The sequence below is a fragment of the Barbus barbus genome (genome assembly GCF_936440315.1).
Source record: "Barbus barbus genome assembly, chromosome: 39".
Classification (NCBI taxonomy): Eukaryota; Metazoa; Chordata; class Actinopteri; order Cypriniformes; family Cyprinidae; genus Barbus; species Barbus barbus.
The window spans coordinates 6,024,092-6,096,180 of record NC_136717.1 but is presented as its reverse complement, the minus strand read 5'-3'; the positions used below and the strand labels follow the sequence as shown (position 1 = coordinate 6,096,180).

The 72,089-nt window shown below is 39.2% G+C and overlaps 1 protein-coding gene and 1 pseudogene across 3 annotated transcripts; one reads left to right on the top strand and one right to left on the bottom strand.

Moving 5' to 3' along the window:
- Positions 1-24,010: 24,010 nt before the first annotated feature.
- Positions 24,011-52,628, top strand: LOC306858525 (annotated as a pseudogene). The gene is made up of 11 exons: positions 24,011-24,172; positions 24,299-24,458; positions 24,549-24,992; positions 25,100-25,225; positions 25,512-25,918; positions 31,448-31,565; positions 37,107-38,892; positions 39,258-39,431; positions 47,463-47,636; positions 51,934-51,986; positions 52,053-52,628. The product of its transcript is annotated as an uncharacterized misc_RNA (transcript).
- LOC306858941 (secretagogin) lies at positions 49,414-62,510 on the bottom strand. 2 transcript variants are annotated; one of them, XR_013783252.1, is made up of 12 exons: positions 62,336-62,504; positions 62,108-62,178; positions 61,102-61,194; positions 60,187-60,276; positions 59,544-59,600; positions 59,347-59,424; positions 56,931-56,986; positions 56,355-56,400; positions 56,192-56,251; positions 55,008-55,076; positions 54,458-54,645; positions 49,414-49,547 (listed from the first exon to the last, which is right to left on the bottom strand). XR_013783252.1 is itself a non-coding variant. In XM_079399755.1 (11 exons), the coding sequence occupies exons 1-11, from the start codon at positions 62,403-62,405 to the stop codon at positions 54,508-54,510; spliced, it is 828 nt and encodes a 275-aa protein (XP_079255881.1). In that variant the 5' UTR covers positions 62,406-62,510; the 3' UTR covers positions 54,073-54,507. The 2 variants fall into 2 exon arrangements, 1 of the variants encoding a protein (XP_079255881.1); XM_079399755.1 differs by lacking the exon at positions 49,414-49,547 and having other exon boundaries at positions 54,073-54,645; positions 62,336-62,510.
- Between the last annotated feature and the right edge of the window lie 9,579 nt (positions 62,511-72,089).

Sequence of the window (72,089 nt, the reverse complement as noted above, 5' to 3'; positions counted from 1 at the left end):
AAAAAAAGAGCTCTGTAGCGCAGTGGGTTATGCGAAGATCTACACACAAACACATGAATGCCTGTTTTTAATGTGAATGTTGCAATCTTGCAATTGTGAACATGCAGTTTTGAAGACTATGCAATAACTCATTTAAATAAAGATTTGTAAAGAAAAAAAAAAACTAGTTTCATTTGTGCTTTTATACAGTTTCCATATGTAGGTTATTTGTGTATATGTTTTGTGGAAACTTTGCGCTTGCTGAAAATATAGTGAAGCTGCAAATAATGCAATATGACATGTGTAACATGTTGGAATGGGTTTCATGTTACACATGTGCTCCACATGTTACAACCTGTAACATCTTTTCCACATGTGCTACATGTTGCATGTGACATGGTGTCCACGTGTAATCACATTATCCACATGTGGTGATAGGTTGTCCACATGAACTTCACATGTTGTCCACATGTGGTGATAGGTGGCATTTGTTACATGTAACTAACATGTGATCCACATGTTAACCGATTAACCCATGGAAACATTTTCCACATGTGCTCTTATGTTGCAACATGTGGTGACATGTTGTCTTCATGTGATCACATGTGAAAAATATATGGATACATGTGATCACACGTGGAAAATATATGGACACATGTGGAAAACATATGAACACATGTGGAAAACATATGAACACATGTGATCACACGTGGAAAATATATGGACATGTGGAAAACATATGAACACATGTGGAAAACATATGAACACATGTGATCACATGTGGAAAACGTGAAATTCATGTGGTTTTTCTGTAAGGGATGTATCAGCAAAGTATTGTTGATACTGCCTTTCAAGGACTAAAATGACCGCTTTCGGACAGCTTTCCATCATTTGAGTGAACATGACTGTCTTTTGATGGTTGTTGCAATTTCTCAAGGATTTTGTCTGAAGCATTCAGCAGATTTCCAAAGAGGTCTGTTGTGCGAGTGAGGAATTCAGCAGGTGAGTGTAGTTGATCTTTCAGTTTCTGCATGGTCTCTTTGATAATTTCAATACCTTTAATGTAATCAGTTTGGTCATCTGCACCAGTGTAGAATTTGGTCATCCAGGGTCCAGTCAGTAACTTCCCAAGCAAATTAACCCAGAACTTGCATTTCAACCTGTCCAGCTGTAGAGTTGAAGTCTTCCAGTATGCTAGCACGCAGGCTTCCACAGGATCTTCCTCCACAGAGATATGACTTTAGTGCAGCATGATGACTTGAGAATATCCCACATATATGGAAAAGAATGTGCAGTCGATTACCTCTTTAGCGTGGTATGAGGCCGAGAGGGAGATTTTTGTAATTCAGAAAGGTCTTAAACCCACGAGGGTCACCCTTGCCATCCATGTACCTCATCTTATTCATCTGGGGGCGTATTACAGAAATATCCTAACTTTAAAATCTAATCTTATCTGTTTGGTAACCATGGTAATTTCAGTTAGGACCACATTTAGGACAAAAGCTATTACAGAACTGCATTTCCTAAGTGCGTTATCCTATCTTAACTACAGATAGGAAAGGGGTATTACAGATACCTCCTATCTTGACAAAAAACCCTAAGAAATGTCTTAACTTCAGGATAACCCCACAGCTGTCCTAACTTCAAAATTATTTGAAAGCTAACTGGAAAAACGCTTACAACTGTGCTGTCCGACAATGGTATTACATTTATTAATAGTTGAAAATGAAGAACGAAGATGTTTAATGGTAGAAAGACTCTTGGAGGACCCTGAAGATGTGTTATATTTTGATGACAAAACACTTATAAGTAATTACAGACTGCCACACAACATATTACAGTTAGCACAGAAACTGCAACCAGCATTATAGAGACCAACAAAAGTGTCACGGAGCATTACTGGTTGTAGTGCAAGTGACTAATGCCTTACGTTTTTTTTCAAAAGGCGATTTTGAAAGTGAGGTAGCTTTTGTTTACCTCATCAGCAGCTCAGGCAGTGTTGGTTGCTTGGTAACAGACCTGAGAGTGGATTGTCGAGCTTGATTATGCCATTTAAAATTTCCTAACTAGAGATAAGGTACTATTTTGTAAGATAGGATAAGAATCCCAAATCAAGTTAAGATTTGCTTCTGTAATACGAATTTGCAAAAAATCCTAATTTAACATATCATATCTTAAGTTAAGACCTAAGATAAGAAACTTTCTGTAATATGCCCCCTGAACCACAACGTTGGCTCCAATGCACTCTTTCCCCTTGATTTTCCCAGTAATCCCCATGGATTTCTCGATCTCCTTCAGAGCACTCTTTGTCTTTGAAGCGATTGTTTCCAGAGGATGAAGGTTGCAATTCAGCTCATTCAAGGCCTTGTTCCAAGACGCACAGACTAAACGAATGGCCGCATGATTGGCAGCACAGCGGTCAGTGAGTGACTTTGATATATTCCCTATCATTTTTTGAAGAATGATTTCGTAGTCCGTCTCAAAAAAATTACAGTAAACATTAGCAAGGTTACTGATGGAGTCACAAATATGGATCTGTTAATCCTCAGCAGTGCCTCCTGGAAGTTCATCTACAGCAACAACATAACAGTTCTCTTTGGTAGTGAAATGTATGCTGTTTAAGTGGATTCCCTCCTGTGTGGTTGCATCAAAACCCAGGGTACAGTGTGAGTTCACGAAAAGTGCTTCGGCAGTCTGGAGGTCACTAATTGCCCCCAGTTCTCTGGCCATGGCTTCCAAAAGAAGGTTTTCGACCTGAAGATCATGCATCTCACTGTCCATTGAATTAATTCTTTCTTCTAATTCACAGCATCTTTGTTCCACATCATCAACAGCATTTGATTTGTCCTCTCGTCTCATGTGTGTAAGGGATTTGTTCAGGCGCATATGACTTCTTGCTTTCACTTTGTATTGCTTTTTTAATTTAGCAATGGTTTCAGCCTCATGTGATTTCAACAGATTTTTCAAGTCAGATATTTGCTTTTCTTTTCTTTTCAGTTTCTGATCAAGTATCCTTATTGTTCCCTTATTTTTCTTATTTGCTCTGAGTGTCTTAATTGCCAGGTACTTGCTTCTCTACATCCTGCAGATGTTTTTAAAACTAAGAATAATGAAACAAAAACAATGATGGTTTGATATGAAAAGAGATTTTTTTTTTTTTGCAATTTAAAATAGTAAGAACTGTCCATCCCAGTCAAAACAGTCAGATGATCTGTAACAGAGAGTGGGGAAAAATTTAAACAACGCCAAAATTTAAATATCTTTACTATTGATTAATATGCTTACATAATTATATCCCTACCTTAGTGAGCGGTATGCATTTGTTTCCTCGCTGCGCAGAGAAGACTAATTCGTGGACGTAGTGACGTCAGAAACAGACGAAGGTCATCCTCCACTTGAAGACGTGAACGATACTTGTTTTTGATGAATGTCATAGCAGAAAATACTGATTCGCACAAATGCGTTGAAACGAATGGTAAAAGTTTCCTCAATGCTCTTTGTGTGAGTTCGGGAAATTCATTTTGAACAGAGAGCCAGAAATGTCCAATGGAAGAGTGTGTAATCATTTGCTGCAGTTCATGATTACTGGTCAGATCAATCAAAGCCTCTTCATCTTGCATAGGCAGTGCGTCACTTTCTGCTGGCTTGAACATGAATGGATTGCTAATCCACTCATCCTGGATTGTCTTGTTGGAAAAATAGTGTGTGAACTGCTGACACAGACCCCTTAGGTGTTCAGCGACCAAAGTGCTGAATAGGAACCACTGTTGGTCCTGCCTCTTGCATGAAGTCAGCCAGCGTAGGAAACATGTCCAAGCATCCTTTCTCCACACGAGTGGCCCATAGATCCAGCTTTCTCCGGAACGAGGACACTTGCTCAAAAGCCGAAAACACATTGCAGTCTCTGTCCTGCAGTGAGGTATTAAGCGTGTTGAGGCGTTCAAATATGTCCGACAAATAAGCCAACCCTGCGATCCAACTCGAATCACTCATGTGCTGTGCCAGTGGGGATTGAACATTAGACAGAAAAAGTAGTACTTCCTCATGCAAATCAAAAAGTTGTGATAGAACTCTGCCCCGAGACAGCCAGCGGACTTCAGTGTGCAGAAGCAGCTGTTTGTAATGTGCTCCCAATTCATCGCATAAAATGTGGAAAAGATGAGTATTTAGAGGTCGTGCTTTTATCAGGTTGACCATTTCCACAGCTTCGTCGAGGACACTCTGAAGATCATTTGGCATCTTCTTGGCAGCTAAGGCTTGTCTATGGATTGTGCAGTGGGTCCACACAGCTCTCGGAGCTACCTCCTTAACCCTCGATATGAGACCACTGTGGCGGCCCGTCATTAATTTTGCCCCATCACTGCATATGCCACAGCAGCGTTCCCAGTCTATATCGTTCTTTCTCACAAATTCATTCAATTTGTTGAAAATGTGTTCACCTGTTGTGTGGCTGGGCAAAGGACTACTAAATAGAAACTCTTCTTGAATGTCCATGTTTTCCACATACCGCACATGTTAACAGCTGAGCACAGCTAGCCACATCGGTGGATTCGTCGATCTGCAGTGCAAAAAATGGGCTGTGTCTGACGCTGTCTAACACTTGCTCCTTCACATCCTGTGCCATGTCTGAGATGCGCCGACTTATAGTGTTGTCAGAGAGTGGAACAGAATCGATCTTAGAAGCTGCCGCCTCTCCTAGCATCACGGAACACAGGTCTTTTGCTGCAGGCAGAATTAACATCTCTCCATTTGTATGTGCTTTTCCTGCCTTGGCAATACTCAATGCAACGCGATATGAAGCTACAGTGGCCTTTCCATTTAATTTGACAAACTCTTCCACAATTTTTTTCTGACCTTGAAAGGTTTGAAGTTTTCTCTGGAAAAATTCTGGAGGTTTCCCTGCTACCTCAACATGCTTGGTTTCAAGGTGTCGTTAGCCAAAATATCTTGACAAACCACACACAAAGGTCGTGGTTCATCAGCTGGTCCTGTCCACCTAAACTCAAATACTGATCATCATATCGTCGTCTTTTGGGTTTAAGCCCTGAAGTTGAAGGCTTTGAATCAGGGGGTCTCAGAAACCGCTCCATTGTATTAATAGGTATATACCTATATTGGCGGGCTTGCTAAACAGTAGCGAATTCACAGCTACAGCCTTCTGGGTGAAAAATGTTTTTCATATTTTTGACTTATTATTTTTTTATATTGTTTAAAATAAAAATATTTAAATATAATAAAAAATACATATAATAATTAAACTCAATAATTATATATTTTATTTATAATAATTTCCCCCCCTGACATGCTCTGGCGCCCCCCCTGGGGAGGCGTGCCCCACACTTTGAAAACCGCTGATCTACATGATTCAAGGAAATTGGACATAAAATGTTCTAATCAACATGGCTTATGTGTTGCAGGATACTTTGGATAAAAGAGTAAACAAAATTAACAGACAAGCAAGCAAGCATAACTTTTTGATCACATTCATAGATCCAATGCCACTTTTAAATTATGTGCACAGATTTGCTGTATTCCGCTAGAGGTTACATGAAAAAGTGCAAAAAATATCAAAATAATGTTCACTTTGTCATATCCACGTCGCAATTGCCCAGGCCTACTGTCATATCAATTAATTTAGACAGAGTTACAAGCTAGTCCTCAGTAATCTAACTCGAACTGTTACCATTTTAACAAGTATGTCAGAAAAACCATGATATACATATTAAACTACATGGCATCAGTAATAATTTCAAGAAAAACACTGTGAGAATGAGTTAAATACAGACAATGTTTGTTTTTGTTTGACCTGAAAACACCTCAGGGTTGAAATCCCGAAGTGTCCAACGCTGCAGGGGTTTGAACTCGACGTAGTTACCGTCGTATTCAGGAAAAACATACTCCCACCAGGCGGCCAGGAGTAGATATTGAATGACACACACATTAACAGTACCACGCAGTTTGGAACACATTGTTGTGACAGAATGTTCGCCGCGAGTGGTTGCTATGTCATCATACATAATATGTCTATTTGCTTTCATATGTCATGAAATTGTTACCTTTATACTTCATTTTGTGTTTTACCGAGAGACCCTTGACAATTCGCAGCATAGTTGAAAAAATACGTGTTTTTCCTGTTTCAGGATGTGGGAGTCCTGCAAAAATCTTAAAGAAAACGCTAACCACATCTCGAGTCTCTACTTCCAGGGCGTCCATCTTCAGTTTATTCATTTTGTTTTGGTTTAAAAATTCCACCGTTTTTCTTAGTCTGCCCATCTCCAGTAGGGGTCGCTGCAGCCTGTAAAACGCTTGCATTGACTAAAGCAGGCTAATTATTAATAATAATAATAATAAAAACTTTAAACCTTACCTTGTTCATTTATTGGTGTGTCTAGAATACAGATAATTCCATATTCATTAATAATTTATTATTCATTGATATATTCATCTTTTCAATGATTTTATTCTGTATCAATTCAGAATTTAATGCTACTTATTAAATCTATGAATAACACAGTTATTCATAGATTTAGTGCACAGGTATCCTGCATTTATTCTCCATATACATCTGTTTTAATGCTTAATTTTGGATATGCTCATGTTCCACTGACATATTGCCCTTATGTCTTTCTTTTTTTCGTCTGACATATATTGAGATGTCCCTCGTTAACCAAAAATTCAATTTCTTTTTAGTTTTCTCAATAATTGGTTCAAAATCAGACTCCTTTGTTTTTCATTTTTACAAATTATTACTTGTTAATTTATTTTTAACTGGAATGTTCTCTATTTCTGAGGAGGAGCAATCTTTGAGGGGAAATAATACAGATTTATCTAGATTCATTTTTAGGCCTGAAACACCAGTGAATTCCTCAATATATCTAATTATTTTGGTACTTCAAATTTGTTTTTCAAAAATACTGCAGTGTCATCAGCGAACTGGCTAAGTTTAAATTGTACACCTAAAGCTGTGATACCATTAAATTTAGATAGAGAGGACATCCTTGCCTAATGCCACGATGAATATCAAATCTTTGTGAAATACTCTGGCTCTACACAATATACGTTTGGACTGCTGTGTGTGTATTTGAGCACAGAGAACTGAGAACTGATCACGTGCTGTATCCCAGATAGCACACGTACGTCTGCAAGATGTCTGTTAAAGATCTCTTGATCTGGAAAGCATCTGCTGTCTACAAATGTCTGGCAGACGTCTTTCAGATGTCAGTTTTACATACATTCTAAATCATAAGCATCTTAAAGACATCTAATAGACGTCTATTTGACATCTAAAAGGAAACGTCCTATAGACATATTGCAGATGAGGAAAAAACACCCATAATAATACGTCTTGCAGATGTAAATGCAGACATCAAATAGACGTCTCAGAGATGTACGTGTGCTATCAGGGATAAGAACTGAAGAAGTGGATCGTGCGCGAGAGAGAGCAGTTCTGTCATCAGCGCAATTCCGCCTATCCCGCCTTCACTAACTTAAACTTAATCGACTACGAATTGTGACTCCCGGGAAAAACGGGACATCTGGTCACCCAGTCCCTAACCCTTTGAGTGCTGAAGCCATTGTTTCAGATCGCTAGTTCGCGTTTTGGTAGCTGCCATTCTGAGACTAGATATTCACATTTTTAAAGACAAGACTAACTTAGCCTATAGGATGTATTTTGAATGTCCGGTAGTCCTCAAATAACATTTTAGCCCCATCTCGTCTTGTTAACGAAGACGCGGCATAAATTTTGTCATAGTTTTTATCATCAGATATTAGTTTTAGCTCGTCTTAGTCACAGAAAAAAGGTTTGGTGACAAATAATTTTCGTCATCGTCTTCGTCGATGAAATTAACACTGCCCTGTACAGCAATAAATTTTGATAAATAAAGTTTGGTTCTGCACCAGAAACACAAATATCTTTAATACTTACAAGAATATCCTATAATATAACTAGAGGTAAAATTAGCATCAAGTTACACTTGAAAACTTATGTAATTAGGGTTTCGTGCACGTAGTGCAGAAACCCTATTGTAATTGTTAGGATTTTTATTATTATTATTATTCCGCCGTAAAACGAATCGTGCAGCCCAAACTGTAAGGCCTAGAGACTTGAAACTCGGACAGATCGTAGAGCTCAATTTGGGGAGAACGTATCAAAGTCTCAGCCCAATCGGCCAAACGGGGGCGCTACAGCGCAAAAACCTAAAATTTCAGACGTTTTTGGCCCACAGTCGTAAACCGTGTGTCGTAGACTCAAAAACTTTACATCGTTGCAATCCTTGGGTTAGCCCGAACAAAAGTGGAGCCCGAAATTTTTGAGCTACGACGCTTCCTTCTTGCCCTAAAATTGACCTATATCCCAGACCTACTTTTGCGAACTAGTCCTAGGTTTTTCGCCCGATCGGAACCAAACCAGTGCAGAAATATTCTGTGGACACTGACTATCAATAATTATCAAAAAAAAGTTGAAATTTTGATTTTCGGCCGATACAGTACTCCAATTAGCGTCTATGCTAACGTTAGCCAAATGTTATTGGAAGTATAACTCTGGAACGGAATGAGCTATATTCACCAAACTCGGTACAAGTATGTACGAGCTCAGTCTTTGGTCAAATAAAAAAAAATATGAAGCTTTGCCACTTAGGGGCGCTATAACACAGAAAAAACATATAAATGGTTATAACTAGGCAATCGTTGGTCCGATCGACTTCAAAATTGGTATGCAGCATCTTGGTCCAAAGGGGCACAAGTGTATATGAGGACATTCACGTATCTCAAAAAACATGGCCGCCATTGGCCAAAACATTTTAAGCACCAATTTGACAAGGTTAACGGAGGTCGATCGGAACAAAACTCGGTGGGCATGTTCGACTCATGGCCCTAAAGGTCTGTAAGAATTTTGAAAGAAATCGGCCACAAGTTGGCGCTAACGAGATTTTTGGCTCTGTAATCACGTGGTGTTTTACATATCCACACATAATGCATATCATCTGATAGATCTCCTCATAATGAACAACTTTTCCTCTTGGACCAAAGCTGTCAATCAAATCGTTCATTAATTATTCAGAAATATGTCTAAAACCTACTTTTGCGAACTAGTCTCTGGTTTTTCACTCAATTTCGATCAAACCACTGCAGTAATAATCTCTGGACTCTCTAGATCAATAGTTATCGAAAAAATGTTGAATTTTGTCCTTTGGTTAGCCATAATTGGCTAATTTCAAAAAAGAGGTGTGGCCACACATACCCAACAGCCTATAAAACCTAAACGAAAACTTGAAACTTTACGAAAGTTGGTGAAAACATGTGTCACATGACTGTGAACAAGCAAGAAAAGTTTCATCAAGATCGGACCATAGGTGGCGCTATAACAGTCAGAAAAGCCATCAAAAACACAATATTTCAACTGTACATGAAATTAACTGTAAAAAAAACATCTTAGATATTCACAAATACATAAGTCATTCATATCACATGATAGATCTCATCATTCTGAACAACTTTGTCGCTAGGAGCATTTCTGTCAATCAAACCGTTATTTAACTATTCGCAATTAGGTTTAAAACCTACTTTGGTGAACTAGTCGTAGGTTTTTCACCCAATCGCAACCAATCTACTGCCAAAATGTTCTCTGTCCAGGGCTTATTAATAATTATCAAAAAAATCTTTGAAACATCCACTCACTTTTGTAATGGGGCCCAAAAACGTTTAAAAGTCGAGGACCTATTTTACGAAAAATCCTATAACTCGTGAACGAAATGAGATATCTTCACCAAACTTGGTACATATATATAGCAGTAGGAACTTTGGTCAAACAACAAAAAATACCACTGATCTGCCACTTGGTGGCGCTATAAGATCGAAAAAACTGTAACTGGGTAACCGTTAGTCCGATCGACTTGAAACTTGGTATGCAGTGTCTTTGTCCGACGTGGCTGAAAAATCTATGAGGACATTCGCGTATCTAAAAAAACATGGCCGCCATCGGCCATTAAAATTTGAGCACTTATTAGACAAGGTTAACGGAGGTCGATCGGAATGAAACTCGGTGGGCATGTTTGACTCATGACTCCAAAGGTCTGTAAGAATTTTGAAAGAAATCGGCCACAAGTTGGCGCTAACGAGATTTTTGGCCTAGTGATCACGTGGTGTTTTACATATCCACAAATAATGCATATCATATGATAGATCTCCTCATTCTGAACAACTTTGCCTCTTGGACCAAAGATGTCAATCAAATCGTTCATTAATTATTCAGAAATATGTCTAAAACCTACTTTTGCGAACTAGTCTCTGGTTTTTTGGTCAATCTCTATCAAACCACTGCTGTAATAATCTCTGGACTCTCTAGATCAATAGTTATCGAAAACATGTTGAATTTTGTCCTTTGGTTAGCTATAATTGGCTCATTTAAAAAAGGACACGTGGCCACAAAAACCCAACAGCCTATAAAATGTAAACAAAAACTTGAAACTTTACGAATGTTGGTGAAAACATGTGACACATGACCGTTAACAAGCATGAAAAGTTTCATGGAGATCGGACCATAGGTGGTGCTTTAACAGTGAAAAAGGGCTTCTGAAACAGTATTTCTAAGGGAAATGACCTCAAATTGCAATAAAATATTAATAACATTCACTTATACACTACATCTTCATATCATCTGATAGATACCCTCATTCTGAACAACTTTGCCTCTTGGACTAATGCTGTCAATCAAATCGTTCATTAATTATTTACAAATGTGTTAGAAACCTACTTTTGCTAACTTGTCTCTGTTTTTTTGCTCAATCTCGATCAAACCACAGCAGTGATGTTCTCTGGAGTCTCTGGATCAATAATTATCAAAAAATGTTTATAATTTAAGAGAGACTGGGCCAAAAATAACACTATAATAGTTATAAAGCTTAAAAACACAGTGTTGTATGAGAAATTGGCATTTATAACCACTAGATGGCAGCGGAAGACCACTAATGGCCTTATTAAGCTGTAAAACAGCACTGTTCAATGGCTACTGAAGGATTCAAGTTAAAACATTATAAAATCACTGTTATAACATTTTAAACCTCATTGAGTCAAAGTTTACCATTTTGTTCATACAGACATATCAGCTTTTATAATTTTGCCAGATTATGATTACAGTGAAACCTAAAAATGACATCTAAACTCTTAAAAACTGAATAAGTGCAATAGGCTTTGTTACCTATCACTTATTTGAAATATCTGCATCTGCAACAAAATGTGTGTGCATGTATGTCTGTGTATGAGTGTTTCTGTGTGTGTTTGTGTGTGTGTGTGTGTGTGTGTGTATACAAGTGTTTTTCTGTGTGTGTGTGTGTATACAAGTGTGTTTGTGTGTGTGTGTGTGTGTGTGTATGTGTGTAAGCAGGCTTTATGATTGTTATTGTGATGGTTTGACCATTTCATTTCTATGTGTGTGTGCATGTGTGTTTTTGTGTGTATGTAAATATGCTTATAGAGTATTAATAGGCTAGTTTAATAATTTTGAGATTGATATTATTTTGAAAAACATGCTTTTGTCAACTAGCTTTCAGTTTTTAACTCAAAATCAATCAAATCATTGCAGTGCTGTTCTTTAGACTCTCTAGGTCAATAATTATCAAAAAAATGTGATAATTTAACAGAGACTGGGCAAAAAATAACACTATTACAGTTAAAAAGCTCAAAAACAGAAATAGGCATTTATAACCACTAGATGGCAGCGTAAGACCACTAATGGGCTTATTAAACTCTTAAACAGTACTGTTCATAAGTTGCTTATGGAGATGCTATAAAATCACTGTTATAACATTTTAAACCTCATTGAGTCAAAGTTTACCATTTTGTTCATACAGACATATCAGTTTTTATAATTTTGCCAGATTATGATTACAGTGGAACCTGAAAATGACATCTAAACTCTTAAAAAGCGAATAGGTGCAATAGGCTTTGTTACCTATCACTTATTTCAAATATCTGCAACAAAATGTGTGTGCATGTATGTCCGTGTATGAGTGTTTCTGTGTGTGTTTGTATGTGTGAGTGTGTGTGTAAGCAGGCTTAATAATTATTACTGTGACCGTTTGACCATTTCATTTAAATGTGTGTGTGTGTGTGTGTGTGTGTGTGTGTGTGAATATGTTCATAGAGTATTAATAGGCCAGTTTAATCATTTAATTTCACTGTGTGTGCATGAGTGTTGTGTGTCTGTGAGCCTGCTTTCCATTCTGGATGTTTTTAACTGTCAGCCATACATCCAGGTTGGCCAACCTTAAAGGGTGTCAATTTCACGAACCCCGGTTAATCGCTGCTTGCAGCTATATTTATTAATGTATTTGTTTATAAGTCACTTTAAACCACCGAGTGCTTCTAATAACTTCCGATTATGATCTATAGTTGATTTTGATTATAATAGGTAGACTCTTTGTATGTCATCAACATCGTTTGTTGTTATACAAATACCATGAACTGTATACAAACCACATACAGAAAATATATTGTTATAATCATGTGTCTATTTGGTTTCATATGTCATGTGTAGCGGCACAAATGTGCAACCTGTGCGCAGAATGATGCGCTTTAAGCAACACGGAGTCACAGCGTGCAGCGCTACGCATAGAAATGTTCAAAGCACAAAGGAAAGCGATATTGTGTGTAGTGTATTAAATCTGCACGATAGTTTGAGCCTTTTCCTTTAACAGTTTTAAATCTCAGTTAATGTGCTCTCTTGAAGAGAGTTTCATTGTTTTTGACTTTAGTAACCGAATGCAACACGCAGTTTTGAGCAGAGAAGAGTTTACATGAACTTGAATTTAGCGACTTAAACTATGCACACTGAACAATGGAACAGCTTCAGAACACTTGAAATATAGTGCACAAAACTTAGTACACGCACAATAACGGGTTTGGACTGGTCTCCTCTGACCGATACCTGATCTGGCAGAAAATGCCAGTATCGGTGTCGAATAGATGCATCCCTAGTTGGATTTCACAATTCAGTAGATAATGGATAGATATCAATTAATAGTCTAATCCCAGAGCCTTGTTTTTCCCCGGTCAGGAGGAATTTTGTTGAAATGGTTGATGTTCATATGGTCTTGGTAAGTGAAACATTACAAGCTGAGCAGAGTACTTTATGATAGTGGTTTTCAATTCTGGAACTGGGGACACAGCACTGCACATTTTATACATCTGTCTTTACTGACACAAGCTTATTTTAGTTCATACACAACCCAGGGGTGCAAACTTGTCCCCTTTGGGCGAAATTCGCCGTTTTCACCTTAAAGTAGGTCGTTCACGTGAATCGTGTAGATCTGTATAATGTATAATATTCGACAGGCAAATTTCGGTCATTTTATTTCACTTTCCAAATTCGCTGTCACAAATTCGGTGGTTAAAATTCAGCAGAAAATTCAGTGTTGCACATTTGAGACCCGCAGGAATAGCAGTAGAGCACCGATGCATGATCTCCAGCTAATGTCAGCCGCTCACCAGCAGTTTTCTAAAAGCAGTTCGCAGAGACGGAGAAGGTAGAGAGCGCACCCTGTTTGTTTTCTTTATTCTTCAAAAGCTCAAAGTTTAGTTGTTATTATGAGTGTATACAAATAAAAGTAGACTCCTTGCAGATTTGAATGGTGTATTGCTCTTATCTATACAATCAAAAACGGCAGAGAAATTCAAGCTCATTGCTGCCTTAACAGGAAAATCTGCCACAAAACACGTATCCGTGTTTGTCGACCCCAGAGGTAAGGTAAGCCAATCAGAGGCAGAGTAGGGTGGGTCCATTCCTTTGCCAACAGGGGAAAAAAACGCTACAGGTGATGTGACACAGTTGACTCGCAGATACGACGACGACTACGACCCATATCCCCCCCCCCCACCCTTGAGTAGAGCCCATTTCTCTACTCCCTCTACATCCATGACTGCAGGCCTGTGCATGGATTCAACTCCATCATCAAGTTTGCTGATGACACCACAGTGATTGGCCTCATCAGAGACAACGATGAGACTGCCTACAGGGAGGAGGTACAGCACCTGGCTGCATGGTGCGCTGACAATAGCCTGCTCCTCAACACCAGCAAGACAAAATAGCTTATTGTGGACTTCAGGAAGAAGAAAAGTGGCACGCATGACCCCATCCACATTAACGTGTCTCCAGCTTCAAGTTCCTGGGAACCCACATCTCGGAGGACCTGACCTGGACCACCAACACATCCAGCCTAGTCAAGAAGGCTCACCAATGCCTCTTCTTCCTTAGGACACTGAAGAAGAACCACTTGTCTCCAGCCATCCTTGTGAACTTCTACCGGTGTGCGATCGAAAGTATCCTGACCAACTGTATCACAGTCTGGTATGGGAACTGCTCAGTTGCTGACCGCAAGGCACTGCAGAGGGTGGTGAAAACCGCTCAACGCATCACAGGGACACCACTTCCTGCCATTGAGGATGTCCAGAGAAAACGCTGTTTACGTCGAGCTCGCGGGATTCTTAAGGACTCCTCTCACCCTGACCATAGACTGTTTAACTTACTGCCCTCTAGGAGGCGCTTCAGGAGCCTCCAAACAAAGACCAGCAGACTCAGGAACAGCTTTTTCCCTACAGCTGTCTCCCTATTGAACTCAGACTGTTCCTGTGTCTGGTCGTTCTGGAGAGTACAGTTCTTGGAGAGTGGGGAGGGTTGTACCAATGATTCGCTCAGCAGTCCGGACTACCCTCCGTAGTCTTCTGGGGTCAGATTTGGTAGCTGAGCTGAACCCGACAGTTATTGACGTGCAGAGGACGGATTCAATGATGGCAGATTAGAACTGTTTCTGCAGGTCCTGTGGCAGGTTTAACTTCCTCTGCTGGGCCTTTCTGAAAATGGAGTCTATGTGAATGTCCCACTTCAGGTCCTGAGAAATTGTGGTGCCCAGGAACCTGAATGACTCCACTGCAGTCACAGTGCTGTTCATGATGGTGAGTGGGGGGAGAGCAGTGGGGTTTCTCCTGAAGTTCATGATCATCTCCACAGTTTTGAGCATGTTGAGCTCCAGGTTGTTAAGACTGCACTAGACAGCCAGCTCCTTAATATCCTATCTGTAAGCAGACTCGTCACCGTCCTGAATAAGGCCGATCAGTGTGGTGTCGTCTGCAAACTTTAGGAGCTTGACGGAGGGGTCTGTAAATGTGCTGTCGTTAGTGCAGAGGGAGAAGAGCAGTGGGGAGAGAACGCAGCCCTGAGGAGCTCCAGTGCTGATGGTGCGGGTGCTTGATGAGAATTTTCCTAGCCTCACTAGCTGCTGCCTGTCTGTCAGGAAGCTGTTGATCCACAGACAGACGGAGGTGGGGACGGAGAGCTAGGTTAGTTTGAGCAGGAGGAGGTCTGGAATGATAGTGTTAAAGGCCGAGCTGAAGTCCACAAACAGGATCCTCACATAAGTCCCTGGTTTGTCTAGGTGTTGCAGTGTGTAATGCAGTCCCATGTTAACTTCATCATCCACAGACCTGTTTGCTCTGTAGGCGAACTGCAGGGAGTCCAGTAAGGCTCCAATGATGTCCTTCAGATAAGCCAAAACCAGTTTTTCAAAATGACTTCATGACCACAGATGTTAGAGCCACAGGTCTGTAGTCGTTAAATCCTGTAATCTTGGGTTTCTTAGGGATGGGGATTATGGTGGAGCGTTTGAAGCATGAGGGGACTTCACACAGCTCCAGTGATCTGTTGAAGATCTGTGTGAAGATGGGGGCCAGCTGGTCAGCACAGGATTTCACACCGTCTGGGCCTGGTGCCTTCCTTCTCTTGTTCTTTTTGAAGACCTGGTGCACATCATCTTCTCTTATCTGCAGTTCAGGTGGGGGGGAGAGGGGGGTCGCAGGAGGTGTGAATGGTGTTTTTTCAAACCTACAATAGAACTCATTAAGATTGTCTACCAGTTGTTGATTCTCCACAGTGCTGGGGGATGGTGTCTTGTAATTAGTGATGTCTTTCAGACCTTTCCACACTGAAGCCGTTTCACTGGAAGAGAATTGGATCCTTAACTTATCGGAATAATTCCTCTTTGCCACTCTGATCTCCTTTTCCAGTGTGTAATTGGCCTGTTTAAACAAGACTCTGTCCTCATTCCTGCAAGCATCTTCTTTGGCCTGACAGACCTGTCTGAGTTTTACAGTGGACCACGGTTTGTCGTTGTTATAAGTTAGATGAGCCCTGTAGGAATGCACATATCCTCACAGAAACTGATATATGATGTAGAGGTCGACCGATTGATCAGCTGGCCGATTTTTGTTATTTTTTAATTAATCGGCATCGGCCGATTGTGCTGCAAATTAGGTCGATTAATATACAGGCGCATCAAGCAACAAGCGATGCTGCCTCGTGCGGCAAACAGATTGCCATTCCACTGGCACAACGGATAACCCTGTGATGTCCCCCTCTGCCTGCTAACTTTTTGAAGAGAGAACTACCTGGTAGGGCTGTGCGATTAATCTAATCGCAATCACGATTTGAGATGTTGCGATTTGCTAATCGCAAAGCCTGCGATGTGGACGTGATATTACTCTGATCCAGAGCATATGCACGACTGCCAGCCTTGAGTGACAGTCTTACTAACCGACAGAGCACTGCTCTAGCCAACTGCGTATACGCCCACCATTTAAAAAGGGTCAGATCGAAAGTTAAAACTAAAGAAAACATATATATATATATATATATATATATATATATATACATATATATATATATACATATATATATACATATATATATATATACATATATATATATACATATACTGTATGTTCGCTAATTCAGAAGACCGCATACACGCAGCCTGTCCCGTAATGCTCTTTTATACTCGCGGTCTCGCATCCGGTTCTGCTCCGCAAGTCTCTCACGAGCGCATCTGGCAATATGGACGAGGCCTGACCATAGACTGTAAAAAAAGATGGATGACGCGTCTCCGCTTCCTTCCATTATAGAAAAGTGAAGTGAATACATCTCAGTATGGCCGCTGCCATTGTGAGTAAATTACATCATTTGGAGCCCGAGTCTGCGCAGTAGAGATTTGTTTGGAGCCAGAGTCTACACAGTAGACTTTTTTTTTTTTTTTTTTTGAAGTTCAAGATGGCGCCAGGTTGTGTGTTGGCTTGCCGTCGCTCCACATTTAGGATGTCTGTTTTTTGTTTATTTGTTTTTCTTTTATGTTTTATCAATCATTTGGATTGCTCACAGTTGATCTATGATCGCCTTTCGTTGCTAAGTCTTCGATCTACGGCTTTGGATATGTGCAGCCGTGATTTGAACTTGAAATTGTTCGCTGAACAGCCATGCATGTTCCAGCCGCCGATGAAAGCCTGTCAGGTAACTGGATGCGCGTGCTGGAAGAGGAGATGCCGCAGGAGACGAGGCATACGGGCTGGAGTCTTGGTGAAACTTAAGAAATTGAGGATCCTGGATAGTGGAGTTAGACCAACAGCGGAGTCGCGGCCTTCATATTTGATACATGTTCTGCCTGCCACATTAGCATCTTTGCGCTGGACTACACGGAGAGAGACGCGGAGGCGTGGTGCATTCAAATTTGCGCTCCGTGAGACGAGCTGGGGCAATGAAGCTAAGTGCTGTTTCTTCCTCTAATCGGCCCGTTGAGGCGACCACAGTGCTTATGGCTTTGATAAACGCACGCTCAGTTGTCAACAAAACATTCATCCTCAATGACTATTATGTAACGTATGGGCTGGACTTTCTTTTTATCACTGAAACTTGGTTAAATGACGCTGATACAAGTCCTCTTGTTGAGCTTTTACCAAGGGGATGTAGCTATTTAAGTACTTCGAGAAGTAATCGTCGAGGTGGAGGCTTGGCTGTTATTTTTAATAACATGATGAAGTGCAAGTTACTGCCTGTTGAAAGTTCCAAGAGCTTTGAAGTTCAATTAATGAAAATTGACTTGCCCTCGCCAGTGATTTGTGCCTTGATATATAGGCCTCCTGGTTATAATAAGAATTTTCTTGATGAATTTTGTGAGTTTTTATCTGTGGTTGTTCCATCTGCTGACAGCATTTTGATTATGGGTGATTTTAATATTCATGTTTGTTGTCCTGGTAAACCCATGAGCAAGGAATTCTTGAATTTAGTTGATTCTTTTAACTTATCTCAATGTGTCTTCGGACCAACACACGATCATGGCCATACACTTGACTTGGTCTTTTCATTGGGGATAACGATAGATAATATCTGTGTTGATGAGGTGGCCATTTCGGATCATATGCCTATTAGGTTTAATTTTATCTCTACAACAAATGACTGTCATCAGCCTCCATCATTCTTGTCCAGGGTTATCACTACTTCTACACCTAGTGCGTTCTCAATTGCTTTTACTGAATTAGCCTTTCATAGTGAGCCTACCATATTGTCAGTTGTGGGACCTGATGAATTGGTGGACTCTTTTAATCATGTTTGCTCTGAGATTTTGGATAATGTTGCGCCTTTTAAAATGATATGTCAAAAAGTTAAAAAACAACCGTGGTTAAATGATGTAACGCGTAATTTGAGGCGGGTTTGTCGGCGTGCAGAGCGTAGGTGGCTGAAAGATAAATTGCAGATATCTTATGATATTCTTAGAGAATCTCTATCTAATTATCAAAATGCTGTTAGAGCCGCCAGATCTTCTTATTTCTCGCAAATTATTTCACATAATGCAAATAATCCGAAGGTACTATTTTCAACTATAGATAAAGTACTGAGTCCGTCTATCAATTATTTTCCTTCCCCGTCCAAGGATTTGTGTGATAACGTTTTAAAATATTTTATTGATAAGGTTGTTCTTATTCGGTCGAATATTGTGCCGATTTAATTAATCCTTTTCGTTGTTTAAGTAAATTTGAATCTATTACATTAGCTCAGTTGGAAAAGATAATAATGCATTTAAAGCCGACTACCTCATTTTATGACACTCTCCCGTCGCGATTGTTTAAAGAGGTTGTAGACACTATTGGTCCTAGTATACTAGTGATTATCAATAGTAGTTTATATCATGGAATTGTACCATCAGGGTTTAAGCATGCCGTTATTGAGCCGGTTTTGAAAAAACATAATTTGGATTCACATGAGTTAAAAATTTTTAGACCTATCTCGAAGTTGCCTTTTATGAATAAGATTTTAGAGAAAGTTGTCCATAATCAACTTATAGATTTCTTGATTGTAAATAATATAATGGACATTTTTCAGTCTGGATTTAGGACCAAACATAGCACAGAATCAGCATTATTGAAGGTTACAAATGATATTTTGTTAAGTATTGACTCCGGGAAAAGTGTTGCCTTAATGATGTTAGATTTAAGTGCAGCCTTTGATACTTTAGATCATGCAATTTTAATAGACCGCCTTAGAGATTATGTAGGGATCAATGGTGTAGCCCTCAAGTGGCTTTCCTCTTATTTACATGACAGGACATGCTCTGTTAAAATTGGAAATTATGTCTCTGCATCCGCTGCTATTTCTTGGGGGGTTCCTCAGGGATCAATCCTTGGTCCGACCCTGTTCTCATTATATATGTTACCCCTGGGGTCTATTTTTAAGCAGCATAATATTAATTATCACTTGTATGCTGATGATCTACAATTGTACCTTCCTTTGGAGTGTGATGGCTGTGTATCTTTTACTAATTTTTATAAGTGCTTGACTGAGGTAAAGGGATGGCTAGCAAATAATTTTTTGCAATTAAATGAGGATAAGACTGAGTTTATTATGTTTGGGAACAAGGAGCTTGGGAATGCTCTGGCTGGAAATAATAGACTACTGTCTGACAATATTCAAAGTTATGTGAAGAACCTTGGAGTATTTTTCGATTCTGAATTACGCTTTGATCGTCAAGTTAACAGCGTTGTGAAATCATCTTTTTTCCAGCTAAGAAAACTGTCTAAATTGAAATCAATCCTTTCATACAAGGACTTAGAGATTGTTGTGCATGCCTTTGTTTCAACCCGGCTGGACTATTGTAATGCTCTTTATCTGGGCATAAGTGAATCACTGGTTACTCGTCTTCAGCGTGTCCAGAATGCTGCAGCAAGATTTTTAACAAATACCAGAAAACGGGATCACATAACACCTTTATTGATATCCCTTCACTGGTTACCAGTTAGATACAGAATACAATACAAGGTGTTGATGTTTGTTTTTAAAGCACTACATGGTCAGGCTCCTGAGTACATAAAAGACATGTTAATTCCTTATCAGTCTCAACGTCATCTTCGCTCCTCCCAGAACATGCTCCTAACTGTCCCACGGTCTCGTTTGAGGCGTAGTGGAGATCGCGCTTTTTCTGTTGCGGCTCCTTTACTTTGGAATGTGTTGCCATTATCCTTAAAAACCTCATCAAGTATGGATATTTTTAAAAACGATTTGAAGACTTATTTATTTAATCAAGCCTTTGGCATTTGATTAGGTCTGAGAACTGTGAGTGATTTGTTGTTTGATTCTTTTGTGTCTTGTTTTAATGTAACTTATTGTCTGTATGTATTTTAGAGTATTTTGTTATTGATTAGTCTACTTATAGACAGCACTTTGGTCCATTCTAATGGCTTTGAAAGTGCTTTATAAATAAAAGTTGAGTTGAGTTGAGTTGAGAGTCGTGAGGCGGAGCCGCGGTACCAAACTCCCGCCGCCCAAATTCCCGCAGACCCAATCAACCATAATGACACGCCCCCGTTTTTATAGCATCAAATTCCTAGCTAAAATCTAGCCAAACTTACCACAAAAACGAACAATTGAACATATATATAACAACCTTGGTTGAGAGACCGGACGCTATGAGTTGTGCCCCCTTAAGGGCCACACCCACAGCTTCCACAGCTTGGGGCGAGGGTGGACGATAGTGCCCTTCCCCTCCCCCGCCTGTGAGTGGAGGTCCCTCCTGATGGGAATCTTCCCTGGAGAGCCATTGAGGAGATAAATCAGATCCGAGAACCATACTCGGCCTGGCCAGAACGGGGCTACTAGTAGCAGACGGATCCCACACTCTCTCCAGAACTCCCGGCAACAGGGCAATCAGGGGGAAAGTGTACAGACGAAGCCTCGGCGAAGTCTCCCAGAGGAGCTGGAGGAATCAGAGAGAACCAGAGGGGACATTGCAATGTGTCTTGAGTCGCAAAGAGGTCCACTTGTGCCTGGCAAAAACTCTGCATATCTGCTTCACCACCTCGGGGTGAAGCATCCATTCTCCGGGCCTCGGCCCCTTCCTCGACAGGATGTCTGCTCCCATATTGAGACGCCCAGGAATATGAAAGGCCCTCAGCGAGAGGAGTTTGCCCTGGGACCACACAAGGATCTGGTGCGCCAGCTTGTACAAGGGGCACGAACGCATATCTCCCTGGTGGTTGATATAAGAGACCACCACTGTGTTGTCGTTGCGCACCAACACATGGCGATCTCTTAGGTCTGGGAGAAAGTGTTTCAGTGCTTGAAACACTGTCAGCATCTCCAGGCAGTTGATATGCCACGTGAGATGGCGGGCGCTACACAGATCACGGGCAGGGTGGCCACTCATGACAGCTCCCCAACCGGTGAGGGGCGCATCTGATGCTAGCCTTACACAGTGACAAGGAGCTCCCACCACCAGGCCCTGAGACAAGAACCAAGGTTTCTTCCACATGTCTAAGGCACATATGCCACGTGACCTTGATCATGCGAAGCATGTTTCCCCTCGGGGAGAACCCTTTGGTCTTGAGCCACCACTGTAGGGGCCTCATGTACAGCAGGCAAAAAAGGTATCAGACCCAGCAGTCTCTGAAACTGCTTGACAGTGAGTGACTGGCCTTCTTTCACTCTCTTGACTGCCGTGAGGATCGACTTGATCTGAGCAGGGGACAGACATGCCTGCATCGCGGTCGGATCCCACACCACACCCAGATAAGTGGTTCTCTGTAATAGAGAAAGCACACTTTTCTTGGCGTTTAGTCTCAAACCCAGCTTCATCATGTGAACAAGAACGACATCTCAATCTGCTCCAGCTGAGCTAAAATCAACCAATCATTGATGTAATTCAGTATGTGGATGCCCTGGAGTTGCAGAGGAGCCAGAGCAGCATCCACACACTTCCTGAAAGTGCGGGGTGAGAGTGCAAGGCCAAAGGACCCGATATTGGTATGCTTCGCCCCCGAAGGCAAACCTCAGGAACTTCCTGTGAGTGGGAAGTATGGAGACATGGAAGTATGCATCTTTTAGATCTATCATGACAAACCAGTCCTCGGACCTGATCTGAGACACGATCTGCTTGACCGTGAGCATCTTGAACTTCAGCTTTCTGGCTGTAGAAGCTGGCGTGGACTTCGTGAGGAGGAACCAACTCGATGGCTTCCTTCCTCAGCAAAGTATCGACTTCCTGTTCCAAAACCAGAGCCTGCTCGGGGGCGGACTGCAGTCACAACAACCCCGTTGAACGGCGGAGGTGGCCCATCGAACTGGATGCAATATCTAATCTCTACCATCCGCAGGACCCAAAGAGACATATTCGGCAGTCGCTGCCAGGCTACCAAATGATCTACTAAGGGAATCAGTCTCTCGAGACTGACCTCTGGTGCAAGAGAAGCGGCCAGACCGCTGTCTCGATGCGGCGCACCGGAAGGAGACGCGCGATCTGGCGGCTGAGGCGAGTCTCTCAGGCCCGCTGTATTCACAGGCGGAAGAACCTGAGAGAAACACAAGCTGGGACCAGCTGCGCCCTGGGACAATGGCAGGGTTGGCAGACAAGTCCCCGGAGGGCACCGAGGGGAGACGGTCACCGTGTGCCGCGGTGCAAGCCGCTCCACCCCAGTACGGGTCGCCCTCCACGGTCCTGGGGCTCGCCCGTCAGGACCTTTTTTTGCGCGAGGAGCTGGTATGCGGAGGAGGCTGTGCCATTCCAGCAGCCACCTGAGTTTAGAGAGCGCGCATACCCTCTGCCCACCAAAGATGTTGTAAGCAGAGCAGGAGCCTTCAAAAACGATGCCGTAGAGGGAGACAGATAGCTTGCAAGCGTCTGTTCAACCCGCGGCATCGCCCTGTACCCGCGCTCATTCAGTTCCCGCGGGAACGAATGGCCGGGACGAAAAGGTTTCACCCGCGATCTCGACACCTCGGTGAGGAGATCGGGGAAAAATGGAAGGCTCCTGTGTAGAATTGGCTCCTCAAACTGGGGCGAAAGAGGCGGCAAAACCTCGTCAACGCTCGTCACATCAACCTCCTTGGAGGAAGAGAGACGAAGCGTTAAGCCCTCGTCTCGGGGGGAAGAGACCGCTTCCGAACCGAGAGACAGGGCGGCAGATCTGGCGGATACGGGAGGAGATAGGGACATGCCCGTCTGACTCTCGCCAGCCAGATCAGCCTTTTTTTTCCTGCGAGCCCCCCGGCTTTTTTATTTTTTATTTATGCTTGTGCAAACACTGCAGCTTACAAAGCTCGTAGACTTCTTTCACGTCCACCTCCTCGGAGGAAGATAAGCGGGGCGTCGAGCCCTCTCTCTGGGGGAAGAAACCGCGGCTTCCGAACACAGAGAGCGGGCGCTGGATCTAATGATCCATATGCGAGCCCCACGAGTGCACTCCGCATGTTTCGCACCCAGGCAGATCACGCACAAACTGTGTCTATCCCCGCTCGAGATTGTAGTGAGAGCAGAGAGGAACACACAGCTTGAAGCGCAATCCGAGATCGCCCTTATGCTTTGATTCACTTGTGGCCTTAGACATAGAGATTATTTTGACAAACAACACCAAATAAGACTCACAAAACACATAACGGACTGACAACACACAGATCGCTTTGCTGAATGACAAAAAGCTGACGCCGGCTCCGCCGCACGTGCTTATATGCCTCCTGGTCGTGACGTCACCCCACCCGTGACGTCTCGCCCTTCCATTGGACTGATTGCATACGATATTCAGAGCGTGGTCACGCTGATGGCGTTCCCATAGCGTTTTCGGACGCAGCTCGAAGTTCCTGGAAGGGAACCACAGTGAGCAGTGGCTCCATCGTCTGGCCCGGTACACCAACGGATGTGTTGACTTCCTCAATCAACCCGGGGTGATGCCAGTAAAATTCCAGGAGCCCCTAGAGCCTACAGTGGTGCCAAGCTGCAAGTGGCTGCTCACCGTTTACAGCCAAGACATCCTGACAAGGCTGGATGAAATCCATGCAAGGATAACGTCCACCTATGGCTCTGTCTTGAAGATGGATTTCACTAAAAAAGTTAGTTGTGGATTTTTGTTTCTTAATGCTGTTGTTTATATACCGGCATGTCACTGTATCTGTAATTTACATGTTGTGATGTTTGATTACATTTACAGCGTAACTTCATATCATCTCTTATTACAGATCACCAAGAAGCTGGCTGAGACAGCGAGGGGAACGGGATTCTGGTTTACCTCTGTTGGCAACGAGTTTGGTCAGGTTCTCATAAGTGTGCTGACAGCCCAGGAAGGAGCAGGACTGGACATGATGGTAGACGGTCTGGTGAAAAGATACCAGCAGGCTGGTGTGGATCCACCTGCTGTGTTGTATGTGGACACAATTTTCAACTGATGCTCATCAACTGATGCCCCCATCTTCATGTCATGGCTATTAGTGTGCCTCTTTGAATGGGATGCGGCTGATGTCTCTATGCTTCGCAAAGCAAAGAGAGAGCTGTTGATGTCCCAGGGTTGGCCTGCACTGACAGATAAGGATGTCAGCAAGCATCTGACCAGGGAGGAGCTGGCTCTACATTGCCGGAGGAGGACCTGTGGAGAGGAGACTACCATCCTTCTCCTTGAACGACTGCTTACAGAGCTCCTGAGCAGCAAGGGCAATGACTCCCTGGGTGTTCCTCTTCTGGATCGAGAAAGGATGGAGCACATCTGGAGTGTCCAGAAGAAGCACGTTAAGTGTATCCAAGACCCCTCTGGTGTTGCGCTCTATACAGAGACAGGGAGCTTAACCAAGGGAGGTGTGCTTCTGAAGACATACAGATGTGCCAGAGGCTCCACTTCTCTCGAATCCTTTCATTTACACCTGAACCGTTTCATCCCAGGTACGTCTTTGTCACACACACACACACTGCACATATGTAAAGAAAGAACATTAAGTGTCTTTGTGTGTTTATTTAACACTCCCTAAAACTGTTGTGTCCGTTTACAGGGACAAGTGCAAACAGTCTGAACTTTCAGATTTATTTGCTGGAGGGTCTACACAGGTGGAACCAGGATCGGGAGGCTGCTTCCCTGTCATCGGAGCTATCAGCTTTACGCAGCTACACAGGAGAACGTGTGCACTGTGTAAACAGCAATTATGAAAAGCTGTTTGGGAGGAAAGTGGTCCCCATGTTTTGTCCCCCTGCACGTTACACCGATAAGAGAATTTATTATTGTTAATTAACTTGCAATTTACAATTACAACAGTTTTCAGGCCTCGGAATAATTTTTTTTTTCTCCTCGACTATGAGTTCCATGTTCTCACACTATTACACTATATATGAGCTACTACAAATGCCTTATGTATCAAATATTATACACAACAATTTTATTTAATCCGTTTATTGTTTTTATTCCAGGTGAGCTCATTGGAGTGCAGTATCTGTTCCAGCAGACTGGTCAGGCACTGCACGACATGAACCCAGACTCCGAGGAGACTGCAGAACTCATCGAGGACCTTAATGTGGAGGAGCAAGATGAAGATGAGGGCTTCTGTGACATCAGTGAGGATCACACCATTGCTGATCCAGAGGTTGTTCTGTCACCACCCTCCTCCACACTGACACTGGCTTCTTCCACCCTGGTCACCAGCAGTGACACAGCTGTACTGGGTTCCACATCCCCTTCACTGGTCCCTGACCCCACACTGTCTCCTTCATCACCTGGACCCTCAGGGACTGCTGTCTCACCTGTTCCCTCTGAAATGTCAGTTTCACCACTCCCCTCAGAGCCAGAGGATGCTGGTCAGGATGATGATGAAGAGACGGTAAGTGCCACTCCTCTGTATTTATTTCAAATAAACTAGAATAATTCAAACAAGGATGGATCAACATCTACTTCTTACTACTGCTTTAAATCCAAACTTTGCTCAGATTTTAAACTAAAGTCATTAATAGGCAACAAAGATGCATTGAGTCAAATCTCAAGTTTTAAAGGTAAAGTCTATTTGTGGGAAACGCTGACCGTATCCAGACACAATATTTTAAACTAACCATTCGGAGACGTCCTGCTGTAGCTGCTGAGTTGCAAGTTCTTCATCCGGTGCTTCTCCATCCACATTAGATTCTGGGTCAAACTGAAAAGCTTGAACGACTGCGTGTCTACGAGCCATTGCGATACATCCACTGTCAACATTAGCGCATGGTACCTTGGCGTAAGCTGCAGGACACACACCCACCCTCCACCTTGCCCCGCCTCTCTCCTCCTCATTAGCATTTAAAGCTACAGACACAGAAATGACTCGTCCTAAGGAAAGCTCATTTTGGGAGTGGCTCGTAGTGGCTGAAATTCTGCACCAAGGCTGAATTTCGGGAACGAGACTTCAGATACAGTACTAGGGACCACTTAGACCTATATAAAAGCATCCAAAAAACAGCATGTCATGGGATCTTTAATGTTTGTGTTGAACATTATTTAACTTTTTTGTTTTTTAAACATTAATATTTTATTTAACTTTTGATTTACGTTTTTTAAACCCTATTTAACTTTTAATTTAACTTATTTACCGTTTTATTTACTGTTGTTTGAAAACTTATTTAATGTTCATGACTGTTCTGTTAGCATAATTGTAAAATAAAAAACAAATTGGCAAATTATTGATTTTTGATTTCTACTTATTTCATTTTATTTTCCTTTTAATTTATTGTTGTTTGAAAACTTATTTAACATTTAATTATACTCATTACTGTTCTGTTAGTATAATTGCAAAATAAAAAAACAAATTGGCAAATTATTGCTTTTTGATTTCTACTTTTATTTTCATTTTATTTCCCTTTTAATTTATTGTTGTTTGAAAACTTTAACATTTAATTTAATTTATTTAATACTCATTACTGTTCTGTTGGCATAATTGTAAAATTATATTTTATTTTTACTTTCGTAACAATATTTCATCAGTACACTGCAACAATGTCTATAAAAAGATAATTTGTACATTTTGTCATTCTTGTCACAGACATTTTTCAGCATATTAATTACTATTTTGCATCTTTTTCATTAGAAATAACAGATTTGTGTCTTGAATGAATGTAACCTAAAAATTGCTTAATCAGAATAATGTCAATACAACAACTACAAATAACAATAATATGCTTAATCAGAATAAATAATATCAATACAACAACTACTAAATAACTGATAATAACAACAAAAACACATTTCCATTGGTATACTTTAATTTTCATGAAAGAATATCAAACAAAGTACATATGTTCATTTTATTAACCTTGAAACTTCCTTTAATGAAATTAACAATATTACAAAAACTTGTCTTTAGCGGGATTCGAACCCTGTCTTGGTGAGCACCTGCAATAGGAAACAGTATAATATAAATGCACGATTTTCCCACACGAAGAAACCGGAAAATGTATCACTGCACGCATGCTAAGGAAGAACTGTCTTTGAACGTCAAATTTCACCCTCTCTTTTCATCATTTCTCTTTTCTCTTCTTCCCCTTCTCGTTTTCTTCCTTCCCCTTCTTCTTCCCTTCTTCCCTGCCTTTGACGAACTATTGTTCCCCAGCTTTTTCAGTTAATCTAAAGCTATCTGGCTGTCAGTAGTAGTTTTTGCGTTTCTGCTCGCCTTTTCTCTCTTTTCTTTCTCGTTCATCATTCATTGATTTTGCTTAATAGCAGGTGTCCATTATTATTTCTCAATCATCACTTACAGCTGGGCAAAAAAGTATTTAGTCAGCCACCAATTGTGCAAGTTCTCCCACTTAAAAAGATGAGAGGCCTGTAATTTTCATCATAGGTATACCTCAACTATGAGAGACACAATGAGAAAACAAAATCCAGAAAATCACATAGTCTGATTTTTAAAGAATTTATTTGCAAATTATGGTGGAAAATAAGTATTTGGTCAATAACAAAAGTTCATCTCAATACTTTGTTATATACCCTTTGTTGGCAATGACAGAGGTCAAACGTTTTCTGTAAGTCTTCACAAGGTTTTCACACACTGTTGCTGGTATTTTGGCCCATTCCTCCATGCAGATCTCCTCTAGAGCAGTGATGTTTTGGGGCTGTCGCTGGGCAACACGGACTTTCAACTCCCTCCAAAGATTTTCTATGGGGTTGAGATCTGGAGACTGGCTAGGCCACTCCAGGACCTTGAAATGCTTCTTACGAAGCCACTCCTTCGTTGCCCGGGTGGTGTGTTTGGGATCATTGTCATGCTGAAAGACCCAGCCACGTATCATCTTCAATGCCCTTGCTGATGGAAGGAGGTTTTCACTCAAAATCTCACGATACATGGCCCCATTCATTCTTTCCTTTACACGGATCAGTCGTCTTGGTCCCTTTGCAGAAAAACAGCCCCAAAGCATGATGTTTCCACCCTCATGCTTCACAGTAGGTATGGTGTTCTTTGGATGTAACTCAGCATTCTTTCTCCTCCAAACACGGTTCTGGGATTTTTGCTCACCGTTCTTGTGATCATTTGACCCCACGGGGTAAGATCTTGCGTGGAGCCCCAGATCGAGGGAGATTATCAGTGGACTTGTATGTCTTCCATTTTCTAATAATTGCTCCCACAGTTGATTTTTTCACACCAAGCTGCTTGTCTATTGCAGATTCAGTCTTCCCAGCCTGGTGCAGGTCTACAATTTTGTTTTTGGTGTCCTTCGACAGCTCTTTGGTCTTGGCCATAGTGGAGTTTGGAGTGTGACTGTTTGAGGTTGTGGACAGGTGTCTTTTATACTGATAACGAGTTCAAACAGGTGCCATTAATACAGGTAACGAGTGGAGGACAGAGGAGCCTCTTAAAGAAGAAGTTACAGGTCTGTGAGAGCCAGAAATCTTGCTTGTTTGTAGGTGACCAAATACTTATTTTACCGAGGAATTTACCAATGAATTCATTAAAAATCCTACAATGTGATTTCTTGGATTCTTTCCCCCCATTCTGTCTCTCATAGTTGAAGTGTACCTATGATGAAAATTACAGGCCTCTCTCTCATCTTTTTAAGTGGGAGAACTTGCACAATTGGTGGCTGACTAAATAGTTTTTTGCCCAACTGTAATTACATTTTAACTGCAATAATGCTTCAATGTTAACTGAACTTAAACTGAACACAACTTAACTTTTAACACTCTGTAGTGTGGATTATACAAACACTGAGATGCAGTGTTCATTTAACACTGGGGATTTTGCTGTATACCCTTTGTCTGTGTACCTCTTTGATTGTTAGTTGTCAAGTGTATCTTGAGGCTGAGGTCTGAATTGCTGGTTTCCTCTTCCTGCTATTTGAGATGTTTGTGTGCTCTTTTCTCACATTAAAGGAAGCACCCAAAAGAACTACAAAAGGCCAAGTCAGTAAAAATAAAAATAAAAAAACCCCATCAATTTCAACTTAAAAATGTAGCTTCAAAAGCTTAAATGCGAGTAAAATCGAAGTGTCTGTACAAGTTATTCAAACTCATTTTAAATCTCTTCGGCTACGTACACACTACAAGTTTCAGAAGTGACAACCGCATTTAAATGCAGGAGTGAGTCATGTAAATTATCGTTCCATGTGTGTACGGAACGGCAGTCACTCCCGAATTTGTAACCATAGCAACATTCTGTCATCTTGCAGGAGTGAATAAAAGTTTAGCCGTTTGTTATGTGCCATTTTTTGACTAAAGACGCTTTTTGTCCGTCGATTTTAACTAAACTACCGCTGATAGACGTGCTGTGTGTTGTTTATGCTCGGGAGGCTGCTTTAGAGAGCGCTGTCTTGCAATGTTAACAAAATGCGGTTGTGGAATGCGGTTGTCACTCCCTTATTTTAGTGAACTGTGTGTGTACAGAACGTGATTAAGGAGTAAAAGGTGAACTGACAACCGAATTTAACTGCAGTGTGTACGTGGCCTTCTAGTGTTGGATAGCCCCTCTGTAAGTGTAGGATAAACAGAATAAATACACGTGACAGGTGTGAAAGTTGTTTCTGCAACAGCTTTAGTTCTCTTATAAACAATGTATTACATCAGTATCCAAATTCCTTGCTTCATTTTAGTCACTCTTTGCTGATATAATATACTTAACTGCTGTGCACTATATAAGAGACTGGAGAATGAGTATAAAAGTGAGATTTCGGACAGATCAACAAGTGTTAGTTCCTGTGCTAGATCGACCCTGACTCTAGGGCAGGGCTATTCACAGTTACATTTTATTTTGATAGTCCACTTTAGACATTCTATTAAGTATAAGTAACTTTGCAACTACACGTCAACTAATTCTCATTAATTTGTAACTACATGTCTAATAACTTGATATATAAGTTGATATATACTTGCAAAGTTTCTTAGTCAGTATGTAGTATGTTGTGGACCCATCAAAATAAAGTGTTAGAAGATATTAAACAGACAGTCTACTAATACTCAAATGACTGCTAGTTGCCATGTAGTTGCAAAGTTACTTACTGTTAGTAGAATGTCTAAATTGGACTATCAAAATAAAGTGTTACCCTATTCAATTAGTTTGTCATGGGGGCCAGTTCATGAAAAACATCCCAAATGAGGGGCCGGAGAGCTGTAACTTGCAATATGAGTGATGACACAACAGCAGTACAGGAGCTCATATGTTGTATTTTTTGCACCATAAGACACCCAAGTAGACTTTTTTTTCCTACATTTAAAAATGCTCATGTTGCATTTTGAAACTGCATAACAACATCAGTGCACTGTACAATAGGCTTTTTTTTAACAAACATATTCAAAAGTTGCATTTTGAAACTGCATAACAACAACATTCAGTCCATTGTAAGATGCCCAAGTAGGCTTTTTTCTACATTCAAATGGGTAAATCAAAGAGTCATATCACACTCATTTAGAATTTAACTAATTTAATTGAGACTTAACAAAAAAGTTCATAATATGGAACATAAGATTGTTTTATGGTATTTTTTGTCAAATTAAATTATTTCAGTAGCCCTATTTAAACTACAACAGCCATCTCAATAATTGGCAAACAAAATTTATTGCGAATTTTTTATAGATTTCGCAAGAGCAATGAAATCGGGTGTATATGTTGTCAGCACAATACGCCTACAGTAGTGCAGATGCTGGGAGGTGAGGGATGTGCGATTACTCGTTTTAATGGCATTCATGTGTGAGAATGATGACTCGCACGTGTAAGTAGAGCCAAACATTGAGAGGACAAAAATGGTGTGGCGGGCTGAGGAATCACACAACAGGGTAAATGTGGTAAAGTCCCCGGAGGGTGCATTTATTGACAAACAGGGAAAAAGTGGAAGAAGTGCCGGCGTGTCCTGTGCGAGTGATTCGGTGCCCGGTGATCCGTTTCCCTTGTGGTCAGGGTGCTTGGATGGTGCGATCTCGTGCTCGAGTGCTTGGGGCTGATCCGTCACAGGCTGCTCTCTATGAGGGAAAGAGACACGAATTAGTAGCCGGTCTTGTAGAGGCATTGCTCACTTGTGTGTGTCTCGTCGAGGCTTTTGTAGCTCCCCGCTGATACGCCGCAGCCGTGACCGATCAGCCCGCAGTGATTGGGGACAGGTGTTCCTCCTTTGTTTCCAGGAAGACGCTGATAGGTGCTCGGGACACATGTCACAATGGCGAGACCCCTTGAATTAGGGAATTTCACCTGACTGACTTCATGTGTCCAAAACATCTCAGAACCTGCCACCTGTAATGACTGTCGCAGGTCATCTGATGACTGAATGTCAATGAGTTGTAAAGACATGACACTACCAGCTCCTTTGCTTTTGATGCAAACTCTCATTCAACATTCACACAGAAAGGGTCCTTTACAAATTGCCTCACTTCAGTGGGGATACTAAAATGATCAAACCTATCGGCAAAGTTGGTGCAATGAAGTGAAATGGAGCATTTTTCCAGGACATAGAGCAGCAGAAAAAAGTGTAAGCTTTTTTTTTAAATGCATGAAGTTTCTCCTCATGCTGCATGACTGTATGATCTTTGAGTTGGATCAAGTGATGAAAGATGTCACCCAAAAAAACGGCAGCGGGAAAACTCCCCATTCTCCCTAAGCGGTTTGGAGAATTTTGGAGAAATGCCAGGATCTCATCCTCTAGTTCACAAAATCTTTTCAATGCGTTTCCTTTACTAAGCCATCTAATGTCATTGTGGTCATTAAGCAAGTCATTGTATTGAGCAGACATGTCTGACAACAACTGGCGGAAAAGGCGGTGTTGTAAGCTGGAAGTACAACGAATTAAGTTAATAATGAACATGGTAGAGTCCATAGTCTCTTTTAACGCACCACTTAATTTTGCACACAAGGTTTTGGTGAATAAGGTAATGTAGCAATCTCAGCTGTGGAGCCACAGCCGCCAAACAAGCATTCTCCTCAAAGAATGAAACAGCTGCATTAAATATCTGCAAAGAAAGTAGTCCAAGTAGTTCCTCCTGAAAGCATTCACCGTCAAAAATCTCACATAAAGGCACAACTGTGCTACAACGCTGTTGTCAATTGATTCATCCAGTGCAAGAGACATTATCGGCACCTTCCTCAGTGCATCTAAGAGAGTCTCAAAGACACCCGAAAGCAAGGGCCTCCACTCTTCTTATAGTTGAGGCATCTGATAATTAAATTTTCTTGATTGAATCAAGCAAGCTGTTTCGGGTTTTCTCGTCTGTAACCACCTTCTCAATTGACGCAAGCATACACTTCTTGTTAAATGGCCTTTTCTTCTTTCCTAATGTCCACACCACTCGTAAGGATGCTGATGTAGCTCTCTCTTGTTCTGTACAAGCTCTATACAGGGTAAGACGTCTTTTTTTATAGAATACATTTTTGCCACAGAGCATCTGAGCCCAGTGGGAAAGTTTTGTCAAAGTCAGCAAGGCTAGTCTTAAAATGTCTCCTCAAATTATATTATTTACACACGGATATTCACTCATTACGGAGTAAACATATGGGCCTAGCACAGACAGATGTAAACAAATACTTCTCTGTCCATTCTCTGTTGAATTGCCTGTTTTCTGCATTAATATTTCTTTTTTTCTTTTAAATACAAAGAGACATTTCGTCTAACTAGGCTGTAGTAGGGTTAATGCTTTTTCACTGAATTTTCAGATTTTTTTGTGAAAGAAAAATGAAGAAAGAAATAAACAAGAAATTTAACTAACAAAAGTTCTCATCTATCGTCGTCCTGTCAGTCATTGTGCCTCAAGGACTTCAAGTAACTCATGCTTTGCGCTGTAACTTTCTGATCGACTGCTTCGATTGCTTCAGTCTGTTCCTGTCTGTTGTGCTGCTGAGAGGTTTGCGATTGTAGCTCCACTTTTTTATTGAATCTTTACCTTACTTTCACTCTCTGTTGTTTAAAGTGATAATATATAACTTAATTCCCACCATATTTCTGGTATTATCTATCAAACTAATCTTAACTAATTTGATCGTTCGCTTTTAAAGCCGTGAGTGCAGCGCGTTAGCATTCGTTAGCCGGTTAGCTTGTTACTCGTGGTTTCATTCGCGTTTCTTATTGTTTCTTATTGTTCGCGCCTATTATTGTTTTCTTTTTTCTCACTCCTTTTTAATTTCTCTCTTGCTCTGTTTTTAACGAGTTCATCAAACAACAGTGGCAAGTGGTAAGTTAAGTTGGTATCATTCATCAATCACGGTGAATAATGGCTTCTCCTGCTATTGTTGTTTGCACTGCTTGCCACATGTACAGTTTATCTATCTCTGTTGGCGACGAGGGATTCACATGTGATAAATGCAGGGAAATATTTTAGAACTAGAGACACGCATCCAAACTTTAGTTGTGGATAGTAAGAATGTGAGGGCTGTAGATACGGCCTTGGAAGGGACTAGCTCAGGGAGTCCTGTACATTGTTCGGTTCCGGCATTAGACCCCATGCAGCAGGGCAACTGCGTGACTGTAAGACGGCCTAGTCGCAGGTCAAATCACTGCTCTTCCGTTCCGATCAAAACACCAAACAGGTTCTCCCCACTCAGTGACACACCCACTGAGAAACCTGATGAAAGTGCTCTAGTTATTGGCGATTATATTGTACGGAATGTGAAAATATAGACACCAGCCACCATAGTCCAATGTTTACCGGGAGCCACAGCACCTGACATCTTGGCAAATTTAAAAGTGCTGTCTAATGCTAAACGTAAATTCAGTAAGATTGTTATCCACGTTGGCGCTAATGATGTTCGACTTCACCAGTCGGAGATCACTAAAAATAATGTTAAAGAGGTGTGTGTCTGGCCGCTCCCTGCTTACCGGGGTGATGAGATTCATACCTCAAGGCTCAGAACTAGGGCCGTTACTTTTCACACTTTACATGTTACCTTTGGGAGATATTATGAGGAGACATGGTGTTAGCTTTCACTCTTATGCTGATGATACTCAGCTCTATATTTCTTCACGGCCTGGTGAAACACACCAAATTGAGAAACTAATGGAATGCATAGTCAATATAAAAAACTGGATGATGACTAACTTCTTACTGCTAATTTCTGAAAAAACAGGTGTTAAATCAGACCTAAAAACACCACATGTAATAACCTAGAACACTATCTAACACTTGACGGCTGCTCTGTCAATTCTTCTTGATCAGTTAGGAACCTAGGTGTGCTGTTTGATAGCAATCTTTCATTTGAAAGCCATGTTTCTACCATCTGTAAAACTGCGTTTTTCCATCTCAAAAACATATCTAAATTGCGACCTATGCTCTCAACGTCAAATGCAGAAATGCTAATTCATGCGTTTATGACCTCAAGGTTAGACTATTGTAATGCTTTATTGGGTGGTTGTTCTGCACGCTTGATCAACAAACTACAGTTGGTCCAAAATGCAGCAGCTAGAGTCCTTACTAGAACCAGGAAGTATGACAATATTAGCCCGGTTCTGTCAACACTGCACTGGCTCCCTATCAAACATCATATAGATTTTAAAATCTTTAATTTACGTAAAAAACTTTTAAACTTTTAATTACTTATAAAGCCCTGAATGGCTTAGCTCCTCAGTACCTGAGCAAGCTCTTATCACATTATAGTCCTCCACGTCCGCTGCGTTCTCAAAACTCTGGCCGTTTGATAATACCTAGAATATCAAAATCGACTGCAGGCGGCAGATCCTTTTCCTATTTAGCACCCAAACCCTGGAACAATCTACCTAACACGGTTCGGGAGGCAGACAGACTCTGTCAGTTTAAATCTACATTAAAGACACATTTCTTTAACCTGGCTCACACATAACACACTAATACGCTTCTAGTATTCAAATCCGTTAAAAGATTGTTAGGCTACATTAATTAGATCAACCAGAACCGGGAACACTCCTCATAACACATGATGTACTCGTTACATCGCAAGAAGAATGGCATCTATGCTAATATTTGTCTGTTTCTTTCTTATTCTGTTTCTCAGTCCGTGTCCGGATCAGATGGCAGATCGGCGCCGGGAGATGATGTCTGCGGCCTTGATCGTCGGCAGAGGCCGGACACCTGGATGAGCCCCGGGGACATATCCCCAGTGAAGACCGCAACTAAAAATACAATAAAACTTAAAATAAAACAAAATAACAAAAAATATAATAAAATACCTAACTACATAATACTAGTATGCTATTTAACTGATTAGAGATCTCTAAGATGTTGGTGTATTGAACATGGCACCTGATGACTAATTTACTATTTTTGTTCCAGGTCATTTCCCTTTAGTTCCCTCTTACGGTTCCTTGGGGCATTTATGCACATGCACACTTTTCAAAAATGGCGCTTACAATGGACGTGCAAAAATACATAATTAAAATGCATTTAGATAGAATGGAAGATACAGATAGTACTGCATGTTATCTTGCTTGTTGTGCCCAAGAGCATATTTATTTAAGCCCATATGTAACAAGAAACTATGCTTCTAACCTCAGGTCGAGAGCTGTAGTTCCAACCACATAAGTTTGCGATGCTGATTGCGAATGTTCATTTGAAGTATGGTTTTGGGAAACACAGAATCCTTGAACTATGCTGGTAACGACGGAACATGTGACCATAGTTGGCTTTTGGGAAACGCACCCCAGGCTAGTACTAGTTTTTCACCAATGTTAAATTAACACTGCTCAGAATATACCCCCTTCTCAAACCTTGCCCCTAAAGAGGTGATGATTGAATTAGAATCACTGAAGGAATGAGGAATGATAGCCTTAGATAAAAAACTGCAAATAAAAGAATTCATCAAATCTTTCAAGATCTCAGCAGAGGATTATTAAACAGCTCCAAAAACACTATTATCCCATTTACTTATTACTAGTTTCAGCCTCAGACGTCATTCCCACAGAACGTTGGCTAAATGTCTGATGCATATGGCACACTTATCTGGAAACACTTCAGGAGTTTCGAAGTTGTCATCGGATTGGTTGATTTCCAGGAGACGTGTGTGTCGCGTTCTTTAACGTTCCGCCTGGAAACAAAAATGCCATGGCGCCAAACCCCTTACGAAAGAAGAAAGCCATCGTGTTTACAACTGACGTTGACCGCTTGTCAGGATCAACTAAACGCTAGGTTTTCAAAAGTATGTGAAAATTTTAAAGTTCGCAGCATTGAATCTTTGAAATATGTCAGAGAGTTTTACACACCAGTCTGTTATTGTGGCGACATTTCCACTCCCCTAAACATGACACGGAACAAAACGAAACGTGATTGGTTGCTTTACCTGTCAGTCATAGGGCCTTGGCCATCCAAAGCGGCCGAAGTTCTCAGACCTTCAGCTGTCAGTCTGAAAGTCTGGCTACGCGAGACTAACTTATTACTAACCAGTTTGACCTTATTTCTTTAATGTCTTCAGAAGTTTTTATTGAGAATCAAGAGAGATTTATCTCAGATAGCTAAAGCTGTCTGCTTTTGTGGCATTCAAATGACTGATGTTAATTGGCTTTAACCACTCATATTATTTGCAGTAGTTATTACTCATAGCAAAGAAAAGTGAGATGTTACTAAACTGTAAAATCACTCTTTGCTGACTATTGTCCACTTTCGCAAAGGCTCAGCTGCAGAGGACAGTAAAGTTGCTCTTCACAATTACACAGAGACCAGCCTCAGACTGAATAAAAAATTAAAAGAGAACTATGAACGGATATTGGTTGGTAATTCAGAGACGGGTCATCAGAAATACCTGAACGATATTTACACCGATCTATACATGGTGAAGAATGAGACTGGAGGAAGAATGAACAACCATGAGGTGAGACAGATTGAACCCAATCTTAAACAATTTGATGCCAAGGATGCACCGATCCAGTGCAAGAATATTTTCAAAGTCCATAAGGGAAGACAAAAACAGAAAGGTGCTGACGATGGGGATCGCAGGGGTAGGAAAAACCGTCTCTGTCAGTAAATTCATCCTTGACTGGGCTGAAGGAAAAGAAAATCAGAATATAGCCTTCATTTTTCCTCTTCCTTTCCGTCAGCTAAATCTGATCACAAAAGAATTCAGTCTCATGGAACTGCTTCATGAATATTTCTTCATTAGTCCTGAAAAACTGCCCTCTCTTCCTGAGGGTGATGGTAAAGTCATGTTCATATTTGATGGGCTGGATGAATGTCACTTCTCTTTGAGCTTTCTAGAAGATGACAGATTTACAGATGTTCAGGAAAAAACAACAGTAAGTAAGACAGTTACAAGCTTGATCAAGAGATATCTGGTGCCCTCTGCTCTCATCTGGATCACATCCAGACCAGGAGCAGCCAGTCTGATACCCCGAGACTACATTGATCAAGTGACAGAGGTGCGAGGATTCAACGATGAACAAAAAGAGCAATTCTTCAAAAATAACAGTACTGCTGAGTTTGCTGAAAAGATTATCCGTCACATAAGGAAATCCAGGAGCCTGTACATCATGTGCCACATCCCCATCTTCTGCTGGATCTCTCTCACTGTTCTTCAGCCTCTGCTGGCTCAAGAGAACAATGACAAAACACCTACAACACTCACAGGGATGTACACAAACTTCTTACTTTCACAGATGCAGCAGATGAAAACAAAATACATTGATGATCCTAAACTTAAAGCCAAGGCCGGGTCTTTTGATGACATCATTCTGAAGCTTGGAAAACTGGCCTTTCAACAGCTGGAGAAAGGAAATCTGATATTCTACAAAGAAGATCTTGAGGAATGTGGACTAGATGTCAGTGAAGTGTCTGTGTTCTCTGGGTTATGCACTCAGATCTTTCAGGAGGAAAAGGCTGTTTCAGCAAGAAAGTGTCCAGGAATTCCTTGCTGCTCTCTATGCAATTTTGATTGACAAAGATGAGAAAGCAAAACTATTTCTTCAATCCCGAAGAGAAAAACTGACATAGAAACTCTCCAAAAAGCCACTATTTCAACTTCATAAGGCTGCAGTCAACAAGGCTTTACAAAGTGAGAACGGACATCTGGATCTTTTCCTCCGGTTCCTCCTGGGTCTCTCACTTGAGTCCAATCAGAATGACCTAAAAGAATTACTGCCAGGATTAGAACTCAAAACAGACAATATCAAAGACACTGCTGACTATATAAAAAAGACAGAAGAGAAGGAGAAATCAGTAGAGAGGACCATCAATCTCTTCTACTGTCTAAGTGAACTGAACGATAACTTTGTGGAGGAAATCCAGAAGAATCTGAGCTCAGGAAAACTTTCAGCACAGAATCTCTCCTCTGTTCAGTGGTCTGGTCTGGTATGTGCTCTTGATAGAAGATACTCAAGAGATGTTCGAACTGCAGAAATACAGAAGATCTGATGAAGCACTGATGAGACTGCTGCCAGTAATCAAAAACACCAGAACAGCACTGTAAGAGTATTCTTTGCAATAATGTATATACTACTCTCTTAGTCTTTTTATTTGGCTCTTAATTTTACAGGAGTGACTTTTTGGCCAAGACATAAATAAATATAAATATATAATTGTGTGTGATGATATGCCTATGTATATCCACCATCAGGCAAGTTGCACACAACCTTTAGCCATTTTATGCTTAATTGCATTATTGTATTACATATTATTTTAAATTCTTCTTCATAAATCAAGAAAACTATGAAGATAAATTATTGAAACTAATGGAGACCTTTTGGTTTGTCCAAATGATCTGTTCTCTAGGTTATAAACCAGACCTGATAAACAGACTTGAATTGCAGTTCGATCCGTTCTCTATACAGGCTACATTACTGTAATCTCACTGCTCAGTCTTGTGGGAGTTTATCATCAGCTCTACAATCCCCAAACTCCATCCTGAGAGAGCTGGACCTGAATAACAATGACCTGCAGGATTTTGGAGTGAAGCTTCTTTCTGAAGGACTGAAGAGTCCAAACTGTCAGCTGCAGATACTGAGGTAAACAGTTTTCCATATAATTATTAACAAAATGGTTTCACAATAAATGTCTGTTAAATTTGGATCCAAATGTGGCCTCTTGATGGTATCCCAAAACAATAGACATATAGACACATGTAGGCATGTGTTTTTTTTTTCATATTTATACGGATGACCATAGAATTGCATAAATCTGTGTAAAAATAGTTTTTAAAGATTGTGGGGTGAGGCGAGTATAAATGTTGTGAATGCAAAATGTTTAATTTTCAAATACATTTATTTCACGAATGGATAGCTTTCACAGCTAACAGCACCATCTTGTGGTTGTGTGCAGGACACCCTTAGCATCTCAACCAGTGTCCATTGTGGTGCATTGACTGAGGGGGCGAGTCTATCATTTATTTTATGGCATAGTACACATGTTTAATGTCTAATAATATATAATGCTAGCAATTATCGCACATTTAAAATTAAGCACATTTCAAGCACTCCCACCACTGTGATGTTTCATATCAAACTGCCGTTGAAGTACTGTTGTAGCTGGGAATCAAACTCATGTTGCTGAATGTGCTGTTGTTGTTTTTGTTGTTACAAGTCATTTAATTCATTATTTTATCTGAATTTAACAAATGGAATGTGAAATGGTGCCAAAATTCTCATCATATCACTATTGGTATTTACCGCCTTGGCCTACTTGCTTCCACTCTTCCACTGTGTCTGGGCACTGAAAAACAATAGAATTAAAACAAAAATTAGTTTTAATTGTCAGACCCTTGATAACTTGTAGTCATTTTGGCATATTTCACTGTCCAAATGTATACAAACTGTACTATAAATGTTGAAGAAGAAAATAAAACAGATACATGTATTCAGGTATTTCTCTTTTAAGACCTGGTAGATTGCTGCAGAGGTTTGAATTGCAAAATTATAAAATTCTTTTAAATGAATATTTATTTATAAAACAAAAGTTTGTCTTTGGCCAGATTAGCCTACATTTTTTAAAATAAAATAAACAGGCTTTACTCCCTTCAGACTTTGAATATCGCTGTTTCTGTCACTGCAACACGCAACACACAAAAATGGCTGGATAACGGTACATTTTCTAGCCCTGTCTGTTCAAATTATTTGGAATATTATACTGCAACTTTCCAAACAGATACTTTCCAACAACTTTTTTTTCTCCAAAAAACAGATATAGAACAAAGGCCTATAGACAACAAAACGGTGCCAATTCAGCCTAAACGCCATGTTGTAGGATTAGCTACTTGGCCTTTTCCTTTGCACTGTGCAAAACCAGAATTGCATCTACTGTGCCAGGATTCAGACGATTTCGCCTCGCCTCTAAAACATGGTCTTCTGCACTAAATAAGCGTTTGCTTGCACTGCTTGTTGCAGGAATGCACAAGATTCTCCTAGCAAGGCGCTGCAGTCATGGGAATAAGCGATCTTGTTTCTCCCAGAACAAAAGCTAATTTTCCGCTGTGGACTCATCTAACTGAAAGTTTGAAGAACAGTACTCTTCCACCTCATCCATCATTCTGGGTGTCTCTTCTTCCCATTCTGCTGTAGTAATCTTAGCTCAAGGGGCAATATTAGTAATTAATCATAACTACATTACATTATTCATTTAGCTGACGCTTTTATCCAAAGCCCCCCACCCCACATCCCAAACACCACCTTGCATAGATAGATAGCCCTAGGCTATTATTTTTAGGCCCACATTATTATTATTATTATTATTATCATCAGTAGCGGTAGGTAGGCCTATTATCATTACTAGGCTATTGTTATAATTGGCAGTAGCACCAGACATCTAATGTGAGCTTGCAGACATTATTATTATTATTATGAGTAGTAGTAGGCCTATCATCATTACTAGGCTATTGCTATATAATTATACGAGGTTACATGCTTTATTGTTGTTGTTGTTGTTATTATTATTATTATCATCAGTATAGGCCTATTATCATTACTAGGCTATTGCTATAATTGGGAATTGGCACCAGACCTCTGATATTAATTTATGCTTTATTATTGTTATTATTACTAAGCCTAATAGTAGGCATCATCTGAATTTTTTACAGAAGCTTGCAGGTAGGTGATGTTAATGTGAGACCTGAGCCTGCTTTGCCTTGCAAAGATCCTCAATTCTTGGCTCAATGTTTGATAAACATAGCCTCAAATCATCCTCGATTTGTGCACGATTGCGGTATTTAGTTTTGAGTGCAGTTATTTTTGAGAATCCTGCCTCACACAAATATGTCGACGCGAAAGGAAGGAGAATCTTAAAGGCGACGTCACAGAGTTCAGGATATTCCTGCATCAATGCTGCCCAGAATGACGAAAGGACATTGAAAATGGCTTCTCCTGTAGTGTGCGACTGAAGAGGCCGGCAAAACAGGACATCCTCCTCAATCGCCTTGTCACGCAGATACCTGACATAGGTGAGGAGCTGTGCCTGCCCAGCAATATCAGTGGATTCGTCCAGCTGCAGCGCGTAGTAAGGACTCTTTTTTACGAACTCTTATCAGTTGCTCTCTGATATCATTGGACATGTCTATAATTCTCCTAGCGACTGTGTCATTGGACAGCGGTACTGCACCGAGTTTGGCTGCTGCACTATCGCCTATCATTATTCTGCACGTCTTACGCTGCCGGCAAAATGAGAATCTCGGCGATTGTATGCGGTTTACCCAGTTTACCGATTCTTTTGGCCACTACATACGATACCTCCAAACACTGTTTAGACACAGTGCTGTGCACTGAAATGGTTGCCACATCTCAAAATGTGAGGGGTGTATTCACTTCTGTGAGATACTGTATCTATCATTTTCAGCACGTCTTTGATCCCTTCTGGTGCATTCCTCTCACTGAACATGTGTCTTAACACCATGTTCAGCGTGTGTGCGGAGCACGGAACCCAAAGTTCAGCCTTAATGTTCGGGCCCTGGTCACTGACAAAAACTATTTTGTCTGCTGTTATTCCATAACTCATTAACACAGTGGTTATTCGATCATGGATATTTTCGCAGTTTTATTTTTATTTTTTTAGATGACTGTCAAATTCCACTGTTGCCAGAATGCAACTTTCCAGATGCCACTTCTCGTCGATATAGTGACATGTAAGAACAGTATATGCCATCTTGTTAAATTCGTCTGTCCACATTTCTGTGGTAACAGCAATCCCACTGTATTCCAAAACTTTTTGGATGGCCTTTGAAAGTTTTTATTTACCAGTGGCAGCCTTTTGCTTTGTCCTATCACAAACAGTTTGGCGATGGGGTATGATAGCATCAGCGTCAACTGCACCGTACTTGGCACCGATATTTATTAGTGTTTGGGTCATTTGGAGGAATCCTTTGCCAGAGACAACATTGAAGGGGTATATATCTAGACAGCACAGGTCCACGCATGCATCCACGAGACTAGACTTAACTTTCAGTGGTATTTTTTTGCTGTCCCGACGAACGTAAGAACTTAAGGTGTTTGTCTGACTTGACTGGACTTTCAATTTAGCACACACATGATGTACCATATTCGAGGTACCAGTCTTGTGGCTTTCATATAAATACAGTGCCTCACAGTCGTTGCATATTACATACCCAGCACTTGATTCATCCTCGTTAACCACTTCGCTAAATGCTCCCACATGGCACTTTTCTTTCCTTGCTTTTGTTTTGTTTTTAATCTCCCTTTTTAATTTTCTCTCAGATCTGTTTTGCCTCCATTTCTGCTTTAAGAGATGGACCCCCCTCTCCCGCTGCCACACGCGTTTTTTTTTTTTTAAATGAGAGCAAATTAGCATCTGCCTGATGAAAAATGCATTTAAAACGCATTCGTATTTTAGAGAAATGTAGTTTACATTTCCATCATTAATGAGTGATCTCATCCACCCCCAATTAACCAGATTGTATTTTTTTTTATTACCCTACCCACCCGACCCGCAGATCATCTGCAGCGCCCGCGGTAGTTCATGTTTCTCCTCTGTATGATTGGACTGATAAGTTCCTTTAACATGTGAAACTGAATAGTAAAAAGCAGAGCAAAAATTTTTAAATCAGAGGTTTAAGCTAACTCAAGCTCTCGACACAGGTTCGGGAAAGCCCCTTGAGCCTGTCTCTGGCAGGGCCTGATTATCCGTAGACGAGATTGGGCGAGCCAATAGGGGGGCACCAAGTGATTAATATAATGACTAGACCTTTAAAATATTTTTCATGTTTTGTGTGTGTATATATATATATATATAATTTTGCTGGAAGAGATGCAGATGCTTAGAAAATGAACAGTTAATGATACAAAGTATACAGAGAGAATATAAAATATATGCACGCATATAAAGAAGTGCGATTGGGTCGGGTCACAGTGGCGCCCGTAACGCTTGTGTGGCATTGAGTAATGTATCGCAGACATATGTTGATTCCTTGAATGCAGTGTTAATCAGAATCCACTCACTGCTCAAAATACTTTTGTTCATTGCTGAGTTATGCAAGTTTAGCTCACAAATCCTCTCATTATAACAAACAAAGTGTAGACAGGGTGTAAATAAAAGATTTGTTGTGCATTGTATAGACAGCTTCGTTGATTATAATGGAGCTTTGTGAGTTTGCGATGAACTGAAGCGAGTGACAGCTTTTAAAGATTATAAGGGAGTTTGCAAATGTGATTATTAAATTAATACAACAGTTCAATAAATAAGTTAATATAAAGTCATGTACATTGTATGAACAATATTGCCTGATTTTGTTTTATTTCGTCAAAGCAAATGGTTTCAAACAGTCACAGCTGAGCCGCTGCGCATCTCCATTCAAACACAGAGTTGTTTCATTTATGAATGAACCTGAGTTTTTAAATGAATCTAGTGAGTCAGGGATTTAATTGCCCATTCATAAAGACAGTCACTTGCTTCGTTCCTGAATGAATCAGCCGTTCAAACGAATCAATTAAATGAGTGATTCAGTGATAAAATCAGTGACTTGCCGCCACCTGCTGGCAGTTTTATTTTTAAAGTGTCATTTCAGTTATTTAAATAATTTTAATCAAAAAATAGTTCTATATTCAAAATTTTATATTTAAAACATTAATCTCACAACATCGTTATGAATTTAAAACATCCATCTCTGTAAATGTCTGTAAATTTAGCTACATGCCACTTTTGTGTTTTTCTGTGCCACCTTTGTAGTGGAAACTCATTTTGTTAATATTGATTTGTTTTGATTGGTAACGTATTCTTATTATTCTACTTGTTCCTATTCTATTTTTTTATTAGAACTTTTGGAAAAGCTTATAATTATAGATTTTTGAATTTGACATAATGACACTCTTTTAATAAAATTAGAAGAAAAAAAAGGGCATTACAAAAATACCGGAAAACGTCCCTGTAAATCACTTTAAGGAGTCAAATATTACATTGTAATGGGAAGGCTAATTTTTGTTATTGATCAGAAGGTGCTCCTGAAGTTTTGAGGGGGAGGGAGGGCGGGCACTTCAAATGTGCTCAACCTAGGGCACTACACTGTGTTAATCCGGGCCTGGTCTCTGGAGTATCCATGGTTGCACCCATTTAGTGTGCTTTCTCCGTATTTTTCGTGGCCACTTCTTCTTTTCCTCTTCCACAAGCAAAAGACCAAGGGCTGACAACACCAGTGCCATTTCCAACCTGTCAGACATTTCTGAAATATCACAAATCCATCTGTGGTGAGCGAGATTTTGAGCTGGTTTTTCAGGCACCTTTGTTTATGTTTTGTATCTCTTCCGGTACATATAAAGCATGAAAAGTAATGGCCCTAGTACTGACGCTTGAGGTACTCCATACTGCACTAGTGATTGACTTGATACCTCTTCATTCTCTGCTACAAACTGATGGCGGTCAGATAAGTACGATTTGAACCATGCTAATGCACTTCCACTAATGCCAACAAAGTTTTCTAGTCTATTCAAAAGAATGTTGTGGTCGATAGTGCTGAACGCAGCACTAAGATTCAGTAGCACTAATAGAGAGATACAGCCACTATCAGATGATAAGAGCAGGTCATTTGTAACTCTAATGAGAGCAGTTTCGGTACTATCATACGGTCTAAGTTCCGTAGTCACGCACCGGACGAGAAGCACAGCGCTGCTTTTAAAACAACTCACAGGTATTGCATCCAATTCAAGATTAATAATTCAATTCAATTAATATAATTCAACGTTCACTTCGGAAATGAACAAAATTTCATTGAGTTTGAAATACAGTGTTTGACAAAACAGAGCAAACAGAAAGAGAAAGTGCAATCTATGGCTGTTATTTGCTCCCTAAAGCATATGGACAGAAAAAGGTTGTGTGGAAAGATACACTTCCAGCCTAGGATAAAGTCATTATTAACATTAACAATAATTTGGGACAAATATAGTGTAATTTTATGGTAAACTATGTAAGTGGCACTCTGTGGTGCAGCAGGATTTGAAACATGCGTCCTGAGTCAGACAGTCTTTAACTTTAAATTAAAGTTGTTGAACTGAGTGTACAAATCAAACTGTTAGCTGAAATATCCACAAAATAAAGAACACCACTGCAGTTTATCTGTCAATCAGATGCTCATGAAAATTGTGTTTGCTCCTACAGCATCAGCAGAGTATTCTTTCAGAATCATCATGGGTCCAAATCGATAAATATTAAAATAAAGTAATGCGTGATTAAAGACACCCAGCGCTCTGATGCTGATGTTGTTGGTTCACAAAAGCAAACATACAGGTAAGCTATAAATAAAGACTTTAGGTGACACGAAACTGGGTGGGGTGGGGGGGTTGGTTCTTGGGTTTATGTCCCCACCAATGTCAAAAGCAAACCTACGCCCTTGCGATTCTTCCTCTCCTATAGTAGAGATTGAGTGGAATTGTTCCTCAGGGGATCTATAAATTTTCTGACAAATTTTAAAAAACGTCCCAATATTACCGGAATTTGGGTTGTAATGCAAGCTCTGTGAGTGACTTATAAAATGGATGTGAAAATGCAACATATGGAAAAACACATTCTGAAAGCTGTAATGAGAAATGTTTATAAGCATTAAAGCAGAGATACACAACTTCGGTCCTTGAGGGCCAGTGTCCTGCAGAGATTAGCTCAAACCCTAGTCAAACACACACATCAATGTCTTCAAGATCACTAGAAAGTTATAGGCAGGTGTGTTTATTAGGGTTGGAGCTAAACTCTGCAGGACTCCAGCCCTCCAGGACCGAAGTTTTCTATCCCTGTATTAAAGGTATAATTCACCCAAAATGTTAAATTTGGTGTTTATCTGCTTACCCCCAGGGCATCCAAGATGTAGGTGACTTTGTTTCTTCAGTAGAACACAAACGAAGATTTTTAACTCAAACTGTTGCAGTCTGTCAGTCAATGTAACCCACGGCTTTGAGAGAAAAAAAAAAACATACACAGACAAAACCAAATTAAACCCTGCGGCTCGTGACGATACACTGAGGTCTCAAGACAAGAAACAATGGATTATATAATTTTTTTACCTCTGATCACCTGCAATGTCCAACTGTCTTGAGCGTGTTCACAACATCCCACACGTGACGTGCCAACGTGCTCTGGCATAGTATTCTGCGTATGCATCTACTATGCCAGGATGTTGTCAACGTGCTCAGGAGAGTTGGACATTGCGGTGGATCAGAAGTAAAAAATTATTTAAATCTGTTCAGTTTCTTGCACAGACTGATTGTTTTGTGTCTTGAGACCTCATTGTATCATCACAAGCCGCAGTGTTTATAGGGGCAGTGTTTAAATTGCTCTCAATTTACTTACCCTTAGGCCATCCAAAGATGATTTTTAACTAAAAAACATGGTCCTTGGTGAGTCATAAAATGCAAATCATAATCTATGGGCAATCTATGGAAAACAGCATATCAGGGAACAAAAACAATTTATACTCATGGCTCTAGTTATATAATACTCAACTTTTACAGTTTTTGATCTTAAACTGCAGAAAACAACAAATGCCCTGATCATTATTTGATAGTAACTAATCTGATTGCCAAACTAATGTCATGTTAACTTTTGCTGTGTGTCTGTAGGTTGTCTGGCTGTATGGTGACGGAAGAAGGCTGTGGTTATGTGTCTTCAGCTCTGAGTTCAAACCCCTCACATTTGAGAGAGCTGGATCTGAGTTACAATCACCCAGGGGAATTAGGAGTGAAGCTGCTCTCCGATTCACTCAACCATCCACTCTGCACATTGGTCAAACTCAAGTATGTTGAGCTAGAAGAGTTTATATGTGTTATTATTTAAACAAACTATTCAATTCATATTAGTGCTGGGCAATGATTACAATTTTTAATCGCGATTAATTGCATGATTTTTCTGTGATTAATCGCAATTAATCACATTGCTATACACAAAATTCACTGTATTGTGCAATTTCTTTCATTTAAAAGCACTGCTATATGAACACAAGTGCAATAACATTTGGTTTGCAAACACTTTAAACAAATAAGGTGCTTTTTTACAGCAGTAGCAGTTAAAATATTTCTTGTAAATCTCAAACAATAATGTAATCAAATTAAATATAAAACCAAAGCTATTTGCCACTGCAGGGCATTACCTTTTTTATAGAAAATATTTTATAGTTTGTTATAGAAAAACAAGTTATGCTCAGAGTCCAGAGCCTCGATCATAACATTATAACAGGCACCTTCCGAGAAGAGACCTGCACTATCGCAGAACCCAACGCAACAGTGTGCAACACGGTACAACACTTGATGGGCGAGTGCGGGTGCAGGCGGGTAGAGACTTGTGTGTGCGGGATGCGAGAGAATAAGGGTGTACTCACACTAGGCAATCTTAACCATTCATTTAGCCGTCCCTGGCTCGGTTGGAAGAGGTGAGCCATAGCACAGTTCAGTTGGACTCGGGCGTGGTACGCATGTAGTGTGAGCGCTTACCGCACCGGAGCGCAGAACTTCTGAGACGTGCAACATGATTACATGTACATTTCTGAGCAGCAAAAGTGATAGGACTGTAAAGCAATATACTGTGAGAGGGCCGTGTGTTACCACGTCCCAAACGACTCAGAATAATAAACCACAAAGTTATGTACTCCACTGTGCTGAGCGAGAGCGCTTCTCTGCTGTCTTCACGTGCTATCGGAAATTTCCTATTTCCGACTAATGAAGTCATGATTACGAGCATGTTGCATTGTTTTCTGTTAAAAATAACAGTGAATAGTGGTTTGTGAATGCTGATGCTTAGCCTAAATAATTTTATTGGGAGCGTTCATGTGAGCACTGCTGCAGTCTTAGGCCCACCCCAAATGCTGTCATTGGTTGAAGCGCGTGATGACACCCATAGCAAGCCAGTACTGATCAACATCCCACCCCTCCTGTGACCCATGATTTGTCTGTATGCGTATTCAGAGCCAGTGAGCAACGGACGTTTAAAATAATAATAATAAAAAAAATCTGCATTAATGTGCAATAAAATAATTGTCGGCGTTAATTAATTAATGCATTAACTTGCCCATCCCTAATTAATATACTTATAAAACTTATTTTTTTTTTGTTTATTTCACATACTTTTCAATCTGACAGATTAAAACACACATATTATATATACAATTAATAATCAAATGAATAAATTAATGAACATGTATGCGATATATACAAATACAAATACATAGCTGTAATGGAAAAGGGGTTATACAACTACAAAGCAAAATCCCCATTGCAGAAATTAACATCACTTAAGAGTGTAAAAAAAGTAACACTGAATCAGTGTTGGAGTTAATGAGATAATTCATTTAATGCTGAGCAGTGAAAATAAAGTTGGAAATCCAAATGCAGTTTTATTAAAAGAGTGTAGTCATACAGTCAGGCTAATTCATCAAACAACAACATCCAAGGTGAGACAAAAGAGTAAAAACAGGCAAGGGTCAGGGCAGGCAGCAAACAATTAAAAGGAAAACAATTAAACTAGGAAAATAGGGAACAAAGGAAACCGCTCAGAAATGTAAGCTACAGCTAAGTAAGATTTCACATTAAAGGAGTGAGTAAACCAGACTTTTATAGTGTGAGACTGATGAGATACAGGTGAATGCGATTCCCACGGTGGAGCAGATGATCACCAGGGCAGAGCTGAAGACCACCATAGCAGAGCAGATCTACCTATAACAAAAAGAACAGAGAGGTTAATAGCGGCTTCTGCAGCCGTAACAGGACAGGCAGAGAGTTCAGAATCGACCTCAGAAACGGCCTTCTCAGCCTTAATCCTCTGGTGCTGTTTGGGAAAAAAAATGTTTTTAATTATTTTTTTTTAATCGCTACTTCATCGGAATGGTATGAAACTTGGTGACTTTTCTGGCAATCGCTATGTGACCACAAAAAAAAGAAACTGTGGACTTGATTCAAAAAAGCTAAACGGCCATAAAATAATAGTCACACTTGTGTCATCATTGGAAATGAATGGGAAATATGCAAAAAATACTGAGAATGTTTGCTTGTGCAATCAACAAATCATTCATGATGCAGAAAAAGACTGCACAGCAATAAAGGGGTGACACTCTAAAATATCAAGAGTGCAAAATAGACACACTCCACCTATAACCCCCCCCAACCGACACACATATGAATTAGTATGACTGTAATACAAAGCATGTTTCTGCAAATGCATGAAATAAAATAAATAATTCTGCCAAAGAATGCAGTCAAAACACAGACACCAAGGAAGGGGTTACACCAGGGGTGGGCAATTAATTTTCCCAAGGGGCCAAAAGCACTGTCATCTATGAGTGTACAAATTTGTATTATAAACCATTAAAATCAGTACACAAAGTCAGATCAAACTATGGTAAAATTTTAGTTTTGGCTCTCCTGTAAAGTTGGTGAAATTTCACTTACGCCTTTCTGGTTCTCACCACTCAATTTGTTCTTTTCAGTGATGGGCAGTCGCTACTAGCTTAACTGCATTACTCAGTAGTGTGGTGGTAGCATCGTGGTTGCATCAACAAAAGCTACATTATCCTAAGTATTCTGAAGCTCAAGCTCAAATCGGAATATAACTGCTAAGGATCACTGATCCTGGACCTGTAAACCACCACTACCACCACTAAACCTCGTAACTCCATTGGCTCCTCAAATTGTCAGTCAAACCTCATTATTCCTCCTGCCTCTCTCGTGAATGAAGTGCAGCACGTGAGTCAAATAGCTTGTGTGAAGCGCTTAATCTTTTATAATGATACTTTGACCAAATAACAGAAAAAAACTGAGCGCCCACATAGTGACAGAAAACTTTATAACCTGCAAGTTCATGAAAATGTAAATGCGATGCCTGTACTGCTTTTGATGTGGCATTCATAATAGGAAAAAACATTTGCTGCAAATAAATGTAGCCTAAGTTATTTGTAGGTCTATACATCTATATGGTAACACCACACAATAAGATTTCATTAATGTTAGCTTATATATTAACTAACATGAGCATACAATCAACAGTACACTTATTACAGAATTTATTAATCTTTGTTAATGTTAGTTAATGAAAATACAGTCGTTCATTGGTAGTTCATGTTAGTTCACATTGCATTATACTTAGTTTCACTATACTTAGTATAGTGAACTACTTACACTAGTATTTGTTCCATTTGTTTTCTTCTCTAGTCACGTTTGATTTTGTGAGTCTCCGTGAGATCTCGTGTCACTGTGAAATCGTTCCTACAACTGACAAGTGCCTGGTCTCAAGGTCTGGTCGAATCGATAGTGTGCACATTCAGAGGATTATAAGGCTAAAAACAGGTTGAAACTCACTTCAAAACAAATCAGTTAAGATTTGAAAATCGTCTAGTGTGTGGCCAGCTTAAGGAAACAAAATGTGGGTTAGGATAAAAACAAATTGTGGCTCAGATTAGCATCAGTCCTGGTTTATTGACTTGTTGGCTTACATGCAGTTAAAAAACACTAGCGTTCTGTATTCTTTTTCTATTCTATTTCTATAATACTTTTTTTTATGAAAAATAATAAAACTTGACCTTTTAACACTAGCTCTCTCTATTCTATTTCTATTCTTTTAGTTTATTTAAAAAACAGCCTTAGACTATCTGGGACTTGTCACAGCACTTGACATTTACAAATGATAAAATGTAAATGTATTGAAATGGTTTGCTGTGGCAAACCAGGGCAGAGTGTCTAAGTGCCATAATTTCAGGTGGTATATGGACTGGATGAATCAGCATGGCCTGGATCACATAAGAGCGAGAAACACAAGAAATTATGACTTTTCAGGCACCATTTGAAAATGAAATTTTATGATAATATTTTAGTACACCTCTAGCAAGTTTTAGCATGTTTAACAGGTTTTAATATGTTTATAGCATGTTTTAAAATGTTGATATTTTGCACACAGATGGCATGTTTTAAAACTTTACTAACCTGTTTTAGCACATTGTTTAAACTTTAAAGCATATTTTAGCATGTCGTATTATACTGATTACTGCCCAGTCCTGCACTGCTCCCTCTCTTTGTGTGTGTTTACTGATTGAATTTGACTGTTTTATAGCCTGGATCATGGAGGAGATTTAAGGATTACAGCAGGACTACACACACACACACACACACACACACACACACACACCTTTTGTGACTGTTGTTATTACTGTCTTTCTTTCTTGTGTTCAGATTTCTATTATCTCAAACTGGATCCAAACACAGCAAACACTCGTCTCGCTCTGTCTGAGGATAACAGAAAGGTGACACATGTGACAGAATATCAGCCATATCCTGATCTCCCAGAGAGATTTGATGAGTGGTCTCAGGTTCTGTGTAGAGAGAGTCTGTCTGGACGCTGTTATTGGGAAGCTGAATGGAATGGAGATGCTGTTATATCAATAACATATAGAGGAATCCACAGGAAAGGAGGGGTTGACTCTGTATTTGGACGCAATGAAAAATCCTGGTGTCTCATTTGCTCTAATGATGCATTCATCGTCTGGCACAATAATATGTTTACTGGCATACGTGTCCCTTCACGCTCCTGTAAGAGAGTAGGAGTGTATGTGGATGTGTCGGCCGGCACTCTGTCCTTCTAGTGTCTCTGACACAAACACACTAACACACATACATACATTCAGCTCCACATTCACTGAGTCCCTCTATGCTGGATTTGGCGTTTATGGTTTGAACTCCTCTGTGTTTCTGTGTGATATTGAAAAGCCTGTGAGCAACAACAGAGACATTACACACACACTTGAATAAGAAAAAAAATAAATCTTGCCAGAGTGGGAGATGGAGGGCCAGAAGACTTTGCATTACTGGCTCCGCTCCAGCCTACCTCAACCGTGACCTTTTCCACGTAATTGCGTATTACGTGACGTCACGAACGCGCATCACAGAACAGAGCAAGGCGAGCATTTGTGCTTATAAAACTTAAACTTTTTTATTTATTTTTGAAATGACCGATCGTTTCGTTAGATAAGACCCTTATTCATTGTCTGGTATCGTTTAAAGCCCTTTGAAGCTGCACTGAAACTGTCATTTGGACCTTGAACCGTTTGGGCCCCATTGAAGTTCATTTTATGGAGAAATGTTTTCATCAAAAACCTTAATTTCTTTTCGACTGAAGAAAGAAAGACATGGACATCTTGGATGGCATGGGGGTGAGTAAATTATCAGCAAAAGTTTTTTTAAAAGTGAACTAATCCTTTAACTGATGTTGGGGACACAATAACATGTTTAGGTATTGCTAAAATGATCTGTACTGTTAACCTAATATAACCTGTAGAAATGACTTCAACTGATTATCCATATGACATTTAGTACATTTACATTTAGTCATTTGGCAGACGCTTTTATCCAAAGCGACTTACAATTGGGGAATACAAGAAGCGATTCATCTTGAAGAGGCAATCAGACAGAGGAAGTGCTCGTAACACCAAGTCTCAGTCATTGTTCAAATAAGTACAAGCTAGCAAGGGCAGGAGAGAAAGATGAGGGAAATTTTTTTTATTTGAGTTTAGGATGATTGACAGGGATCCAGCATTCCGGATAGGGGTGGGAAGATTATTCCACCAGCCAGGAATGGTGAATGAGAATGTTCTGGAGAGTGATTTTATGACTATAAGTATTAGTGTTTGTGTATTCTAAGTTAGTTCGAGGCTGTCTCCTCTTACTCAGTTTCAGCGACATTTGGAAGTGTGGACACTAAGCTCTGTCAACTCAATTAACTTCAAATTTGGCTCCTTGTCTTCACTGAGCATACTGGTCTGTCTATGAGGTTTAACTGTAATCCCCCTACACACGCAAAACAAGAAAACAAAGCACTTGAGCATCTGTTTGGCAATGGCATGACTGTTAAATAAACAGCAGCAATGAATATAAATAGTCCAGAGCCATAATGATACATTAACAGTATCGTGCTACACACCAGACGTGGCTTTTACAAAGTGACATCTGGTCTCTGTGTTTGTGGTCACAGTGATGTCTTTGTTTCATCAGGTGTTCAGAACATTCTGTTCATCTATTAGCACCTTTTAGTATGACTAATTAGAATAACCATGTACTGTATATTTGGTGGTGTGTGGGTGTGTGTGTGTGTGTGGGGGATTTCCATCAAAGTGAATAAAGAGCCCATTTTCTTTCAAATTTAACCAATAACATTTTAAACAGTTTTGAGAGAGCTGTTCACTGAAAACCGCTCCTTACTTTCAACTGCTTTTATTTCCAGCATATATCTTAAAAATACTGTAAATATTTGTAAAGATATATCATTCTGTGTAAATCTTTTTATGAACATAAAAACTCAACAACTGAGCTATGAACTGAACAAGTTTCCCCAATGTGATGAGCATAAATTATATAATGATTATTTAACAAAGGTGGGTCCATGAGTAACAGATGCACTGCAATATATATTCAAGTCACCACTATTTTTGCTTTACATGCTTAACAGATATAACTTTTATTGTTGCAAGAGCATTAAAGTTATTTCATTTCCATAAATTACTTTCAGAGTAACGTTTTAAATAACATAGGAATTTTTAAAACATAGAAACAAGCAATACACAAATAATATATAATGTTTTCACCTTCTTCATTCAGGTTTAAAATGTAGTAATTCATAGTAGAAGTGATAACTTCAGTGTGCAAGTGATTTAAGCTTTACTCCCAAACACAGGGCCAGCTCACTCTTCTGAATCTTCCCATCTTTATTCACATCACAGTGGCGCAGGAGAACCTCACGCAATTTATCCAGATCAACTCCTCTGATACTGGGCTGAGAGAAAGAAGAAAGTGTTGGAATACAGAGGAAAACAGGGAGAAATCAAAGTAGAAAGAGACAGAGTACTAGAAACAGTTGCCAAAAGTGACAATTATTTGTTGCATTATATTAGGCTTTTACATTTTTAATCAGTCAATAAATAAATTACATTCATGTTTAGAGCATAAACTATAAAGCACGTTACACACTAATGTTTAATACTGAAGGTTATTGACCCAAATAAACTAAAACAACAAACCATTAGTGCATGCATTAGTGATGTATTCCTTGAATTTGTGACAGACATGTAAGTTCAGGTTTGTTATAAATCTCATGACTAGATTACTTGTGATGTTTATTACTGTTTAGTCACTTACCCTGACGAGCTCCATCATGTCTTTGACAAAACCGTCCACCTCTGGTCCTTCAAGTGCTCCAGTCTTACTCTAGAAAGAGAGATAACCTTTAAGAGCTGGAACTGCTTTAGCAGTGCATTGTGTTTGTTATTGTGTCGAAGTACCACATTTGATATTTATCCATGGGGTTAGCTGGTTAGCATGTCTAGTTAGCCACACTGCTATTAGCAGTTCTTGTGAGAAACATATAAATTACAAATATTTTAGATGTTTGCCAATGACCAGTTTTGTCATGACTCTCGAAGGTATTGGCATGGTAATGTACATGACAATGTTAATGTATCTGGTCTTGGTGGAATAGATCTGCTAAGCTTCTGCTGCTGCTGCAGAGCAAGTACTGAGACTTGCTACTGCCAATACATCCACAACATGCTGCTGTGAACATGTAAGAAATACTGCTGCTGCACATATAACATATATGAAATAACCCCCATATAGCATACATGAATAACCCCATTGCAGATGTATACAGGTGGAGCTGGGTAAGGTGAAGGGTTTCTGAAGGGTCGTCGTTATTTTTCCAAGTAAGACATGTTCCTTAACCCAATACCTAACCCTACCCATAATTTATTCCTAAAATCAGAGGGAAATGATAGCTGATTAACAAGGGTGTAGAAGCACCTAACCTTGATCATAAGCCTAAAACAGATATTTCCTGAAAGGTTATCTCTCAATTCTGATTGGTTGATTGGAGAGTTGTTCCAGGAACATGTTGTACTTGGTGAAATCACGCTCACCGTTTCTTAGGTGCGCTGCAACTTCTACAGCAAGCACTAGCCAAGTATTTTTATGCTGAGCAGTGAGCTCATTGGCTGCTGATACAAAAAGAACCAGTCAGCTGTGCCATGTGATAATGATGTAAATATGTCCGATTGAGTTTGATCTCAGACTGCGCCATCTAGAGTTTCATGCCAGAACTTTGGATTTGTTTTTATTGTTTTGGGGGCCTTTCAAAATTGTGCCATCAACTAATCATTGTTATTGCCACATCGGGACACAATAACACATGGCATTTACAGCTCAGGTGATTTAAAATCATGTACAGCTCAGGTGATAAAAATCATACATTTAGTTTGTATCATATATTTATATTGCATTATATAGTTTGTATCAACAACAGTAGAAAGGTTAAAAATTGTTCTTACAACATCATAATATGCAAAGATCTTCTCAAAGTCTCTCTTTCTCTCCTCTTGACTGTTGGCCTGAAGAAGGTTGGAAATAAAGAGGGAATCATGCACTGGTTTGCATCAAATTAATACATTTAGGATCACAAAATATTAAATAAATTAGATATAAAGTACTAACATCCATTTTGAACTGCAACAGGAAGTTGTCTGGCAGAGCCAGAATTCTGGGGAGGAAATGCAGTTTCATACTTGATGAACTCCACAACAGTGACACTTTTATCAAACTGAATTGGATCATCATTGACTTGAGCTGAATAACTTTTGCCGTTTACAATTTTCAAATTTCAGTCTGCTGGATTTAGCATGTAAATCTTGTAGTTTACATATTACTATATTCATTGCGTTTAAATGCAGTTTAGATGCTTTAGTTGTCACTAGACTAACAAAAGAGAATTAAATTGCCACCTGTGTATTACTGGCAGCCACTTAATTAGCATTTTAACCTAAATGGATTCTAATATGTGATTGATTTGACTTGGGCAGCAACTGAATGCATTATACAAATGTTTTATTAGACAGTATAATTATACATTTTGGATTAGTCTCTTAAAAATGTGTTACTAAGTTGTGTAACAGAGTGTTTGCCTCTCTCTTTCAACAACACAAGCATACACACAAAGACTCATTCTCACCCTCAAGGCCTAAACAGCTCCACAAACACAGAACAAAAGCACTATTGTTAAACACACATCACCTGGCTAGATCATTAAGATCCAATGTCCCATCTTTGTTTTTGTCAAAAATGCTCATCTGCAAGACAAAAGCAAAGTATTCATGATTAGAAAAGTGTTGAGAATTTTCCAAGCCATTCTCCAAACAAAATCAATTAAAAAAATAGCAATACTACCTCTTATTTTCACACAAACTGTCCCTTTTCTAAAATTGCTAATTGAGCACTTACCTGTACAGAAATAAATAGTCATTTTGAAAAATCAGGATACCAATGTGGTATACAACATATGCTCTAGGCATATCAGTTGCCTGAAAAAAAAACTGCCATAGAGGGCACCATTTGAAAACACATGAACAGCTAAATGCTATTCACTTTAATGAATAACACTGACAGTTTCACTTGCTGTGTGTAATGGAAAAACCCCACACTCCTGAAACTAGGTCAAAGGAAGGTTAATGCATGGGTGACCAGCCACAGTTTGCTAATGGCTGATGTAAACAGTGCTATCACTCACTAATTGACCTGTATAACCGGCATCTTAAAAAAGCAGTATTTTTTATGTGCGATGAGACTGACAAAATCACGCCAATTTCAACCGACTGACTGAGGCAAGCATAAAAGACGCTCAGGACAGTTGATGGGCCACTGCTGCACGTCCTCACAAGAGCTTACAATTTGCATTTGTTTTACGCCTTGTCAATTTAACCCTTTAGGCGCCAGGTTTTTTTGGAAAAAATGCTGGATTTTGACGTCAAGATTTCAAAAGCTTGTGGCTTGAAAGGGCTTAAAGATAGAGATCAACTGACAAAAGACAAATATTCCCCTTCAGGGTCAGAATAAGCGAATAACATTTGCAACACATCCTCACAGTACAACTTTTTATTAGCGATTTTCTCTCACAAATCTCACAATTTAATCGCACGCTATGAGCTGAACTACTTCCGAATCAATGACACGATAGCCCACTGCTATTTCCTCGAACAATTTTGGTCTAGAATCGAAGTACTACATGTCTGCCATCTAGTGGTAGGGAATACAAATGAGATATTACACCATATTAGGAACTACAGTCTATTTCATTAAGTATGACGTCGCAATTTTGAGACTTTGGCGCTTAGAGGGTTAAATAGTCAAGATTTTTTAAAGCATTAATGCACGTAAAGGTAACTAGCAACCTCAGATCTATATAACGTGTGCAAAGACGTACAATGTTTTTGTTGAAAGCGCATTTTATGCAATGGGTGCAGACCCGTTAGAGGGTGAAAAAACTGCTACAGGAGCATGTTGTAGGCTTGATTTGAATGTGTAATGTCTCTGATTTTGTATGCAAAAAGAATTATTGTGCTACCATTTTGGTTTCGGTTTCTATTGGCTTTTAAACAGAGACATGCAAACCGGAGCGCGGGCGCTCCCATCGGTTTTATAGGGTTGAACAAAAGCCAACACAGGTCCTACCTCTTGCCTGATCGTAACCCTTGTTTTTAATGTTTTGTTCCTCCAATATTTTCCTCTGTTTTTTTATCTTCCAATTCTCTTTATCTATAGTCGATCTGCTAATATCCGTCTGTGCACTCAAATTGAGCGCTCTATTCTCTCTGTCATTACAATACATGCCCCTTACTGCTGATTAGCTACAAGTGTGTTTTGTGACTCGGTCCGACACTGCGGTCAAAAGTATTGCTTAGTGCACCTTTAATTCAGTGTTCTGTGTGCACAGCATGCAGGTAGACAGCTGCGTATCACAGACCTTGAACACCAAATTGAGTTTTGCATCATCTTGCGCATAAACAGACAAATGCATACAAAATTATTTCGATATCCTTGAAAAACTGTTGGTTATGTTTCAAGTGAATGTAAACAGTTGAGAAAGAAATCAGATGTGTATCATTAAATTGGATGCATTGTCTCTTAAAGCCTAACCACGACTAATTTACTAACTGTCGGTGTCCTTAATATTAATCCTAGAAATTAAATGAGAAAAAAATCACTGTGCACTTGACTGAATTACTTTGAAGTTTTACAACAAATTTGAATCTATATTTAATTTATACAGTGAAGACTATGCAATGCTGTTTTACGTTTGATAATTTGGTTTCTGTATCTTAACACCTACAAAACTTGAAAAAAACTTGGAATATTGTTTAATTTGTATCTTTGTTCTATTTGTGCTATATTTACATGATTTCAAACAGGGCCCATGGGTGCAACCTACACCGGGGCCGCACAAACCTCAGCTACGGCCCTGATTATGGGTCTGTGGTGATTATGTATTGCATTTGCATTGCTCCAGTATAAACTACAACAACAACTTACAGTAGAAATATTAAATGGCAAGCTATGCGTCAAGATGTAACCATACAGAGATGCATCATTTGAGAAATTTAGGATTATACAAATAATTAATAAATGGAGAAGAATTAAAAATCAGCAGTGTTACCATGGTATTTGTGTATTCATCCAACTTCCTAGGGGGGATATTCTTTTTGTGCTGCTGAAACAAGTCATTCAAGAAGCCCTGCCGTCAGAAATAGACAAACAATCAACACACTACCCTCAATATTTAAACTTTGTCAGAGATTGTCTTAATATGTTACAGTCTCTGCCAATAAAACATACAGTATGTATGCCTTTTACCTTGAGCTCCACGGCAGATATGTAGCCACTGCTATCAGCATCATATTTCCTCCAGATCTATCATGGGAAATGTGCAAAACTTTTTTAACAGTCATCCCACACTACTACAGCTGTTATATATACAGTATATATATACAGTATGTGTGTGACCCTGGACCACAAAACTAGTCACGAGGGTCAATTTTTCGAAATTGAGATTTATACATCATCTGAAAGCTGAATAAATAAGCTTTCCATTGATGTATGATGTACGAGATACAACTAGTTGAAAATCTGGAATCTGAGGGTGCAAAAAAATCGAAATATTGAGAATATCGCCTTTAAAGTTGTTCAAATTAAGTTCTTAGCAATGCATATTACTAATAAAAAATTAAGTTTTGATATATTTACAGTAGGAAATATCTTCATGGAACTTAATGTCCTAATGATTTTTGGCATAAAATAAAAATTGATCATTTTGACCCATACAATGTATTTTTGGCTATTGCTATAAATATACCCCAGCAAATTGATAGTCATCAAACGACTCAAATAAACTACAACCTGAAATCACAATACTGACATTTGTGATGCCAAAGAATGTTTCAAAATTTCATTTAAAAATGTTGTGATTTAATTTGTGTGAGATAGAGTAAAGGTTTACCTTCATGAACTCCACGCTGTTATCCAGTGGAGCTTCTCTACGAAAGATAAGAAGGAAGTTCTCATCCTGCGGCAGGATCATGTTGGCGAGCTGGTATAAATGCAAACACACATTCAATAATATGGGTTTATTAACTAACACAGGGTTTAATGAGAACAAATGTTATTCTGTCTCTACTCGTGAAAGTAAATTGCTTCCCTAAGTGTTTCTTTACATAGCCAAAACAAAGATTTCTAATAAACTGTATTTAATCATAACACTGAATGATATCATAATAATTGAATGGCAGCAGTAGGACATGATATTGTAAACATGTAAAGACATGAAAATGTAAAGTCTGTTCGCAGTATAGAATCATACCGTATCCGGGAACTGGCATGAGTTTTTCAGATAATGACTTGACTCTTGTCAGATAAAATAACCACTATGTGATTATGTACAATACATTAATGACAGCACTAATGGTTCTGATTACTGGAACTATAGTTGCATCTAATCCAGTGTTTCAACCATCCAGAGCCTTTCTTTTCAACTGTGCAAATGGGATGGAAGCAAACCAAACCAAACCATTAACATAACAAAGAAGATGACTCTAACACTTTTAATGTGGTTAATGTAACTGGTGCAACCGTGCCGGAAACAGCCGGAAGCCATAAAGTGGCTAGATACCATCTGCAGCCGCAGAAAAACCTTTGCCGTCACTGCACGCAAACAGCAATTCAGCAATGCTTGTTTTTCTCTGCACACAGAATGACTAATTATAAAATAACAGACTGGAAGTAATGTATGCATTTAAAAACACTTTTGCTTGAAAACTATTCTTTCTTTTAAGGTTGCTCTTTTTTTTGCCAGTTCCATCCTTTTCTGAAGGACTAACAATAATGAAAGGAAAATGTCAAATAAATTGTGATGTACTTCATGGATCGCCAAGCGTCCATCAGATGTGAGATCATAGGTAGACATAAAGCTCTTCTTTATCTGCTGCACTCTCTCCTCTGTAATCTTATCCTAAAGACAGAAGAGAAAACAAACTGGTTACTGTGACTACATTTCCATCATTCATCTCTTAGTAGTTCCCCATCATCACTCTGCATAGCCAATGGACTGGAACAGCTGTGCACCAATAGAGCTGCTCATAAGATATTCCATGAACCTTTATTAGAAGCCTTTTTACATAACAATAACCCTCATTCACTGGGTTATAGAATCGGTATCATAGAGAGCATTTGTTTTTTTGTTGTTGTTTAGTAGGGACGTGCAAGTTAATGAACATCAGCGTAAAATACAAAATGTCAGCAAGTTGGGTTATAGCACCTTTCCTAGAACACTGAAAATCTATTTTTATCTTGTATGTCTAACCACAGTTTCCTGAAAATAAAGTGTTTTTTCGTTTCTTGAGACGTTGCACAAGTTCCTGAGTAACAGTCTAATAGAACAGTTCAAATATATCTGTTTTGAGTGTACTCTACATTTGCACACATACTTTTTTAAACCATAATAACCATAGTTTCCATCCAAAAAACATACATATTGTAGCTATAATGTAGCATTCCACAAGAAAATAAAACAAAATGACAGAAAATATATATATGAAAAAAAAAGATTTAAAAATTTTGTCAAAAGGTGGCTCAGTTTTATCCACTGGAAGTGTATTTTAAGTATCTGCTGCTGTGAAAGGTAAACAGATGTGAAAAGGCTGTTTTGTGTTATATTAGAGAGCGAGGGAACAGATCCTAGTGTGTAAACAGCCAGAGAGCACTTACAGAAAGAGTATGTCTAATGTGCTTCCATATAACTGCACAATGTAATCAATAACACCCGTCTCATCAAAAACAGTTAGAACAGTGATGCGTTTAAAGGTTTTTGTACGTTCAAATGTAATACACCACTGAACTTTTGATTCCAAGTATTTTTTACATACCTTTGACCCCAATTTTTCCAGCATGTGACGAAAAAAGTCATCCAACTCTTTTCCTTCAATGTAGCCATTATCTGCAGAAAAGTATTTATATAGAATTTATCTTATGATCAGATGAACAGAGGGTATTTATATCTAAAAACGCATCGCTATGTAAATAAGCAAACCTTTAAATAACAATAAATAGACATAATTTGAAAGCAGAATGGAAATTATTAAAAACATTCTCACCATCAGCATCAAAGTGTTGCCAGATCTGTAGAAAACCAGCAGCATCTAGATTAGCAAAGGCACAGTCCATGATGGAAATATAAATGATACAGTGATATAGAGCAAGAACAGAAATGTGATGCAGCTGTGCAGAGAGACGGACGCTTTCCTTTGACTCACTGAATAAACACAGAATAAAACCCCTCCTCTTTCACAGCGCTCTTAACAGTCATCAGCTGAAAGCCTGATACGATCTGAAGTGAAACTAGGTAGTTTTCCTTTTTAAAATGTGCCTGTTACTTTTTGTCAGTAGAAAAATCTACATTAGGTACTGAGCTATATAAACTATGTGACTTTGCCATAAGCAAACCCTATGGCCCGTGTTTGTTTGTTTTTCTATTATATTATTCATATAGATGTTTGCAGAAGACTTTGGTTACTTTATTTTCTAGTCTAAGGCGCACATTAGACAGAATTAAAAAAAAGAAAGCAAGAGTTTTCTTTATTTTATTAGTTTGTCAACAACAAAAAAAACTTTTCTTACTTTTGTCTCTGGGTTCATGCATGTTTGCGAGGGTATCAAGTTCTTAAATCACTATTATAAAATAAAGCAATGTTTATTTTACTGTGATTAGTGTATATATATATATATATATATATATATATATATATATATATGTATATGTAAATGTATAGACAATGTCCCATTGCAAAAAAAAAAATATATATATATATATATATATATATATATATTGTTTATATATATATATATATATATTTTTTATTTTATTTATTTTTTTTTTGCAATGGGACATTGTCTATACATTTACCTTGCAAGAAATGTGAAAGCTAAATGGCTCAACATTAAAAACCACCCATTAGTTGGTAAGATGCACTATGTAGCTCACCACTAATCAGCATCCGTTTCTGTGGTGACTCGTGGATTCTGCAATCTTGTGTATTCATTTGTGTAAGCGTAAGGCTGGAATATACAACACAACTTTTAAAATCTGAACGCATTTTTAAAACACTAGGCATCATACATTTGCCAACTTTGTAAACATTTACAGAGTAAAAAAAAAAACAGCTATGAAATAGTCTATTCTATAAAATATGAATTTTAATGATGTGATTTGATGTGAATTTTAACACTATGTATGAGCTAAGTACACTAAACAGAAGATCACACACTATCAGACTTTTAGTTTTCTGATCACAGTGACTGATATTTGAGCCCGAAGGGTGTCTGAACTCTGGGCTAGATGTGGCCCACATTTACCTTTGTTAGATGCAAAATACATATGTAGTTAAAGGCAGGGTAAGCGATTTCTAAAAAACCTTTTAGAAAACGTTGGGGCCTAGTACCAAAACAAACTTGTGGCCAGTCAGCAGTAAGGGGTGTGTCTACTCATGATATAAAGGAGAGAGCGTTCAGTGAACAGTAATATCGGATGTAAATATCGGTGTAAATATCGGATCAGCTTTCCAGCGCTAGAGAGAACTCAAGGAGCGGAAGGACTGCGATCGGATGCCGAGGTTGCTTTGTTTCTTCTCGATAGGTGAGTAACACTGTGTCTACACCGGCCACGCCGCGCCGCAACAGCTAAAGTCTGCCTACACTGGACGCGTGTATTTCAGGTGAGAATGTAGTTGTTTAAAACTCAAATCTGCGGTTTAATTATAAAAACAGCGCCTATTTGAAAATGTGCTTCGCCGATTCCGGAGACGTGAGCTCCACGCGATCACCGGGCGATGAGAGGAGCATAACCTCGGCTAGTCCTTCTGACATTTGCCGCTGGCTCTGATGTCTCTGTAGTGGTTAAACATAAGATATAATTCATTTTGGGTAAATCTAACAGGTAATCTTTGGTCTTTATTCTATTGTTCTATTTAAATGTTAAACTGAAGTCCAAACTACTGAGGATGCAAGTCCGAAATTTGCGTACTTGATATTGAGAAACACGCGCAGACATAACGTTAAGTCACCAGACTATTTGCCTAATCTTCTCTGTAGTTTAGACCACAAATGTAAACGTAGACAGCAACAGGTCTGGGGGAAAAAAGTTCCTGTAAGTTCCTATATAGGTTTATTTCATAGGTCAAACATTCAGTTTACATTGAAAAGCATCAGGAAGATCAGGCCCTTCCTAACAGAGCATGCTGCATAACTTCTCTTCCAGACCCTTGTCTACAATGATTCAGAATGCAGCAGCTCGACTGGTTTTCAACAAAACAAACACATCACACCTCTTTGTCTCACTGCACTGGCCGTTAGTTACAGCTTGCATCAAGATCAGCCGCAGGCTTCGCACCCTCCTACTTGCACTCATTCTTATGAGTCTGCATCCCCTCCAGAAGCCCGAGGCTGGTAAGTGAGCGACGCCTCATGGTATCAAAACAGAGAGGCACAAAATCACTTAACAGAACATTGCTTGCTGGTGGAATGATCATCCCACCCCCATTTGTAATGTAGAATCCATTCTAGCGGCTGAAAACTCATCTTTTCCATCAACATTTGACTGCATTCTACAAAAAAAAAAAAAAAATCTATACTTTTACTTTTTATTAATCTCTGCCTGTTCTAGCTCTAATACAAGCACCTTCTGTGTTTATTTGCCTCTTTGTGATTAATTGCTTGTTGTATATCTTAACTCTAAGTCACTTTCAATAAAAGCAATTGTTAAATGAATACATGTAAATGTGATAACTAATTAATCACCAGCAGGAAAAAACAAAAGAAATATCAATCCAAAGGTGAAAAAAGAAGTTTTTTTAACAGGCAGTGGGTCAGTAATGAAAAGGCAGACAGTAAAGGGCTATTCAGGTCTAATGGTAAAGGGCGAGCAAGGGTGAGAGCTAAAAAGCAGTCTCTGTCAATACCAATAACTTGCAGCCAAGCCAATAGTCAAAACCAGGTAGGGCAGACCATTGACCGGAGGAGACAGGAGAAGACCAGATCTTAAACGCTCTCTTGCCTGACATCCTCTATCCCTATCTCTGTGCTACATATTTCTCAGAAACACAAGGTTGACAATTTTTAAAGTTTATATAGAGTTAGCAAGGCAATAATGCATAGCTGAATGCAGTCAAGCCTAATTAGTCTGGGCAAAATAAATAAATAAATAATGAGTCTGGGCAGCGGAATCTGGGAAATGCAGTTAATGGTAGATAACAATATAAGAGAGAAGAGTGCCCTCTGGTGGAAATCAAGGGCACTCCAGATGACAGGTGGAGGAATTCTGGGAAATGCAGTTCATGGTAAATGACAATGGAGGAGAGAGGTGGCCGGTTTGACACTGCTACAGGCTGTATTCATCTTTTATCCCAGTGTTCAACCTCCTGGTCTGTTGCAGTGTCAGTTAGTCTCTTGTTTGTTAGTCTGGCATATAAAGATGTTTCATTTACCGGTACATCACGACACCTCATTTTTTAAAAGGCTTTGTGTGATTGTAACAGCACTGAAAACTTGTGTGTACTCCCTTACGAAAATCAACCGTGGTTTTACTACAACTTAAACCAAAAAAATAAATAAAATAAAATAACATGGTTACTATAGGTAAACCACAAATTAACCATAATTTTGCTACACATAGATATTCTTAGTGAACTTTTAGTGAAGCCTTTTGGGGGAGAAGAGTGAGAGGGGAGAGGGAGAGGCAGAGAAGGCAAAGGGGAGAAAGGGGTCATATATTAACAAGGAGATAAGTTTGGTGGTGTCATTTACTCTCTTTGAAGATCTCTTCTCCAGATTAGTTTTATTGTTTTGTTGCATGGCATCTGTTTTGTGTGAGTTCCTGGACTTAATAATTTTGCTTCTTACACTGAGTTTCTTCTTCTGAGTTTCCTGTAGTGGGTTATTCATTGAAGACTAATGGAATCAAATCTTCCTCATTGTGTGTAATCAACGACCATTGCATTACAGAAGGTCTCGGCTGAGTTTGATGGTTTTAGCTTTAAAGCTCTAAGTGAAAATACATTTAGTAATTTTATTCACAGAAAAAGAATAATAAACTTAAATAGAATATCAGTAGGGTGGCTTTCTCAAGACAGCATAATGATTGACACAACATCTGATTGTGTCTGAACAACATTTAAAATGAACCTTGCATCTTTTTTTCATGTTTTTCTTATTAGACCAGGTTGCTTGTTCCTCAACTATCCATTCATTTTTGTTCTCATTCTTCCTGCACACCATAAATGTTGTTGTGTCCCACCATAGGGGAATTTTGGTGGGGCGACATTAGCGCAGACCATGGGAACAAAAGCATAAACCATAAACGCAGAGACAATAGAAACTATTTATATTGTTTATTTATATTATAGCATAGACAAAGAATATTATAACGACACAGAATATTGTCATATATTGTAGATATAGTTTCTGTTCTTCCTTATGATTGTACCCCACACATTAATGTCAAAATAAACTTTAATCTCTGAGTGGCCTTATTCTGTAACTTTGAACCAAATGGCTCCCATAAGAATGCACTTAATTTCTACTTAATGAACAATCTACATGGTTCGGGAAAAACATGTTATTCCAACATTTAAAAAAAATTGAACAGTAGTTAAGATTATCTTAAGAGCATGATTTGCAATGGTATCGAGAAACCCAACTTATAGCAGTGTGGCATCAGTATCACATTCATTTAGAAAGAGATGAGATATATATAAAACAGGTAACTAATCCCACCCAACACCTAAACTTAACAGCTACCTTACTACCTATTAATAAGAAGGAAATTATGAATTTATTGAGGGAAAAGTCATAGTTAATAGTGAATAAGTGTTCCCTATTCTAAAGTGTTACCATTAAACAATAAGCATCCTTTGTACAAAATATTTCACCCTTGAAATATTCCAGAAAAAGATCAGAACATTTAGCAGAGAAACATAATATAAAGAACCACACAGACTTGGAACCTTGAATATATTCTGTTGTTCTAGGGCCCAAATACCTTAAAACAATAAAAAAAGTAATATTTAATAGATTCAAAAAAGACATAACTGATTTTTTAAATATGCATAAACAGTACATCACACAACTGAATTTAACGAGTAAAACCCATTGCTTCCTTTCAGACAACATCAGGGGACCCATGGAAATGGAAGCACTGTCATGGAATTCCACAGACCTACCCTCTCTCCAGTGACATCCAGGATCACAGTGCTAAAAGAGAAAAATAAATACATGATAATTAGGCTGTGCACTCATTTATGCAATCAGATGATTCTATACTTATAACAGAGGGCAGCTGAAACTAGGGATGTGCATCTCATAATTGAAACTGAGGCAGATGCAATATGCATCACGATGCATAGCCAACGATACGATACATTAAAGACACATATGAAGCAGCTACTGATGTAATGCGATTCACTCCTATTATGATGCAGTGCAATCTGGTTTTGATTCGAGTCAACACAATGCAATGGAGAAAATATGATTGCATTATTTCTTTGGTTCAGACAGACAGCATAAAATCATAAGTTTATTCTGACTTCTATTGCTTTGAGGCCTGTTTCATAAAACAAGTTTACCAAATAAGACCGGCTTATTTCAGTTAGTCTGACTCTTTGTCATGTGATGTGCCTCTGGGCCCATTCCACTTTAGCCAACTGTGGGGCGGGTCTTTGAGAATTGCATAATGTTGAACACCTACCAAGAACTCTTTAAAATGGGCTCTTGGTATAAGTTGTCCTTTCTGTTTTCCCTTTTTGGTTTGTTGTTCTTTTGGGTTAAATGTATTAGTTCAGTTTGGAATTTACGTTTGGCAGGCCTGTACATTATGCTGAAAGCTGACTTTATTATTTTGTGTTTGTTAATTGTTCTTTGTTTCATGCTTTCTTAATTTTCTTATCTTTTGTTTTGTTTAAGTTAATTTCTGTTAATAAATATTTCTTGATCTTGTTCTTGTTGCTTCCCTTGTTTGTCACGGTTATGAGCTGACCGTGACAAATATGGGGGCTCGTCGTAATTGAGAATACAAGATTTTCCATGAGTGAGTTTTGAGCGCGTTCTGTAGGTTGTTTTGGAGACTTCGAGAAACAGTTGTTTGCGAAATATAATATAGTCTATGTATCAGGGCTCCAGACAAAAAAATCGAGTAAGGAGCCATTGGCTCCTATAAAAGAAAAACTTAGGCGCCATATTATTTTTTTAGGTGCCACAGAATAAAAGTGGTTTATTTTATTATTATCATTTGATTTTTCCCCCCTATTTTAACATTTCAATCATTTTGTCATGTGTTTATGTCTTATCTTTTCTAGGCTTTATCAGCATTTTAATCCATCTTGTAGATGATCAGGTCGACCGGGGGACTAAGGTTCACTTAAAGTGTGAATTAAATGTCTTTTACAACTTGAAATATACAGTCACAAAGAATTGTTCGTTACACAGAATCTGTACCAATATCATGGACCATAAGCATCACTTGGCAACTGAGTGCATTGCATCCTATAAATGTTGTCACGTCTTTCACACATTCAGTCTGTTTTTCTTCATTAGTAAAATGCAATTTTATAGGAGGAGTTGAATCATGTACAACACAATAAGTAAAAATATTAATATGCAACAGCGCATAAATATAGCAAAACGCTCCTCTTTATAGTTATTTTTCTAGCTGACTGATGAGTTTATGGACACTGAGTGGTTATTCTGAGGTAAATGTATTACAATGCAATGTTTACAAGCTTTATACATTTCCTCAGTTTGAAACACTGAATGAGCTTTTACATAAAACATTTCAGTAAGTTGTACTATAGGCTTTCTTATTGCCTACCAGGGGCGGAGCCAGACGATGTAAACATTCGGGGCTTAGCCCAAACCTAGGGGGGTCCGGGGGCAATCTCCCCCGGGAGATTTTTTTCCCATTTACGTCAGCTAAATGCACTATTTTTCAGGCTGTTTGAGATAATAGAATGCCTAAAAATCTATACACTATATGGGAAAATTATGAATGTTACTCAGTAAAATAAAAAAAATCACCCAGTAGAGCCTATAACCTATTTTGTATTTAATTGTTCTCCAGCTGTAGTGAATCCAAAACACCAAAAATGTTAAGGATGACTCATTTTCATCCAATTATAATTATAAACGCAGGGCTCTATACACTTATATTTTTGAAGGAGCACTTACACAGCACTTACAAATTGCATAAATAATCTTATGAGGCTAATGTATCAAATATAAAATTTGGAATACAGAAATATGAAATGATGAAAAAAATTAGAATGGTACTTTGCCACTAGGTGGCGGCAAGCCACTGCCTTAATGAGTGAGTCAGTCAGTCATTTAATCAATCGATTCGTTCGAAACAGATGATTCATTCTGAAAAAAAGTAAGCAACTGTTTTTATGAATGGGTCAGTGAATCATTTACTCACGCAAATGTATTCAGTAAACACCGCTGTGTGTTGCTGCAGAGCACAACAACATGCGTTGTTTGGAACCATTTCCTTAGCGAAATATGTCTTTTTTTATTATCTTGTTTATTGAATTGTTGCCCTGACACGAAAAGTCTGCCACAGACCATGCTAACCCAACATTATAACCGCTCTGTCTGTGTGTGTGTGTGTGTGTGTGTGTGAGTGTGTGTGTGTGTGTCCTAAAGACTGTGCTGCGCAACCGTTAACTGTTAGATGTTCAAAATGTAACATTAAATCAGACACAATTTAAAACCGAATAAGAAATATAATACTATGATTAAAAGTTACAGATACCTGAAGCTGTTGTATCTTGGCGTTCAAGTGTTGGCTGGGGGTGTTTTACTTCCTTTTTTTTGAAGAATTTTGAAATATCCATTTTATTTTTCAAATAAATTGATCTAGTAAAATACTACACGCCAACAAATGGCCTGGCTCCAAAAGATCTAATTTGATTGGCTGGATCGTACAGACGCTCATCGATGGTTGGCCAGTTTACATGTCAGTCAGAAGCACTAGACTCAGTGGGCGGTTTTTGTCGGGTGTGAATGACAACGCGTAAATTGACAGACACTGTAGACGTGAGAGTCGAGAGATATTTATTTATTTGTTTATTTATTTATTTAAATTCTAATATAAATTACTTTATTGCGCATGGAAACTCATTGATGGCATAGTAATAAAAACATTCGGGGCTTTACTGAAAACATTCGGGGCTCCAGCCCCCTTAGCCCACCCCTAACGCCGCCCCTGTTGCCTACCTTTTGATCATGTTCATTTCATACTATAGTAGTAAATCGAAATATATAATGGGTTCACTTGCTGCTTTAACTGAGGTGCTAAAGAGATCGCGCCTGAGCATTAAGTGCGATACTCTCCGCTCGCGCGATCCGGACGCATACACGGACCGTGTGGACGCGGGGTACTGGTGTTTATATTATCACCTTTCAGGTCTCTCTCACTGCGTTCAGCAGACTGTGTGCGGCAGAGACGAGGACTGTTTGAAACTCTTTTCCAGTAAAACTTTGATGCGCATCGTCTTATGTAAGTTTAATACGTGAACATAACAAAAGATGTGAGCGCAAAACAATCGGGAAAAAAGTCCTTTCATGCAAATTATATATAGTCGCCAGTGGCGACCTCAGCAAAAACTTCACTCGCAAATTAATATTTTTGGTCGCAAATGCGACCATTTTAGTCGCAGTTTGGAGCCCTGTGTATTAAATTAAATTAAACTTGGGAAGCATGTATTTAATGAATTTGTTACCGTGACATACTGATTGAATTATTGTTGCTTATTGGTCAAGAATCGGCAATTGTGGTAAGTCACAAACAAATTGAACACTGATTGAATGTGTAGCCTATATAATTTAATATAGACATTTATCAGTGTTTATTTGTAACTCTGTTTTTTTTTTTCGTTTGGTAATTTGTTAGGGACAGCAGAAATGTAAGTTATGACTTCCAATATTGAAGAGTTTATTCATAATAATACTTCTTAATAATCCTAATAATATTAATTCATAATCTGTCGGAAGGTATTTTAAATGAGAAAGATCAATTGTTAGCGCTCACAAATTATTATAATGTTGGATTTCTGTTGCAGATAAGTAGTTAAAATAGAGTTGAAAATAAAATTTGATATCTGCTTTGATCGAACAAAATGTGCTAAGTCTACTGTTCAGGCTAGCAGAGTGTCTTTGACTTTTGAACAAGAGAAAGATTTAGCTTACTTTTGATAGAAATGAGATATAAGGGAAAAAAATGTAACAGCAAAAAATAGAAGCAAGACATGAAATTGAAAAGAAAAGACTGTCACGCCCATGGACTGTCTGTGTGTTTTTCTCCCCATGTGTTCTCTGTGACCTAGTTTCTTCCTTGTTTCAGTAGTCATTTGATTCACCTGTCTCCCATTAATTATCCCTCGTTTAGATTAGTACTTATAGTGTGTCTGCCCCATGTTTCCTTGTCCGGTGTTATACATCTATTGGCACTGCCCTGTGGTCCCTGTGATTTGATTCATTCAGAACATGTCTCTGAAATGGTTTTCAAAACAGTCCTGGAGCTGCCCAGCACTATCTCCCTCATCTAACACACCTGATTCAACTCGTCAGCTCATTAGTTGAGACTGAAATGGGTCCGACCTGAAAAGGGTCAGAAAAGGTGATGAGAGTTGAGAGAAAATACAATGCGTGTCAGATCCGCATCACGTTCAGCAGCAGCTCTTAAATAGCAGCCAAAAACAACCTAATAACCAGCTGATGTAATGTCTGTTCATCAAGAATAAAAGAAAAAAGAGGAACTCAATAACTTTTATATAGCTGTAACTATTTATCTATATTTAGTTTAGA

Bases quoted from the DNA above. Each gene is read 5' to 3' on its own strand.
- LOC306858941 (XM_079399755.1), bottom strand. From the start codon at position 62,405: ATGGACTGTGCCTTTGCTAATCTAGATGCTGCTGGTTTTCTACAGATC. The intron at 59,425-59,543 runs GTAAAAGGCATA...TTCTGACGGCAG, and splicing joins TATCTGCCGTGGAGCTCAAG to GGCTTCTTGAATGACTTGTT. The intron at 55,077-56,191 runs GTAAGAACAATT...CTCTCTTTCTAG, and splicing joins TCTTTGCATATTATGATGTT to AGTAAGACTGGAGCACTTGA.